This window comes from Hevea brasiliensis, chromosome 4, assembly GCF_030052815.1.
Source record: "Hevea brasiliensis isolate MT/VB/25A 57/8 chromosome 4, ASM3005281v1, whole genome shotgun sequence".
NCBI classification, from domain to species: Eukaryota; Viridiplantae; Streptophyta; class Magnoliopsida; order Malpighiales; family Euphorbiaceae; genus Hevea; species Hevea brasiliensis.
The window spans coordinates 40,210,950-40,283,038 of record NC_079496.1 but is presented as its reverse complement, the minus strand read 5'-3'; positions in this window follow the sequence as shown (position 1 = coordinate 40,283,038).

The following is a 72,089-nucleotide window of genomic DNA, read 5'->3' as shown; positions in this document are numbered from 1 at the left end:
TGTGGTTGTACCACTGATGTCTGTATTGGGACTTGAGTAGGCACATTACCAGCCATCTGTTGGAACATTGTAGCCATCTGTGGCCGAATTGAGCGAAGCTGCGATGCTGCGGTGGTCTTCTTTGAACCACTGACATTTTGTAGGCCTGGGGCATCCCTTTGCACCTCAGCCTCAATAGATTGATCCACTGAACGATCACCCTCTTCCATAGTCAATGCGAGGATTTTAGATCTCCTGAACAAATAACACAAGGAGATTTCCTCCCGTTAGTGCATATTTATAATGTAATGTACTGTATGTATCAAACAATGATGTTGAGCAGTTGTACTATGAATAAAGAATATTCAAATAATAGGTGAAAACAGAATTTAAAAACTTTGCTCTGATACCACCAAAACATGTCACACCCTACCCCTCTGTAAGGCATAACATGATCCCGTAGTATACCTAATGAATCACCAACTCCGTCTACAGATAACCCATTAAGTACACTACAAGGGATTTTAAAAACTTTTCTTACTTTTTTTACAGTGGTGAGCACTATTTACAGGTGTTAAAAACCTTTTCGAACTGAAGTGATAGAACTAACACATTTGAATTATTTGGAATTTCTGTAAAAGTTTTGGTAGAGTGCCATCTGTATTTTGGATAAAACAGTTCTTCAGAAAACCTGTAAAAAGCACTCCAATAGATTTCCAAATCTCAACTCCAACATATTTCTCAACACAACATATTTCTCAACTCAAATCCACAGTGATTTTCAAAGACTGAGATAAAAGAAATACAATACAATTTTTACAAGCCAAAATAACTCATAATTATTTTACAACTTCAATGTACAATTTGAATTTACAACTGCTTAAAACCAAAAACAATATGTACATACAGTGGTAATACATTACAATACAAAATGCAAAATATTGGTATACTCATTATACCCGGTAATCTCTCGCTGGAGGTACTAGCAGCCTAGTCTGCTGCCCTGTCTGTCTGTCTACCTGTGACAGCAATAAAAAGCTATCACTGAGACAATGTCTCAGTGGTGCACAAAATTAACCAAATACATTTTAAATCACAATTCATAAATCATATAAATAGTGGATACTTAAAACCATAGTTAATTTCAAGACAGTAATTATCAACAAGAATTTAAACTCCATTTCTCAATATCACAATAAATTTCAATAAGTCAGATCATGGTTGAATTCAAAAGACAGTATATGTCAATAAGAGTTTGAATTCATTTCACAATCTCACAATACATATCAATAAATCACACACAGCTTAATCATGTTCCAAAGTTCAATTTGTCCCAAAAGTCGATGGCTGATGAGGTATTCAATTCGTCCCAAAAGTCAATGACTAATGAGGAATAACATAGCTAGCTAGCAAAACTATGAGTACTCATCCAATTCGTACTCAACAGGCACACACCTCAACACTTCAGCCAGAGAGGGAATTCAATTCGTCCCACTAGACAAGCTAGTGAGGAATACAATCAATACACATGATAGCGGTGGTTTCAAACCATTTCCAATGCTTTTCAATCAATAAGTATCCATCAATATCATTCAAACAATTTTACACAGTTTCAAACTATTTACAATGCTTTTCAAGCAATAAATATCCATTCAAACACATTTCCACAATTTAAAACAATAATGTACAAATAGTCATAATTCATTTCAATTGAAAAATTCAAAAGAAATAGTTGTTGTGCACAAACCTCGATGATCGTCTCTGTCCGACTCAGTGTTTCCTTCCCTTTTCCTGAGTCTTTACTAACTGAGAAACACAATTTGAAGTGTTTCAGTACTAAATTAAACTGTGTGACACCCCTTACCCGACTACAGTGTAGCCGAGCAAGTTATGCCACTCAGTGTGCGGGAGCACTCTACTTTATCTTAATTCATTTTTATCATAGTTTTGAAAATAACTTGTGAAATATAATTCATTTATTGAAATTGAAATTTATTTGAGGTTCCGAAAATTTTATAGAAAATCCATAGTAGTCTGGCTAAAAATGGAGAAAACAGTTCTTCGGAACCTGTGAAAAACACTTCCTATGATCATATTCAATCAATCTCAACTCCAATTATCAACAAAGTCTCAGAATAATTTCATCAATTTCATTTATTTCTCAACCATTCATCTCATGGTACTCATATACAATTCACATTTTGTATCACATCAAGTTACAGCAATTTCTTAACGATTCCTCTATTTGTCATTTCACATCATCATTAGACTCAAATCATAAATAAATTCTCACATGTGATTTATAATCACAAATTACAAGTACTTACATTAATACAAAATTATATTACATTTGTTCAAATACATATGATAAAATAAGAGTTTAATTACCAAATTTACAAAAATCTCAAAATACAAAATGGGACCTAGTGTCCTACCAATGCACTGTAGTCTGTGAGGTGACACGGACGCTATGCAGAACTGTGAATGGCCTTACCCAATCTGTGGTCTACCAAGCCCTCTGTCCAAATCTTCAGTACCTACGCGTTGCAAAAGCGACGCGCTAAGCATAAAGCTTAGTGGTGCCGATAATACAAGAAAATATAATATGCAAATAAAAATAATAATTTCCTTGCTATTGTGTTCATAAGAATTGACTAATTACTAACTTATTGTTTAGTCGAGGGCTAATCATGTTTTATGATATTAACTTCTTCATGGATTTCATTAATTATTTTCTTCATGATCTTGAGCTTCTTTGTATTTTTGTAATCATTCCTGATACTTAATTTTCGTTTTTTCTTTAATAATCAGTGCAACCACAGTTATACTTTTCCATGCCCAAGTAACCTATCTTTGGATGACTGGATCGATAACGGGTCGTTGGCACCTGGACATCATGATGCCTCGGCCGTCATACTATGGGACGCAGAACGTCAACCATGTATGCAGTCAGTATGCCTAAAAAGCCATGGTATCACATAATCGGCATAAAAGCCATGAATACGGGCATAAAAGCCATGAATACGGGCATAAAGCCATTAATACGGGCATAAAGCCATGAATACAGGCATAAAGCCTTTCGCAGTACTGCTAAAACAATACCCTATTGGCATGCCAAACTATCCAAACCAATCTTGTTAGGTATACTAGGGCATTTGATACTTTAAAATTCTTCAATCTTTGAATTTCAACTTTTGGTGTCACTATTCATTTCATAGGTCAACAACAAAGTTGAATTTCAACATTGACTTTGGCACTTCAAACATACCATATTTTTCATTTAAAACTTGTTGGAAGTGATCACCATTACCATTTCTAGGCTTAAACCAAGGGAAACAAAATTTTCAGTTTTTAAAGCTTAATTTTACTATTCCATTAAGCACTGTTACAGTGGGAATTTGAGGAAATGGTAAACATGAAAGTTGTTCCTTATTTTGTCTAGTTGAATTTCTTTTTTTGAATCACTCCATTTGGAGTTTTGTAGCTCAAGTTATGGCCAAAATAAGTTTACTGTTTACGTGCACTGTTCATGCTGAGATTTTGGGTTCTGGCAGATTTTTGGTCCAACTTTGGTCAGTAATTTGATCAAGTTAAGTTAATAATTTGGTCTAACTTTCTTCTTATGAAATGTTCTACCATACCTTAGGTTTCCATCGGTTCAAGAATTGCCTAAATCTGAGTTTTCTAGAGAGAGTTATAGCCATCCAAACATTACTGCTCAAGTGAAAATTCTGGAAATCTCAGTACAGTAAACTTCACTTTGCTCAATGATTTGATTAGGTTCTGTTCTTAATTTGGGGTAGATTTCTTCATGAAAGTTGTTTTTCTATGTCTTAACTTGTTGCTGTAAAAATTTCAGATCAATTGACTTTTTCTACAGTGAATTATGGCCAAATGAACAGTTATTGTTCATTTGGTCATTTCTGCAGGGGCTGTTTGCAGGGTATCCGGATTGGGGCCAACTTTTGGTCCTCTTGCTTTGGTCTTTTGGGCATGGTTTCTTCAGAAAAAATGTGCCATTATAAGCCTAGTTTCATGTACAATTGGCCAAACACCAATTGGACTAACACAGCCCAAGTTATGGCAGTGCAAGTGGACTAAATTTTCAGTCCCTCTACTGCTGTCCTAGGGCAGCCTACAACTTCACTTTGCAATCCTATTTTTCCGTCTATAATATGGTCAACTTACCTAAAATGGTCACTAATTGACCATTAAAATGTGCTCTAATAATTTCATAGGCCAAATCAATTTTCACTCCCCCAAAACCCTAGCTTCACTTTATGTTTTCTACAAGATGCCTTAGTTAGCATATCAATTTATTATCCTTGTGTATATGTATCTTAAACATCATTTCTAATCCAATCTAAGTCCAACAAAACCCTCATTTCTATTCCTTCAATATGGCTGCCGAAATTCATGGCATTCATACACATGGGTTTGGTTCATTTATTCCACAATTTCTTACCTATTACACATCTCTAACATGGAATTAATGTGTTTTAAATACATATGTGCACTAACCTTGAATGGAGCCACTTCTAAGACTTCAAAACTTCACTTTCTTCCTTTCTCTTTTCTGTCCAAAGCTTGCTCTAGGTGTGAGGACCAAGTTTTATGAATGCATATAGGGGTTTTATGGTGTAATTGGGTAGGTTTTGGAGCTTGGGTGAGTGCATCAATGGAGGGAGATGGGGAGAAGTCACGTTTTGGTGAAGAAGAAGAAGAATGGCTGCTGTAATTTTTGGTTATTTGGTCTTCATTTAGTCTCTTTATTAGTTAGTCAAATGATGGCTTAATTGTGATTGGTCATAATTTATAAATGACATCATCAAGATGTCACAAATGAGCATTTCTTTGATTTTTCTTTTCTTTTCTTCACTACTCAATTTCAATTTAATTTCTAGTAATGTTTATTCATATTTTATGTCATATTAATTATTTACTTAACTGGACAAGTCGGCCGAAAATCACCTCTGAAGGCGAAATGACCAAAATGCCCTCCGTTTGGCTTAACGGGTCAAAATTGTCTGTACCGATTGAAAAAATTTTCTAAATATTTTCTTGGCATTCTAATGCCATAGGAACCTCAATGACCCTTCTCTGAAGTCCCAAAAATTATTTTATAATTTTTCCCCCGGGTCTAGGGCTCCTCGTTGCGAGAATCGCAACTTCCCTCTGGTTACCCATCGCTTGGGCACCGGCTCGTTTAACTTGGTTGTATTTTATTTCTAAAATTTTTACTAAATTTTTTTTTGTTAATATTTGAGTTAATTATGGTTCCTGACTTTAGTTTAAATATTTTCCGGACGTTCTAGCTGTCCGGACCGACCTGATCACGGAACAGAGAATGTCTGAGTTGCTACAGTGAGGGTGTTACAACTATTCCCCTCTAATTTAAATTTCGTCCTCGAAATTTACCTGACTTAAGTAATCGACGAACTGCTACCTCCTTACTTCTCCACCTTTTCGTGTTATCATACTTCACTTTCCCCTTAGTCACAATCCTATCTTCAAACAGTTCTGTACTCATCCTTTTCCATCTTAAATATAGTCTCTTTCTCATCTCCATTCGCTATCTGATTGTCTCTTCACTCTCTTATTCCATACCTTAACCTAAAATAAATGGGAAATATAGATCTGCAATAGTGTCACCTCGACTCTTATGAATGCAATGCATGATATGCAGTTTATCTAGGTCCAGAAACGCCTAAACCGTGCTCTGATACCACTAAATGTGACACCTTACCCGACTACGGTGTAGCCGAGCAAGTTATGCCACTCAGTGTGCCGAGCACTCTATTTTATCTTAATTCATTTTTATTCTTCCTTTTTAATATAACTTGTGAAATATAATTTATTTAAGCCTTTTGTCGAAATTATAATTTATTTGAGGTTCCGAAAATTTTATAGAAAATCTGCAGTACTGGCTAAAAATGGAGAAAACTGCTTCTTGAACCTGTGAAAAACACTTCCTATATTCTTATTCATTCATCTCAACTCCATTTATCAAAATCTCAATATTTTTCAGTTCACATTAATTTCTCAATCATTCACCTCATTTGATAATCATGTACCAGTTACAGATCAATATTCACTTTTCCATTTACAAACACAAATTTGCATTATTTACATGAAAATCAAAATACATTACATAAGTTTCATTACATATGAAAAAAAATCAAAATTTATTACATAATGAAAAAATGACACAAAGTGTCCTACCAATGCAATCAGAGTTGTGAGGTGACATGGACACTATGCGAATCGTGAACGCCTTACCCAACTGTGGTCTACCGGGCCCTCTGTCCAAATCTTCGCACTCACGCTGCAAAGCGACGCGCTAAGCATAAAGCTTAGTGGTGCCAATAATACAAGAAATATAATATGCAAATAAAAATCATAATTTCTTAGCCATTGTGTTCATAAGAACTGAATAATTACCAACTTAATGTTTAGTCGAGGGCTAATTACGTTTTATAATATTAACTTCTTCATGCATTTTGTTAATTATTTTCTTCATGATCTTGAGTTTCTTTGTATTCTATCATAATCATTCCTGATATTTAATTTTCGTATTTTCTTTAACAATCAGTTCAATTACAGTTATACTTTTCCATGCCCAAGTAACCTATACAAATTGACCGGACTGGATAACGGGTCGTTGGCACTGGACACCGCGGTGCCTCGGGCCGTCATACCATGGGACGCAGAACGTCAACCACGTATGCAGTCAGTATGGCTAAAAAGCCATGATATCACATGATCGGGCATAAAAGCCATGAATACGGGCATAAAGCCATGAATACGGGCATAAAGCCATGAATACAGGCATAAAGCCTTTCGCAGTACTGCTAAAACAATACCCTATTGGCATGCCAACCTATCCAAACCAATCACATTAGGCCTACTAGGGCATTTTGCACTTTTAAGTTTCACAATTTTTGAATTTCAAGTCTTGGTGTCACTATTCACTTCATTGATCAACAAAAAGTTGACTTTTGTATAGAAAATAGTTGCATTGGTTTTAACACTTCCGATGTACCACATTTTGCATTTAAAACTTGTTGGAATCAATTACCAAATCCATTTCCAAGCTTATTTCAAGTTTTCATGTCACTATTCACTTCATTAGTCAACTAAAATGTTGACTTTTGCATAGAAAATATGTACATTGACTTTGGCACTTCCAACATACTACATTTTTTATTTAAAACTTGTTGGTTTTGGTCACTTTCTCAAAGCTTAGGTCATTTTGGCAAAATTGCCAATTTTCGATTTTGGTGCTCCGAAGTTGCACTATTTCATTGGTCGATTTACTGTTAGAATTTGACAAAACTTCCTTCATAGAAAATGTTCCTTATTTTGTCTAGTTGAATTTCTTTTTTTGAATCACTCCATTTGGAGTTTTGTAGCTCAAGTTATGGCCAAAATAAGTTTATCGTTCACGCAATCGCTCATGCTGAGATTTTGGGTCTGGCAGATTTTTGGTCCAACTTTGGTCAGTAATTTGATCAAGTTAAGTTAATAATTTGGTCTAACTTTCTTCTTATGAAATGTTCTACCATACCTTAGGTTTCCATCGGTTCAAGAATTGCCTAAATCTGAGTTTTCTAGAGAGAGTTATAGCCATCCAAACATTACTGCTCAAGTGAAAATTCTAGAAATCTCAGTACAGTAAACTTCACTTTGCTCAATGATTTGATTAGGTTCTGTTCATAATTTGGGGTAGGTTTCTTCATGAAAGTTGTTTTTCTATGTCTTAACTTGTTGCTGTAAAAATTTCAGATCAATTGACTATTTCTACAGTGAATTATGGCCAAATGAACAGTTACTGTTCATTTGGTCATTTCTGCAGGGGCTGTTTGCAGGGTATCCGGATTGGGGCCAACTTTTGGTCCTCTTGATTTGGTCTTTTGGGCATGGTTTCTTCAGCAAAAATGTGCCATTATAAGCCTAGTTTCATGTATAATTGGCCAAACACCAATTGGACCAACACAGCCCAAGTTATGGCAGTGCAAGTGGACTGAATTTTCACCCTCTGCTGTCCTAGGGCAGCCTACAACTTCACTTTGCAATCCTATTTTTCAGTCCATAATATGGTCAACTTACCTAAAATGGTCACTAATTGACCATTAAAATGTGCTCTAACAATTTCATAAGCCAAATCAATTTTCACTCCCAAAACCCTAGCTTCACCTTATGTTTTCTACAAGATGCCTTAGTTAGCATACCAATTTATTATCCTTGTGTATATGTATCTTAAACATCATTTCTAATCCACTCTAAGTCCAAAAAAACCCTCATTTCTATTCCTTCAATATGGCTGCCGAAATTCATGGCATTCATACACATGGGTTTGGTTCATTTATTCCACAATTTCTTACCTATTACACATCTCTAACATGGAATTAATGTGTTTTAAATACATATGTGCACTAACCTTGAATGGAGCCACTTCTAAGACTTCAAAAATTCACTTTCTTCCTTTCTTTTTTCTGTCCAAAGCTTGCTCTAGGTGTGAGGACCAAGTTTTATGAATGCATATAGGGGTTTTATGGTGTAATTGGGTAGGTTTTGGAGCTTGGGTGAGTGCATCAATGGAGGGAGATGGGGAGAAGTCACATTTTGGTGAAGAAGAAGAAGAATGGCTGCTGTAATTTTTGGTTATTTGGTCTTCATTTAGTCTCTTTATTAGTTAGTCAAATGATGGCTTATTTGTGATTGGTCATAATTTATAAATGACAGCATCAAGATGTCATAAATGAGCATTTCTTTGATTTTTCTTTTCTTTTCTTCACTACTCAATTTCAATTTAATTTCTAGTAATGTTTATTCACATTTTATGTCATATTAATTATTTACTTAACTGGACAAGTCGGCCGAAAATCACCTCTGAAGGCGAAATGACCAAAATGCCCTCCGTTTGGCTTAACGGGTCAAAATTGTCTGTACCAATTGAAAAATTTTTCTAAATATTTTCTTAGCATTCTAATGCCATAGGAACCTCAATGACCCTTCTCTGGAGTCCCAAAAATTATTTTATAATTTTTCCCCCGGGTCTAGGGCTCCTCGTTGCGAGAACCGCAACTTCCCTCTGGTTACCCATCGCTTGGGCACCGGCTCGTTTAACTTGGTTGTATTTTATTTCTACAATTTTTAATAAATTTTTCTTATTAATATTTGAGTTAATTATGGTTCCTGACTTTAGTTTAAATATTTTTCTGGACGTTCTAGCTGTCCGGACCGACACCGGTCACCGGAAGAGTAGAATGTACGGAGTTGCTACAGTGGGGGTGTTATATACTCACTAGTTCACTCTAAGTCCATCAAGACACTCAATCATGTTCCTTCTTTAGGGCTGCCGAAAATCATGGTGGACATACACATAACTTTTATTCATTTAAGTTACAAATTCATACTTGTTTCAAGTCTCTAGCATGGGATTAAAGAGTTTTAAGTATATATGTGCACTAACCTCTTGTAGGGCAGAATTTTCCCAAGTTAATCTCCACTTTCTTTCCCTTTCTAGGCTGCCAAACACTTCCCAAGAGGTAGAGACAAGTTTTTAGTGAAGGGACTTAGGGTTTTGGGGTGAGGAAAGCATGGAAATTGAAGCTTTAGAAAGTTTATTAATGGAGGAGTGAGGGAGGAGGTGAAAAATGTTTTTTGAAGGAGAAGAAGGGCTGCTGTTTGCTTTTTAATTCTTTGGTCTCTTTTGAATCTTTTTATTAGTTAATTTGATGGTTACTTAATTGTGATTGGTGGACAATTTTAAATGACCTCATAATATGTCATAATTGGCATTTTATTGTATTTTCTTTTCTTTTCTCTTCTACTAACTTCAAATTAATTTTTCATCAATATTAATTCATATTTTATGTCATAATAATTATTTACTTAACTGGACAAGTCGGCCAAAAATCGTCTTTGAAGGCAAAATGACCAAAATGCCCTCCGTTTGGCTTAACGGGTCAAAATTGTCTGTACCGATTGAAAAATTTTTCTAAATATTTTCTTGGCATTCTAATGCCATAGGAACCTCAATGACCCTTCTCTGGAGTCTCAAAAATTATTTTATAATTTTTCCCCCGGGTCTAGGGCTCCTAGTTGCGAGAACCGCAACTTCCTACTAGGTTACCCATCGCTTGGGCACCGGCTCATTCAACTTGGTTGTATTTTATTTCTAAAATTTTTACTATATTTTTCTTATTAATATTTGAGTTAATTATGGTTCCTCACTTTAGTTTAAATATTTTTCCAGAAGTTCTAGCTGTCCGGACCGACACCGGTCACCGGAACAGTAGAATGTACGGAGTTGATACCGGGAGGATGTTACAACTCTTCCCCTCTTATTTCATTTTCGTCCTCGAAATTTACCCAATGTAAATAGCCAAGGAACTAATACCTCTTTATTTCTTCTCCTTTCCGTGTTATCCTACTTCACTTTCTCCTTTGTCTCAATCCTATCCTCAAACAGTTATGTACTCATCCTTTTTCATCTTAAATACAGTCTCTTTCTCATCTCCATTCGCTATCTCATTGTCTCTTCACTCTCTTATTCCATACCTTAACCTAAAATAAATAGGAAATACAGATCTGCAATAGTGTCACCTTGACTCTTATGAATGCAATGCATGATATGCAATCTATCTAGGTCCAGAAACGCCTAAACCGTGCTCTGATACCACTAAATGTGACACCCCTTACCCGACTACAGTGTAGCCGAGCAAGTTATGCCACTCAAGGTGCTTGGAGCACTCTATTTTATCTTAATTCATTTTTATCATAGTTTTGAAAATAACTTGTGAAATATAATTCATTTATTGAAATTGAAATTTATTTGAGGTTCCGAAAATTTTATAGAAAATCCGGCGGAGTACCGGCTAAAAATGGAGAAAACAGTTCTTCGGAACCTGTGAGAAACACTTCCTACGATCATATTCAATCAATCCCAACTCCAATTATCAACAAAGTCTCAGAATAATTTCATCAATTTCATTTATTTCTCAATCATTCATCTCATGGTACTCATATACAATTCACATTTTGTATCACAGCAAGTTACAGCAATTTCTTAACGATTCCTCTATTTGTCATTTCACATCATCATTAGACTCAAATCATAAATAAATTCTCACATGTGATTTATAATCACAAATTACAAGTACTTACATTAATACAAAATTATATTACATTTGTTCAAATACATATGATAAAATAAGAGTTTAATTACCAAATTTACAAAAATCTCAAAATACAAAATGGGACCTAGTGTCCTACCAATGCACTGTAGTCTGTGAGGTGACACGGACGCTATGCAGAACTGTGAATGGCCTTACCCAATCTGTGGTCTACCGGGCCCTCTGTCCAAATCTTCAGTACCTACGCGTTGCAAAAGCGACGCGCTAAGCATAAAGCTTAGTGGTGCCGATAATACAAGAAAATATAATATGCAAATAAAAATAATAATTTCCTTGCTATTGTGTTCATAAGAATTGACTAATTACTAACTTATTGTTTAGTTGAGGGCTAATCATGTTTTATGATATTAACTTCTTCATGCATTTCATTAATTATTTTCTTCATGATCTTGAGCTTCTTTGTATTTTTGTAATCATTCCTGATACTTAATTTTCGTATTTTCTTTAATAATCAGTGCAACCACAGTTATACTTTTCCATGCCCAAGTAACCTATACTAGATGACTGGACTGGATAACGGGTCGTTGGCACTGGACACCGCGGTGCCTCGGGCCGTCATACTATGGGACGCAGAACGTCAACCATGTATGTAGTCAGTATGGCTAAAAAGCCATGATATCACATAATCGGCATAAAAGCCATGAATATGGGCATAAAAGCCATGAATACGGGCATAAAGCCATGAATACAGGCATAAAGCCATGAAAACAATACCCTATTGGCATGCCAAACTATCCAAACCAATCTTGTTAGGTATACTAGGGCATTTGATACTTTAAAATTCTTCAATCTTTGAATTTCAACTTTTGGTGTCACTATTCATTTCATAGGTCAACAACAAAGTTGACTTTTGCATAGAAAGTAGTTACATTGACTTTGGCACTTCAAACATACCACATTTTTCATTTAAAACTTGTTGGAAGTGATCACCATTACCATTTCTAGGCTTAAACCAAGGGAAACAAAATTTTCAGTTTTTAAAGCTTAACTTTACTATTCCATTAAGCACTGTTACAGTGGGAATTTGAGGAAATGGTAAACATGAAAGTTGTTCCTTAGTTTGTCTAGTTGAATTTCTTTTTTTGAATCACTCCATTTGGAGTTTTGTAGCTCAAGTTATGGCCAAAATAAATTTATCATTTACGTGCAATCGCTCATGCCGAGATTTTGGGTTACGCGATTTTGATCCAACTTTGGTCAGTAATTTGATCAAGTTAAGTTCATAATTTGGTCTAACTTTCTTCATATGAAATGTTCTAATATGCCTTAGGTTTCCATCGGTTCAAGAATCGCCTAAATCTGAGTTTTCTAGAGAGAGTTATAGTCCTCTAAACATTACTGCTCAAATGAAAATCTACAGAGTTGCAGGTTTGATAACTCAACTTTGCCCAATAATTTGAATGGGTTAATGGCATAATTTGGGTGATGTTCTGCATGAAAGTTGTTTGTCTATATCCTATCTTGTTGCTGTAAAAATTTCAGGTCAATTGACCATATCCACAGGGAGTTATGGTTACTGTTCATTTGATCATTTCTGCAGTCTTTGGTTGCAGGGTATCCGGATTGGGGCCAAGTTTTGGTCCTCTTGCTTTGGTCTTTTGGGCATGGTTTCTTCAGAAAAAATGTGCCATTATAAGCCTAGTTTCATGTACAATTGGCCAAACACCAATTGGACTAACACAGCCCAAGTTATGGCAGTGCAAGTGGACTAAATTTTCAGTCCCTCTACTGCTGTCCTAGGGCAGCCTACAACTTCACTTTGCAATCCTATTTTTCCGTCTATAATATGGTCAACTTACCTAAAATGGTCACTAATTGACCATTAAAATGTGCTCTAATAATTTCATAGGCCAAATCAATTTTCACTCCCCCAAAACCCTAGCTTCACTTTATGTTTTCTACAAGATGCCTTAGTTAGCATATCAATTTATTATCCTTGTGTATATGTATCTTAAACATCATTTCTAATCCAATCTAAGTCCAACAAAACCCTCATTTCTATTCCTTCAATATGGCTGCCGAAATTCATGGCATTCATACACATGGGTTTGGTTCATTTATTCCACAATTTCTTACCTATTACACATCTCTAACATGGAATTAATGTGTTTTAAATACATATGTGCACTAACCTTGAATGGAGCCACTTCTAAGACTTCAAAACTTCACTTTCTTCCTTTCTCTTTTCTGTCCAAAGCTTGCTCTAGGTGTGAGGACCAAGTTTTATGAATGCATATAGGGGTTTTATGGTGTAATTGGGTAGGTTTTGGAGCTTGGGTGAGTGCATCAATGGAGGGAGATGGGGAGAAGTCACGTTTTGGTGAAGAAGAAGAAGAATGGCTGCTGTAATTTTTGGTTATTTGGTCTTCATTTAGTCTCTTTATTAGTTAGTCAAATGATGGCTTAATTGTGATTGGTCATAATTTATAAATGACATCATCAAGATGTCACAAATGAGCATTTCTTTGATTTTTCTTTTCTTTTCTTCACTACTCAATTTCAATTTAATTTCTAGTAATGTTTATTCATATTTTATGTCATATTAATTATTTACTTAACTGGACAAGTCGGCCAAAATCACCTCCAAGGCGAAATGACCAAAATGCCCTCCGTTTGGCTTAACGGGTCAAAATTGTCTGTACCGATTGAAAAAATTTTCTAAATATTTTCTTGGCATTCTAATGCCATAGGAACCTCAATGACCCTTCTCTGAAGTCCCAAAAATTATTTTATAATTTTTCCCCCGGGTCTAGGGCTCCTCGTTGCGAGAATCGCAACTTCCCTCTGGTTACCCATCGCTTGGGCACCGGCTCGTTTAACTTGGTTGTATTTTATTTCTAAAATTTTTACTAAATTTTTTTTTGTTAATATTTGAGTTAATTATGGTTCCTGACTTTAGTTTAAATATTTTCCGGACGTTCTAGCTGTCCGGACCGACACCGGTCACCGGAACAGTAGAATGTACGGAGTTGCTACAGTGAGGGTGTTACAACTATTCCCCTCTAATTTAAATTTCGTCCTCGAAATTTACCTGACTTAAGTAATCGACGAACTGCTACCTCCTTACTTCTCCACCTTTTCGTGTTATCATACTTCACTTTCCCCTTAGTCACAATCCTATCTTCAAACAGTTCTGTACTCATCCTTTTCCATCTTAAATATAGTCTCTTTCTCATCTCCATTCGCTATCTGATTGTCTCTTCACTCTCTTATTCCATACCTTAACCTAAAATAAATGGGAAATATAGATCTGCAATAGTGTCACCTCGACTCTTATGAATGCAATGCATGATATGCAGTTTATCTAGGTCCAGAAACGCCTAAACCGCGCTCTGATACCACTAAATGTGACACCCCTTACCCGACTACAGTGTAGCCGAGCAAGTTATGCCACTCAGTGTGCCGAGCACTCTATTTTATCTTAATTCATTTTTATTCTTCCTTTTTAATATAACTTGTGAAATATAATTTATTTAAGCCTTTTGTCGAAATTATAATTTATTTGAGGTTCCGAAAATTTTATAGAAAATCTGGCAGAGTACCGGCTAAAAATGGAGAAAACCGTTCTTCGGAACCTGTGAAAAACACTTCCTATATTCTTATTCATTCATCTCAACTCCATTTATCAAAATCTCAATATTTTTCAGTTCACATTAATTTCTCAATCATTCACCTCATTTGATAATCATGTACCAGTTACAGATCAATATTCACTTTTCCATTTACAAACACAAATTTGCATTATTTACATGAAAATCAAAATACATTACATAAGTTTCATTACATATGAAAAAAATCAAAATTTATTACAGAATGCCAAAATGACACCTAGTGTCCTACCAATGCACTGTAGCCTGTGAGGTGACACGGACACTATGCAGAACTGTGAACGGCCTTACCCAATCTGTGGTCTACTGGGCCCTCTGTCCAAATCTTGATCTACGCGTTGCAAAAGCGACGCGCTAAGCATAAAGCTTAGTGGTGCCAATAATACAAGAAATATAATATGCAAATAAAAATCATAATTTCTTAGCCATTGTGTTCATAAGAACTGAATAATTACCAACTTAATGTTTAGTCGAGGGCTAATTACGTTTTATAATATTAACTTCTTCATGCATTTTGTTAATTATTTTCTTCATGATCTTGAGTTTCTTTGTAATCTATCATAATCATTCCTGATATTTAATTTTCGTATTTTCTTTAACAATCAGTTCAATTACAGTTATACTTTTCCATGCCCAAGTAACCTATACAAATTGACCGGACTGGATAACGGGTCGTTGGCACTGGACACCGCGGTGCCTCGGGCCGTCATACCATGGGACGCAGAACGTCAACCACGTATGCAGTCAGTATGGCTAAAAAGCCATGATATCACATGATCGGGCATAAAAGCCATGAATACGGGCATAAAGCCATGAATACGGGCATAAAGCCATGAATACAGGCATAAAGCCTTTCGCAGTACTGCTAAAACAATACCCTATTGGCATGCCAACCTATCCAAACCAATCACATTAGGCCTACTAGGGCATTTTGCACTTTTAAGTTTCACAATTTTTGAATTTCAAGTCTTGGTGTCACTATTCACTTCATTGATCAACAAAAAGTTGACTTTTGTATAGAAAATAGTTGCATTGGTTTTAACACTTCCGATGTACCACATTTTGCATTTAAAACTTGTTGGAATCAATTACCAAATCCATTTCCAAGCTTATTTCAAGTTTTCATGTCACTATTCACTTCATTAGTCAACTAAAATGTTGACTTTTGCATAGAAAATATGTACATTGACTTTGGCACTTCCAACATACTACATTTTTTATTTAAAACTTGTTGGTTTTGGTCACTTTCTCAAAGCTTAGGTCATTTTGGCAAAATTGCCAATTTTCGATTTTGGTGCTCCGAAGTTGCACTATTTCATTGGTCGATTTACTGTTAGAATTTGACAAAACTTCCTTCATAGAAAATGTTCCTTATTTTGTCTAGTTGAATTTCTTTTTTTGAATCACTCCATTTGGAGTTTTGTAGCTCAAGTTATGGCCAAAATAAGTTTCTTCGCTCACGTGCTCATTCATCTTTGAGATTTTGGGTCTGGCAGATTTTTGGTCCAACTTTGGTCAGTAATTTGATCAAGTTAAGTTAATAATTTGGTCTAACTTTCTTCTTATGAAATGTTCTACCATACCTTAGGTTTCCATCGGTTCAAGAATTGCCTAAATCTGAGTTTTCTAGAGAGAGTTATAGCCATCCAAACATTACTGCTCAAGTGAAAATTCTAGAAATCTCAGTACAGTAAACTTCACTTTGCTCAATGATTTGATTAGGTTCTGTTCATAATTTGGGGTAGGTTTCTTCATGAAAGTTGTTTTTCTATGTCTTAACTTGTTGCTGTAAAAATTTCAGATCAATTGACTATTTCTACAGTGAATTATGGCCAAATGAACAGTTACTGTTCATTTGGTCATTTCTGCAGGGGCTGTTTGCAGGGTATCCGGATTGGGGCCAACTTTTGGTCCTCTTGATTTGGTCTTTTGGGCATGGTTTCTTCAGCAAAAATGTGCCATTATAAGCCTAGTTTCATGTATAATTGGCCAAACACCAATTGGACCAACACAGCCCAAGTTATGGCAGTGCAAGTGGACTGAATTTTCAGTCCCTCTGCTGCTGTCCTAGGGCAGCCTACAACTTCACTTTGCAATCCTATTTTTCAGTCCATAATATGGTCAACTTACCTAAAATGGTCACTAATTGACCATTAAAATGTGCTCTAACAATTTCATAAGCCAAATCAATTTTCACTCCCCCAAAACCCTAGCTTCACCTTATGTTTTCTACAAGATGCCTTAGTTAGCATACCAATTTATTATCCTTGTGTATATGTATCTTAAACATCATTTCTAATCCACTCTAAGTCCAAAAAAACCCTCATTTCTATTCCTTCAATATGGCTGCCGAAATTCATGGCATTCATACACATGGGTTTGGTTCATTTATTCCACAATTTCTTACCTATTACACATCTCTAACATGGAATTAATGTGTTTTAAATACATATGTGCACTAACCTTGAATGGAGCCACTTCTAAGACTTCAAAAATTCACTTTCTTCCTTTCTTTTTTCTGTCCAAAGCTTGCTCTAGGTGTGAGGACCAAGTTTTATGAATGCATATAGGGGTTTTATGGTGTAATTGGGTAGGTTTTGGAGCTTGGGTGAGTGCATCAATGGAGGGAGATGGGGAGAAGTCACATTTTGGTGAAGAAGAAGAAGAATGGCTGCTGTAATTTTTGGTTATTTGGTCTTCATTTAGTCTCTTTATTAGTTAGTCAAATGATGGCTTATTTGTGATTGGTCATAATTTATAAATGACAGCATCAAGATGTCATAAATGAGCATTTCTTTGATTTTTCTTTTCTTTTCTTCACTACTCAATTTCAATTTAATTTCTAGTAATGTTTATTCACATTTTATGTCATATTAATTATTTACTTAACTGGACAAGTCGGCCGAAAATCACCTCTGAAGGCGAAATGACCAAAATGCCCTCCGTTTGGCTTAACGGGTCAAAATTGTCTGTACCAATTGAAAAATTTTTCTAAATATTTTCTTAGCATTCTAATGCCATAGGAACCTCAATGACCCTTCTCTGGAGTCCCAAAAATTATTTTATAATTTTTCCCCCGGGTCTAGGGCTCCTCGTTGCGAGAACCGCAACTTCCCTCTGGTTACCCATCGCTTGGGCACCGGCTCGTTTAACTTGGTTGTATTTTATTTCTACAATTTTTAATAAATTTTTCTTATTAATATTTGAGTTAATTATGGTTCCTGACTTTAGTTTAAATATTTTTCTGGACGTTCTATTGTCCGACCGACCGGCCACCTAAGAGTAGAATGTACGGAGTTGCTACAGTGGGGGTGTTATATACTCACTAGTTCACTCTAAGTCCATCAAGACACTCAATCATGTTCCTTCTTTAGGGCTGCCGAAAATCATGGTGGACATACACATAACTTTTATTCATTTAAGTTACAAATTCATACTTGTTTCAAGTCTCTAGCATGGGATTAAAGAGTTTTAAGTATATATGTGCACTAACCTCTTGTAGGGCAGAATTTTCCCAAGTTAATCTCCACTTTCTTTCCCTTTCTAGGCTGCCAAACACTTCCCAAGAGGTAGAGACAAGTTTTTAGTGAAGGGACTTAGGGTTTTGGGGTGAGGAAAGCATGGAAATTGAAGCTTTAGAAAGTTTATTAATGGAGGAGTGAGGAGGAGGTGAAAAATGTTTTTTGAAGGAGAAGAAGGGCTGCTGTTTGCTTTTTAATTCTTTGGTCTCTTTTGAATCTTTTTATTAGTTAATTTGATGGTTACTTAATTGTGATTGGTGGACAATTTTAAATGACCTCATAATATGTCATAATTGGCATTTTATTGTATTTTCTTTTCTTTTCTCTTCTACTAACTTCAAATTAAATTTTCATCAATATTTATTCATATTTTATGTCATAATAATTATTTACTTAATTGGACAGGTCGGTCAAAAATCGTCTTTGAAGGCAAAATGACCAAAATGCCCTCCGTTTGGCTTAACGGGTCAAAATTGTCTGTACTGATTGAAAAATTTTTCTAAGCCTTTTCTTAGCATTCTAATGCCATAGAAACCTCAATGACTCTTCTCTGGAGTCTCAAAATTATTTTATAATTTTTCCCCAGTCTAGGGCTCCTAGTTGCGAACCGCAACTTCCTACTAGGTTACCCATCGCTTGGGCACCGGCTCATTCAACTTGGTTGTATTTTATTTCTAAAATTTTTACTATATTTTTCTTATTAATATTTGAGTTAATTATGGTTCCTCACTGTAGTTTAAATATTTTTCCAGAAGTTCTAGCTGTCCGGACCGACACCAGGTCACCGAGCAGAGAATGTCTGAGTTGATACCTGGGAGGATGTTACAACTCTTCCCCTCTTATTTCATTTTCGTCCTCGAAATTTACCCAATGTAAATAGCCAAGGAACTAATACCTCTTTATTTCTTCTCCTTTCCGTGTTATCCTACTTCACTTTCTCCTTTGTCTCAATCCTATCCTCAAACAGTTATGTACTCATCCTTTTTCATCTTAAATACAGTCTCTTTCTCATCTCCATTCGCTATCTCATTGTCTCTTCACTCTCTTATTCCATACCTTAACCTAAAATAAATAGGAAATACAGATCTGCAATAGTGTCACCTTGACTCTTATGAATGCAATGCATGATATGCAATCTATCTAGGTCCAGAAACGCCTAAACCGTGCTCTGATACCACTAAATGTGACACCCCTTACCCGACTACAGTGTAGCCGAGCAAGTTATGCCACTCAGTGTGCCGGAGCACTCTATTTTATCTTAATTCATTTTTATCATAGTTTTGAAAATAACTTGTGAAATATAATTCATTTATTGAAATTGAAATTTATTTGAGGTTCCGAAAATTTTATAGAAAATCCGGCGGAGTACCGGCTAAAAATGGAGAAAACAGTTCTTCGGAACCTGTGAGAAACACTTCCTACGATCATATTCAATCAATCCCAACTCCAATTATCAACAAAGTCTCAGAATAATTTCATCAATTTCATTTATTTCTCAATCATTCATCTCATGGTACTCATATACAATTCACATTTTGTATCACAAAGAAGTTACAAAGAATTTCTTAATGATTCCTCTATTTGTCATTTCACATCATCATTAGACTCAAATCATAAATAAATTCTCACATGTGATTTATAATCACAAATTACAAGTACTTACATTAATACAAAATTATATTACATTTGTTCAAATACATATGATAAAATAAGAGTTTAATTACCAAATTTACAAAAATCTCAAAATACAAAATGGGACCTAGTGTCCTACCAATGCACTGTAGTCTGTGAGGTGACACGGACGCTATGCAGAATTGTGAATGGCCTTACCCAATCTGTGGTCTACCGGGCCCTCTGTCCAAATCTTCGATTACTCACGCGTTGCAAAGCGACGCGCTAAGCATAACGCTTAGTGGTGCCAATAATACAAGAAAATATAATATGCAAATAAAAATAATAATTTCCTTGCTATTGTGTTCATAAGAATTGACTAATTACTAACTTATTGTTTAGTTGAGGGCTAATCATGTTTTATGATATTAACTTCTTCATGCATTTCATTAATTATTTTCTTCATGATCTTGAGCTTCTTTGTATTTTTGTAATCATTCCTGATACTTAATTTTCGTATTTTCTTTAATAATCAGTGCAACCACAGTTATACTTTTCCATGCCCAAGTAACCTATACTAGATGACTGGATCGATAACGGTCGTTGGCACCGACACCGCGTGCCTCGGCCGTCATACTATGGGACGCAGAACGTCAACCATGTATGTAGTCAGTATGGCTAAAAAGCCATGATATCACATAATCGGCATAAAAGCCATGAATATGGGCATAAAAGCCATGAATACGGGCATAAAGCCATGAATACAGGCATAAAGCCTTTCGCAGTACTGCTAAAACAATACCCTATTGGCATGCCAAACTATCCAAACCAATCTTGTTAGGTATACTAGGGCATTTGATACTTTAAAATTCTTCAATCTTTGAATTTCAACTTTTGGTGTCACTATTCATTTCATAGGTCAACAACAAAGTTGACTTTTGCATAGAAAGTAGTTACATTGACTTTGGCACTTCAAACATACCACATTTTTCATTTAAAACTTGTTGGAAGTGATCACCATTACCATTTCTAGGCTTAAACCAAGGGAAACAAAATTTTCAGTTTTTAAAGCTTAACTTTACTATTCCATTAAGCACTGTTACAGTGGGAATTTGAGGAAATGGTAAACATGAAAGTTGTTCCTTAGTTTGTCTAGTTGAATTTCTTTTTTTGAATCACTCCATTTGGAGTTTTGTAGCTCAAGTTATGGCCAAAATAAATTTACTGTTTACGTGCACTGTTCATGCTGAGATTTTGGGTTCTGGCAGATTTTGATCCAACTTTGGTCAGTAATTTGATCAAGTTAAGTTCATAATTTGGTCTAACTTTCTTCATATGAAATGTTCTAATATGCCTTAGGTTTCCATCGGTTCAAGAATCGCCTAAATCTGAGTTTTCTAGAGAGAGTTATAGTCCTCTAAACATTACTGCTCAAATGAAAATCTACAGAGTTGCAGGTTTGATAACTCAACTTTGCCCAATAATTTGAATGGGTTAATGGCATAATTTGGGTGATGTTCTGCATGAAAGTTGTTTGTCTATATCCTATCTTGTTGCTGTAAAAATTTCAGGTCAATTGACCATATCCACAGGGAGTTATGGTTACTGTTCATTTGATCATTTCTGCAGGTGCTGGTTGCAGGGTATCCGGATTGGGGCCAAGTTTTGGTCCTCTTGCTTTGGTCTTTTGGGCATGGTTTCTTCAGAAAAAATGTGCCATTATAAGCCTAGTTTCATGTCCAATTGGCCAATTACCAATTGAACCCACACAGCCAAAGATATGGCAGTCCAAGTGGGTTGGAATCACAGCCTCCCTACTGGTTACCCTAGGCAGCCTACCAATTCAGTTTGCATCACTCTAATGCACTTCAAATTATGGTCAACTTACCTCAAATGGTCACTAATTGACCCTTATAATGTTCTTTCACAATTTCATAAGCTAAATCCAAGTTTCACACCTCAAAACCCTAATTTCCATTATAAATTTTCACAACATACCTTAATTAATCACTTTCATTCCTTACATATATATATATATATATATATATATATATATATATTTTAAACATACTCTCTAGTTCACTCTAAGTCCATCAAGACACTCAATCATGTTCCTTCTTTAGGGCTGCCGAAAATCATGGTGGACATACACATAACTTTTATTCATTTAAGTTACAAATTCATACTTGTTTCAAGTCTCTAGCATGGGATTAAAGAGTTTTAAGTATATATGTGCACTAACCTCTTGTAGGGCAGAATTTTCCCAAGTTAATCTTCACTTTCTTTCCCTTTCTAGGCTGCCAAACACTTCCCAAGAGGTAGAGACAAGTTTTTAGTGAAGGGACTTAGGGTTTTGGGGTGAGGAAAGCATGGAAATTGAAGCTTTAGAAAGTTTGTTAATGGAGGAGTGAGGGAGGAGGTGAAAAACGTTTTTGAAGGAGAAGAAGGGCTGCTGTTTGCTTTTTAATTCTTTGGTCTCTTTTGACTCTTTTTATTAGTTAATTTGATGGTTACTTAATTGTGATTGGTGGACAATTTTAAATGACCTCATAATATGTCATAATTGGCATTTTATTGTATTTTCTTTTCTTTTCTCTTCTACTAACTTCAAATTAATTTTTCATCAATATTAATTCATATTTTATGTCATAATAATTATTTACTTAACTGGACAAGTCGGCCAAAAATCATCTCTGAAGGCGAAATGACCAAAATGCCCTCCGTTTGGCTTAACGGGTCAAAATTGTCTGTACCGATTGAAAAATTTTTCTAAATATTTTCTTGGCATTCTAATGCCATAGGAACCTCAATGACCCTTCTCTGGAGTCCCAAAAATTATTTTATAATTTTTCTCCCGGGTCTAGGGCTCCTAGTTGCGAGAACCGCAACTTCCTACTAGGTTACCCATCGCTTGGGCACCGGCTCATTCAACTTGGTTGTATTTTATTTCTAAAATTTTTACTATATTTTTCTTATTAATATTTGAGTTAATTATGGTTCCTCACTTTAGTTTAAATATTTTTCCAGAAGTTCTAGCTGTCCAGACCGACACCGGTCACCGAAACAGTAGAATGTACGGAGTTGATACCGGGAGGATGTTACAAACTGTCTCTATCGATAATGTTTGACAAATAATTCACTGAAAGCTATTATTTGCTTAATCACCTAATATACCGACCCTCGATGCGTTCTAGTTAAATTAGGTTTTAGTGTCATTAATATGTCACATTCGATAGGGTTTTAGGGTTGGTACGTTTTACCAAACTCATTTCCTTGTTTAGTGCATTTTAATGCAACTTGCTGGATTCCGGTATACTAGTTCGACCTAGCCAGACGACCTAGTTCCCTTGGTTTTCGGGTTTCGGTCAATACTACAAACTTGTAGATCTATGTCTTGTGGAACGCGGGGCAAAATTTTAGGTCAATCCGAGTTATGTAGACCAAGTTATGGTCATTTTACTATTGCTGGTCAAATGGCATCAAATTAGGTCATTTTTTTAGGTCAATTTGGTCAACTTTGGTTCGACCAATTTTTGGACTCGAACTTGTGCAAGCAGTTTGACTTGCTTATGGTCATTTCTGGGCTTTGGTGTCTTCATAAGACTTGTAGGTATGGGTCTTACCTATTCATGGTTAAAATTTCAGGTCAATTGGACCTGTTTTGAGTGAGTTATGGCCTAAACACTAACTGCTGACCAATTGGTCAATTTTCAGGTCTCAATTGTACTTAATCCGAATTGGTCATTTTTCATGCTACCTTGCAAGCAGAATTTTGGTATGCTTTCTCAATGAAAGTTGGCACATTTTGTGCCTAGTTTCACCTCCAATTGGTCCCATACCAATTGGAGTTATACATTTAAAGTTATAGGTTAAAATGTACACTGCCCTCAATTACATTGCATAAACATGTATCAATTACACATTTACCTTACTCTAAGTCCATCTCTCTTACCCATTCTGTTTTGGTACATTACCAAAACCATATACCACTTCACTTTAAAGTCACTTTGGCAGATTACAAACATCCTTAACACACCAAATAAAACTCTAATTCATAAAGTCCAATTACAAACATAAATACACATAAACACTACTGATCATTTCATACAATTTCCACCACTAATTTATATACATATCCATCAATCCTCAATGTCATAATTCTGCCAATATCTTCATGAATTCATACATTCATCAAAGAGTCCCAAGGCTGCCGAATTGTTCCACAATGCCAAAGTGTCCTACAATTCATCAATTTCCATTCCAAGTGCACAATCACCATATACATAAGGAATAATTTACTAGGACATCAATTCACCCTATTCAACATGAATTCTCATCAAACATATGTAAGAATATTTCATTAAACAAACAACTCCATGGCTGTCCAAAATCAGATATATCAAGAACTCCTCAAACTTGAAAATTTTCTTCACAATTCAAACACCCATAACATGTATACAAACTTTATCAAAGAAATATTCAAAAATGCAAACTTACCTTTGGTTGGGACTTGTTAAACCTTGACTAAACTTCTTGATTTTAGTATCAAACTCTTCCTTGTGACGTGGGGATAAAACTTAATGAAGAAACTTAGGTGATTAGAAGTGAAATGAGGGAATGGATCAAGCTCATGCAAAACGGCAATGGAGTTCTCCCTTTCTTCTCAATTCGGCATGGTTGAATCCAAGTGAGGAAGATGAAATTGCTGATGGTATAATGGGTGTACACCTGCCCCATTTAGCTTTTAGTTAATTCTTTAGTGGCCCACTCGCTCAAATTAATCATATAATAAGTTTAATTTCCACTTATTCCACATTAAACCCTTAATTTTTGTTATTTACTTTAAGTACCACCAAATTAATTTTTTATTTTATTTTCTAAGTGTAATATTATTTATTTTTTTATGGAAATTTAGGTCAAAAGACAATTCGGGATGTCAAATGACTATAATGCCCCTGTTCGGGTTGCATTCCCAATTTTTTGGTAACACCGGGTTTTGTCCGTTTTTCGATTTCTCACTTTTCTTTGTACTAATTATTTAATTTTTCTTTGATATTTCTAATGATATTTATACTTCAATTGATGTCTCTTTAAGTCCTAAAAATATTTTCCAGGGTTCTCCGCGGTCCAGGGCTAGTCAACGGTCCACGCCGTAACTTCCCGGTGCGGTCACCCATCGCTAGGGTTCTCGGCTCGCTTAACTTGGTTACCTTTCTTTGCTATTATTTTTCCTTTGTTTTTCTTGTATTTTCTTTTCTTGTATTTCATTATTTTATGTCTCCTCACTCATAATGAAGTGTAGTTCTAGGCATCCTAGCTGTCCGGACAACACTGGCCACCGGAACAGTAGAACGCACTACCGAACATAGGGGTGTTACATTTCGGGTTTTGGTCAAAAATACAAACTTGTAGATCTATGTCTTATTGCACGCGGGGTGAATTTTCAGGTCATTCTGAGTTATGTAGACCAAGTTATGGTCATTTTACTATTGCTGGTCAAAATGCATCAAAATTGGTTACTTTAGGTTATTTTAGGTCAATTTTGGATTGGCCAGTTTTTGGACCCGAAATTGTGAAAGATGTTTGACCTGCTTATGGTCATTTCTGGGCTTTGGTGTCTTCATAAGACTTGTAGATATAGGTCTTAGCTATTCATGGTCAAAATTTCAGGTCAATTGGACCTGTTTTGTGTGAGTTACGGCCTAAACACTAACTGCTACCCAATTGGTAAATTTTCAGGCCTTACTTGCACTAATCCTAATTTGGTCATTTTTCAAGTTACCTTCCAAGCAGAATTTTGGCAAGCTTCCTTCATGAAAGTTGGCACATTTTGTGCCTAGTTTCACCTCCAATTGGTCTCATACCAATTGGAGCCACACACTTAAGGTTCTAGGCCCAAAATACAAACTGCCTTATTGCATTTTATTCATACTCATCAAAGATCACCTTTAACCCTTACCAAACTTCACCTTCATGCCATTTCTGGTTTGTACCCTAACCTAAACATATTTGACAATATTTTATTGATCATTTTGGCAGCTTACAATCACATTCAACATACACCACAGAATTTGTCAAAATCAATTATAACAATTTAGTCACCTATTCATGCTCATTTACATGTCCAACTTCACACCATCACACATATACCCAAACTGCCATCACAACTAACACAATTCAACATTAATATTCCATAATCCAAACATGAATTAACATCCTTATGGTTCACCTAACCAGGCTGCCGATTCATGCATTACATTCCCATAATTTCCAAGCATTCAAATTTCAATACACATTCACATATACTAAGTATACATCACCCAAATAATTTCCTACACACATAAACATTTAATCAATCCTTTAATCCATCATATACAAGAAAAAATAAACTGCCCTTAAAGAGTTTTCATGGCTGCCAAAAATAAACATCTCCCTTAGAACATCAAACTCCAAAATTCTTCTCACAATTCAAGTACCCATAACCTCCTTACTAACTTTAATGAAGCACTAACCAAAAACTCAAACTTACCACTTTGGAAACTCTTCAAAATCTCTCCAAAACTTGTTCTTCTTGCTACCTATCTACTGCCCAAGCTATGTAGAGCAACTTTAATGAAGACAACTTGTGAAGATCATGGCTTGAAGGTGGTGTTTTTGCCCTTGCTTGGTGGACACCATGGATGCTTCCATGGAAGAGAATTTCGGCTGGAATTTTAAGAAGTGAGGAAGAAGGTGATCTTCTGTCCAAATAAAGAGATAATGGTCCACTTTGATGGGTGAGTGGAGCACTAACCTTAATCTAATATTAATTTAATCTTAACTTTCATTTTCCCACCTTTAACTCTCCATTTTTGCTATTTACATTAGGTACCACTAATTTATTTTTTTATGACATTTTCCAAGTGTAATATCATTTATTTTTAATGGAAATTTAGGTCAAAAGATAACTCGAGATGTCAAATAACCACAATGCCCCTGTTCGGGTTGCATTCCCGATTTTTTAGTAACACCGGGTTTTGTCCGTTTTTCGATTTCTCACTTTTCTTTGTACTAATTAATTAATTTTTCTTTGATATTTCTAATGGTATTTGTACTTCAATTGATGTCTCTTTAAGTCCTAAAAATATTTTTCAGGGTTCCCCATGGTCCAGGGCTAGTTAACGGTCCACGCCGTGACTTCCCGGTGCGGTCACCCATCGCTAGGGTTCTCGGCTCACTTAACTTGGTTACATTTCTTTGCTATTATTTTTCCTTTGTTTTTCTTGTATTTTATTTTCTTGTATTTCATTATTTTATGTCTCCTCAATCATATTGAAGTGTAGTTCTAGGCATCCTAGCTGTCCGGGCAACATTGGTCACCGGAACAGTAGAACGCACTACTGAACATAGGGGTGTCACAAAATTATGGACTTAACTTGGTCAAATTGCTTAACGAAGTTGGATCGATAAATCTGCCAGAACAAAATTTGCAGCATGAACAGTGACGTGAACAGTAATGGTGTTTTGGGCATAACTTGAGCTACACAGCTCCGAATTAGGCGATTCAAAAAGGAAAATAAAATTAAGACCTAAATGAACAATTTTCATGAAGAACACCTCACCAAATTATGATCGAAACTAGGTAAAAATTGGGTTCAAAGATTGGGGCACCAAGCTGTCCCAAAACCAAAATATTCTAAAATTTTCAAAGCTAACTTGGGATGCATTAGACATGCATATAATGAGTTCTTAGCAGCAATTGAGATTGGTATTGAGGTATTCTATTTTTGTATTTTCAGTAGAAAAAGAAGTTGGAACGGACAAGGAGAAGTAGGTAACAATAAAGGAGAGCATTGAAGGTTTGTGCACAACTAACATTTTCTTTGTTTTTAAACTTGTAAATTGCTTGGAATGTGTTAAATTGAATGAGTTTGCTTTGAACAAGTTTACTTTGATTGAAATTTGGTTTTTCTCTTGTATTTAAGAAATTTAGGTGTTGCCACCTTTATTTGGATATTATGATGAATTTAAATGTATTTATTGGTTTATAAATGTGATTGTTGAATGGAAAATTTTTGGAAACTGTTTTGAAACCACAGTTAGCATGACAGTCCCTTTCGGAACTCCCCAGTAGTAACGGCTACTTGGGGTTGGTAATTGATATTGATTATGTCTCCCATTAATAACGGTTAGTGGGGTAAGACTACATGAGTAGTCATTGGCTAGCTAGCCCTTCCCTCATTAATAATGGTTAGTGAGGTTGAGATTGTTTTGTCGTGGTGTACAACACGTCACTGATTGTGAAATTTTGTGTCATGGCCTGTGTTGATGTTGGCAACACTAATGCTTTGTGAATTGTGATTTATGAAATGTGATTTCTCATTTGAAATGTTATTCCAATAAATGGTTCTTATGAACTTAGAACTATTGTTATGTTTTCATGCTTAAGAAGGATGTGATTTGTTATGCTTTGACAAATTGTATTTTCACCTTAAGTTTTGAAATTTTAGTTGTGCACCACTAAGCGATATACTCAGCGATAGCTTCTTTATGCTGTCCCAGGAATGGGAAAGGAGAAGGCTGCTGAGTGAGAGACTTGGAAGCAACATTTTGGTTTTCATTGTGGGTATATATAGTAGGTATAGCTCTGTAATTTCCTTTTGATGTATTTTGTACCTATATGTATGGATGTACGGTCATTGAGCGGTTTGTATTTAAAAGCACTGCATTGCTATCACATTTTGAGTTTGTAACTATTTTGTATTTCACTTTGAGACTTATGAAAATGTAACTTTTGCAATATTTATTCTATTACTATTTCCAATGAATGTTTACATGTAATTTTAACTATTCTCATGCAATTTTCCGTAACAGAATAGATAAGACAAAAAGCTATGATTTGTTTTAAAATCCCTTGTAGCATAACTAATGGGTTATCGGTAGGTGTAGTTCGGTAATTCATTAGGTTTGCTACAGGAACATGTCATGCCTTACCAGGGATAAGTTGTGACATGTTTTAGTGGTATCAGAGCTTTGGTTTTTATACAAGTTTTAAAATTGCATGTTTGAAAATTTTTGATAAGTACAACTGCTCAATTGTCATTATTGATACATATAGTGCATTACATCATAAATATGGACTAATTGAGAGAAATCTCCTTGTGTTGGTTGCTCAGGGAGTAGAATTCCTTGTGATTCAATATGGAAGAGGGGGATCACACAGTAGAGCAATCAGTAGCAGCTGAGGTACAAGGGGAAGCCCCAGCTCCTCAGAATGCCAGTGGATCGGCTGAACCCATCCCACCCATACAGTTTCCTGCTCAGTTCGCTTAGCAAATGGCTGGCAATATACCAGTCCAAGCTCTTGTGCAAGCACCTCCAGTGCAATCACCATCCCCAGCCAGACAATATGATAAGTTAATGAAGTATGGGGCAATAGAGTTCAAGGGTACAGTGGACCCATTAGAAGTTGAGCAATGGTTAGAACGGATGGAGAGGGTCTTCAAGAAATTGCACTGCACAGATGAGTTGAAGTTTGAATATTCAATTTCCTTGCTGCATGGAGATGCATATGAGTGGTGGAAGACCATTCCCCACAGTTTGGCTAAGCCACCAGTGCTGACATGGGATGACTTTCTAAGGGAGTTTAGACAGAAGTATGTTCCTGATACCTATGTGGATATGAAGCTACAGGAGTTTCTCAGTTTGAAGCAAGGGAACAAGACTGTAGCCGAGTATGAGAGAGACTTTTCTCGCCTCAGCCACTATGCTGGAAGCCTACTCACTACTAGTAGAGACAGATGCAAACGGTTTGAGGCCGATTTGAGGCCTAGTTTGAGATTGCAAGTGGTTGGGTTTCGACATGATAACTTCTCTGGGTTGATATCACAGGCCCTTGAATTGGAAAGGATAGAACTGGAAGGGGCATCTGAGAAGGTAACCATTGAAAAAGAGAAGAGCAGTAAGCCTATAGGTCAAAGTCCAAGTAACAATTCGGGTAAGAGGAAGAGCTTTGGGGGACCAAGTAACAGAGGATCTCGTAGGGGAAGATTCTCAGGGCAAAGGCCACCTAGATCCGGATAGCAGACATCTAGGGGTTCCTTTCCTACCCGTGCTTGTGAAACTTATGGCAGGACTCATGGAGGAGTATGTTATAAGGCCATAGGAGCCTGTTACAACTGTGGTGGAAGTGGGCATTTTGCTAGAGATTGCACTAGTGCCCACAGATCTAGGCCGCCTACTACCACTGAGGGATCTGTTCAAGGTTTTGCTTCTAGAGGACAGCAGACAATTAGTAGAGGCAGAGGCAGGGGTAGAGGTAACACTTCTGGCAGCTAGGGCACAGTGAGCCAACCAGAGCATAGTGGTGCACCAGTCAAGGTGTACACCATGCGCCAGAGGGATGAAGCTGAGACATCAGATGTTGTGGCTAGTACTTTCTCCATTTTTGATAGAGATGTATATGTGTTGTTTGACCCTGGTTCTACACATTCTTATGCTAGTGCCAGTATTGCGTGCTCTGTTGCTATTCCTTGTGTGAAATTGGATTATGATGTGCTAGTGACTAGTCCTTTAGGACAAGAGGTTAGGGTGAACAAATTGTATAAGGATTGTCCTTTGGTGATCCAAGGACATACATTCCTATCAGACTTAATTGAAATGCCCTTCCGAGATTATGATATCATCTTGGGCATGGATTGGTTAGCCAGGCATCACGCCATAATCAACTGTAGACTGAAGACAGTCACTTTTGGTCTTCTCGAGTATGTAGACGTAGTGATACACAGGGAGAGGCAGTTATTGCCATCCAACATCATTTTAGCTGCACTTGCTAGAAAGATGATTAGAAAAGGATGTGAAGCTTATCTAGCTCATGTGATAGACACCCAGGTGGGGAGTCCAGATCTTAAAGATATTCCTATAGTATAGGATTTTCCAGATGTCTTTCCGAAAGAATTACCGGGATTGCCTCCGGAAAGAGAGGTGCAGTTTGAAATTGAGACTATGCCTGGTGTAAAGCCAATCTCTATCACTCCTTATAGGATGGCACCTGCTGAGTTGAAAGAGTTGAAGGTACAATTGCAGGAATTGTTAGATAAAGGTTTCATCTGCCCTAGCGTGTCACCTTGGGGAGCACTAGTATTATTTGTGAAGAAGAAGGATGGTACTTTCCGCCTATGCATAGATTACAGACAGTTGAATAAGGTGACCATAAAGAATAGATATCCTCTGCCACGGATCGATGATTTGTTTGATCAGTTGAAGGATGCAACTGTATTCTCCAAAGTTGACTTGAGATCGGGCTACTACCAGTTGAGGGTGTAGGAACAAAGTATTCCTAAACTTGCCTTTAGGACTTGGTATGGCCACTATGAGTTCTTGGTAATGCCATTCGGGTTGACTAATGCTCCAGCTGCTTTTATGGGCCTAATGAACACTATCTTAAGCCATATTTAGACCAATTTGTTGTGGTGTTCATTGATGATATTTTGGTGTACTCAAAGAATGCAGAGGAACACGACAAACACTTGAGGATAGTATTGCAGACTTTGAGGGAGAAGCAGTCGTATGCCAAACTGTCGAAATGTGAGTTTTGGCTAAAGGAGATTTCATTTTTGGGGCATATTGTATCTGCAGAAGGTATCTAAGTGGATCCTAGCAAAGTAAAAGCCATTCTTAATTGGAAGCCACCTAGAAATGTCACAGAAGTTCGAAGTTTCCTTAGTTTAGCTGGGTATTATCGAAGGTTTGTGAAGGGATTCTCCATGCTAGCATCTCCACTGACCAAGATACTTATGAAGGATGTAAAATTTCAGTGGACTAATCGGTGCCAGGAAAGTTTTGATGAGTTAAAAAGGCGTTTAACTGAAGCTCCCGTCTTAACATTGCCCACTTTGGGTAAGGAGTATATCATATATAGTGATGCTTCTCATAACGGATTAGGCTGTGTGTTGATGCAAGATAGAAACGTTATTGCCTATGCTTCACGCCAGCTTAAACCGCATGAGAGGAATTATCCCACGCATGACTTGGAGCTGGCAGCCATTGTCTTTGCCTTGAAGATCTGGAGACATTACCTGTATGGGGAGAGATGTTATATATACACAGATCATAAAAGTTTAAAGTACTTGGGCACACAGAAGGAGTTAAATTTGAGGCAGAGGAGATGGTTAGAGCTGATAAAAGATTATGATTGTTTGATAGACTATCAGCCTGGAAAGGCAAATGTTGTAGCTGATGCTTTAAGTCGCAAGACTATGGCTGGTTTGAGGGTTTCTCCTTTGTCCATGGTGCGTGAATTAAGGGCATTGCATGCTAATTTGGAGATTAATGAAGATGGGCAGATGGTAGCTACTTGGTAAGTGAAGCCACGCCGCGTAACAAATTAAAGCAATTACGAAGGATGATAAGTATGTGAAGTTGATGGAAGAGGCTCGGGATGGCAAGAAAATGTAATTATCGAGAAATGATGAGGGCTTGTTGTTATATAAGGGCAGAATGTGCATTCCTGAGAATGTTGAACTGAGGCAGACCATTTTAAAGGAAGCACATGATTCACCTTTTGCAATGCACCCTGGTGGAACCAAAATGTATAGAAGTGTGAAAGAGCACTATTGGTGGAGAGGAATGAAGAAAGACATTGCAAAATATATTGCCAAATGCCTAACTTGTCAGCAAGTAAAGGTAGAACACCAAGTGCCTGCAGGGTTGCTATAGCCATTACCAATTCCCGAGTGAAAATGGGAAAGAATCACTATGGATTTCATGACAGGACTTCCACGTACACAAAAGAATCATGATGCAGTTTGGGTTATTGTTGATAGATTGACCAAGTCTGCACACTTTTTGCCAGTGAGAATGGATTACAACCTGGAAAGATTGGCCAAACTATACATTGATGAAGTGGTGAGGTTGCATGGAGTGCCAATGTCTATTGTGTCTGATAGAGATCCTAGGTTCACTTTTAGATTCTGGGGTAGTCTCCAAAAAGCCCTAGGGACTAGATTGAACTTCAGTACAGCATTCCATCCACAGACAGATGGCCAATCTGAAAGGATCATTCAGATTTTGGAGGATATGCTTCGGGCTTGTGTGATTGAGTTTGAAGGGAGTTGGGACACACACTTGCCTTTAATTGAATTTGCTTACAACAATAGTTATCAGTCAAGCATCGGAATGCCTCCATACAAAGCACTTTATGGCAGGAAGTGTAGAACTCCCTTGTGTTGGAATGAAGTGGGCGAAAGGAAGTTGATTGGTCCAGAATTAGTGTAGAAAACAGAAGAAAAGGTTAAGCTCATTAGAGACAGACTCAAAGTTGCAACGGATAGACAAAAGTCCTACATTGACCTAAAGAGAAGAGATATTCGGTATAGTGTGGGTGACAAGGTGTTCCTGAAAGTTTCCCCATGGAAGAGGATCATGAGGTTTGGTAGAAAGGGAAAACTAAGTCCTCGCTTCATTAGCCCGTATGAGGTTTTGGAAAGAGTGGGTCCATTGGCATATAAACTTGCATTGCCTCCGGAGTTAGAAAAGATTCACAATATCTTCCATGTCTCCATGTTGAGGAGGTACAGATCAGACCCTTCTCACATTTTGCCAATAGAGGAGATTGAGGTGAATCCAGACCTGACATATGATGAAGAGCCCATAAAGATCTTGGCACATGAGGTGAAGCAGCTAAGGAACAAACAGATACCTCTAGTCAAAGCGCTGTGGAACTATCATTCAGGCCAGGAGGCTACATGGGAGCGTGAGGAGGACATGAGGAGACAACACCCATTGCTATTCAGAGACTGAGACCAGGTAAATTTCAAGGACGAAATTTATTTTTAAGGAGGGGAGAATTGTAACACCCCGAACCTCCGAGTTATGAATAGTACCATTCTTGGTCTGTGACTAATACTATTCAAAGACACCTTGAGGACAAAAAATAAATAGAAAATTAATTGAGATAGACACAATAAAAATTCTAGTGAACAAAAAAGCTAAGGACTCATCAGGTATTATAAAAAGAAGGATTATGACCCGATGAGGGGCATTTTGGTCAATTCACCTCCAGAGTTGACTTTTGACCAAAATGTCAATTAAATTAAATGAAATTAATGAATTGAATTATGGGGTAAAAATTGAAGAAAAATTCAAGTAAAAAAATATGTAAGGGAAAATTTAAGAAATGAAAACTTAAACTTTCATTTCCATTATGACAAAATTAAAATGAAAGACTTATGGGCTTTTAATAGTTAAATTTAATTGTTTAATTAAAAGAAAAAAAATTAAGTGTAAATGTAAAAAAAAAATAGGAAATTAAAATTTAAGTTTAATTATCCTTATGACACAATTAAAATTTATAATTTTAATAAGCTAATTTTGGGGATAAATATATATATATATATATATATATATATATATATATATATATATATATATATATATATATATATATATATATAAATAAGAAGACAAATGTCTTCTTCATTTCTTTTTTTTTCATAAGAGGCCACCACCCTCTCCTCTCTCTTCCTCTCTCTCTCTCTCTCTCTCTCTCTCTCTCTCTCTCTCTCCTTCTTCCACTTCTTCCCCTCATTGATTTCCCCTCCCAAGTTTTAATTCCCTTAAATTCCCTTCATAAATTCCATAGCCCACTAAAAGAAAACATCAAAGAGATCTTTGATTGAGAGATTAAAAGCAAGGAGAACAAGAATTGGAAGAAAAGTGAAGTTGGAAAGAAATCAACAAGAGGTAATTTTCTTTTCATGTTAGATTAGTTGTATAAGCTTGGAATGAAGTTAATTTATGATGAAATTCCATAAGAAAATGAAAGAAAACATATATGGAACCTAAACTAGGGTTTTGACTAAATGGGAGAAAAATTAGGGTTTTGACCATTAGGGTTTAGAGACCAAAAATGTGAAGAAGTGCTAAATGATGTCTTTGACATAGTTTAAGGGAAGAAATGGTCATTTGTGACCTAATTAAGTGTGTTAAAAGTGTTTAAATCAAAGCCAAATTCGGATTGGGTATGAAACATGACCAAAAGTCAACTTTGAGGGACTAAAAATGAAATTTTACAAGTCCAATTGGTATGGGACTAATTGGGACTGAAAATAGGCACTAAATGACACAATTTTCATTTAGGAAGTATGCCTAAAAAGTGACCAAAACCTAGTGAACAAACTGACCAAACTTGAAAAACTGCAGTATGAACAGTACACATGAACAGTAATCGTGTTTGGGTCATAACTCGAGCTAGGCAGGTCAAAATGACCTGAAATTTTACCAGTAGTTAGATGAGATATAGACCTAAAACTTTCATGAAGAACACAAACCCAAATTATGCCATTAACCCAATCAAATTATTGAGCAAAGTTGAGTTACTGAATCTGCAAAACTGCAGAATTGCTATATGAGCAGTAAAGTTTCAATGGCTATAACTCTCTCTAGAAAACTCCGATTTAGGTAATTCTTGAACCGATGGAAACCTAAGACATAGTAGAATATTTGATATGAAGAATGTTAGGCCAAATTATGAAGTTAACTCAGTCAAATTACGAAACGAATTCGGGTTACCGAATCTGCCAGAATCTGGGCACCTAAAATTGACCAAATGAACAATAAACTTTGCAAGGCTATAACTCTCTCTAAAAAACTCTGATTTAGGCGATTCTTGAACCGATGGAAACCTAAGATATACTAGTATATTTCATATGAAGAATCTTAGGCCAAATTATGAACTTAACTCAATCAAATTGCGAAACGAATTCAGGTCACCGAATCTACTAGAATCTGGGCACCTAAAATTGACCAAATAAATTGTAAACTTTGCAAGGCTATAACTCTCTCTAAAAAACTCCGATTTAGGAGATTCTAAAACCGATGGAAACCTAAGACATAGTAGAACATTTCATATGAAGAACTTTAGACCAAATTGTGGACTTAACTTGGTCAAATTGCTAAACGAAGTTGGATCGATAAATTTGCCAGAACAAAATCTGCAGCATGAACAGTGACGTGAACAGTAATGGTTTTTTGGGCATAACTTGAGCTACATAGCTCCGAATTAGGTGATTCAAAAAGGAAAATAAAGTTAAGACCTAAATGAACAATTTTCATGAAGAACACCTCACCAAATTATGATCGAAACTAGGTAAAAATTGTGTTCAAAGATTGGGGCACCAAGCTGTCCCAAAACCAAAATATTCTAAAATTTTCAAAGCTAACTTGGGATGCATTAGACATGCATATAATGAGTTCTTGGCAGCAATTGAGGTTGGTATTGAGGTATTCTATTTGTGTATTTTCAATGGAAAAAGAAGTTGGAATGGACAAGGAGAAGTAGGTAACAATAAAGGAGAGTATTGAAGGTTTGTGCACAACTAACATTTTCTTTGTTTTTAAACTTGTAAATTGCTTGGAATGTGTTAAATTGAATGAGTTTGCTTTGAACAAGTTTACTTTGATTGAAATTTGGTTTTTCTCTTGTATTTAAGAAATTTAGGTGTTGCCACATTTATTTGGATATTATGATGAATTTAAATGTGTTTATTGGTTTAAAAATGTGATTGTTGAATGGAAAATTTTTGGAAACTGTTTTGAAACCACAGTTAGCATGACAGTCCCTTTCGGAACTCCCCAGAAGTAATGGCTACTTGGGGTTGGTAATTGATATTGATCATGTCTCCCATTAATAACGGTTAGTGGGGTAAGACTACATGAGTAGTCATTGGCTAGCTAGCCCTTCACTCATTAATAACGGTTAGTGAGGTTGAGATTGTTTTGTCGTGGTGTACAACACGACACTGATCGTGAAATTTTGTGTCATGGCCTGAACTGTGTGTTGATGTTGGCAACACTAATGCTTTGTGAATTGTGATTTATGAAATGTGATTTCTCATTTGAAATGTTATTCCAATAAATGGTTCTTATGAACTTAGAACTATTGTGATGTTTTCATGCTTAAGAAGGATGTGATTTGTTATGCTTTGACAAATTGTGTTTTTACCTTAAGTTTTGAAATTTTAGTTGTGCACCACTGAGCGATATACTCAGCGATAGCTTCTTTATGCTGTCGCAGGAAAGGGAAAGGAAAAGGCTGCTGAGTGAGAGACTTGGAAGCAACATTTTGGTTTTGATTGTGGGTATATATAGTAGGTATACCTCTATAATTTCCTTTTGATGTATTTTGTACCTGTATGTATGGATGTACGAACATTGAGTGGTTTGTATTTAAAAGCACTGCATTGCTATCACATTTTGAGTTTGTAACTATTTTGTATTTCACTTTGAGACTTATGAAAATGTAACTTTTGCAATATTTATTCTATTACTATTTCCAATGAATGTTTACATGGAATTTTAACTATTCTCATGTAATTTTCCGCAACAGAATTGATAAGACAAAAAGCTATGATTTGTTTTAAAATCCCTTGTAGCATAAGTAATGGGTTATCAGTAGGTGTAGTTCGGTAATTCATTAGGTATACTACGGGAACATGTCATGCCTTACCAGGGATAAGGTGTGACAGGGTGAACTGGAGGGATTGGGATAGAATGATGTAACTCGACATTTGAGACAGTCTGGTAATAGGGAAAAGGTAAGTCATTGTTTGGGAGGGTCAGATTGACAGTGATTGTCGAATCCAGAATGGGTGGTTAAAAAGTAAAAGAGATTGAAGCTTAGTGAGAATCAACCATTGTAGGAAGTGGGGGAGGTAATGGAAAATTTGGTTCTGATGCAGGCTTGTTTTGGGATATCTCCTTCATCAGTTTCATTAGCTCTGAGACTTGATCTCTTAATTCGGAAACTTGTTTTTGTAGGTTCTGGACTTGTACCTGATCTTCCATTATCTTCTTTGTTCATGATCTTGTTAAGTACACTCACCTCGGTCGAACTACTTGCTCTGTCAGGCTTGCTTTGCTTGGAGCAATGATGATTTCCTGTGGAAGAAATCATTAAATGAATTTCAAATTTTGTTAAAAATTAAAGAACCTAACTTGGAAAAAAGATACGGTGGCGTATGAAAGCCAAGAATGGAATGTGTAGAAGGATAATTGCGTTAATTTTATCATGGCATCGCTCGATAGTCTAATGGTGAATGACTGGATCGAATGGGTGTCTATGATACTTGTCCATATGGCACATTTGTCTTTTCATATAACCCTAGCGAGCATAGTTCCTACGGGAGTCATACTATTCATTTACAATTTTGCTAAACAATGGCCCAAAGTGATTTTATTAATTGAATAGTTCATACATATGTTTTTTTTTATTATTATTTTTACATTTGCCTAGGCTCAAGGAGACTTTTTAGAATGCAATGGCATCTTTTGAGGTACTCGTAGAGTCTTTCATCTTGTCGGGCGGGGTTGAATGCTTTCAAGGCGTATTCAGATTCTGGTAGGAGCTCTTGTTTTCCTTGCGCAATCATTTTTTCTAGCTGGTTAACATTTTCTCTCAGCTCTTGATGGAGGGTAGCTTGTCTTTCTTTTTCTTTTCTTTTTTTAGCACACTCCTTCAAAATGTCGTTGATAAGCTGTGCTTGCTCCTTTAGTTCGAGCTTCTTTTTTTTGCCCTCTTGTTTATATTCTTCCATAAGTATCTCCTAGTATTTTATTTTTTCTAGGAACTCGCCATTCCGAACTCCTGCCTCTCTTATTGCACCTTGGAGAAAGGTCTTTTCCTTTTCCTACTGTGTTTCTTGTTCCTCAAATTTTGCCTTTTCTGTCATTGCTTCTTCCCTGAGCCTTTTTACTTCCCTTTTGAGGATTTGCTGTCGGTCCTCCAACTGCCTTATCCATTCTAGAAACTGCTGGTTCTCGGCATCTAATCTCTATAAAGAGCTGACCAACTGAGCATTAGCTTCTTCTGGAAGAATTTTCTGATGAGGGGTGCTATGTAACATCCCCATTGTACATGTTCTGTACGTTCTGTTGCTCCAATGGCCAAATATTAGTCCAGGCAAGTCAGGATGTCTGGAACTACACTTTTGTGATAGTGAACAGACATATACTGATGAAATAAATAAAAAGAAAATACAAGAAAAATCAAAGAAAAATAAAAGAGAGAAAATAAAGCTAAGTTAAACGAGCCGGCACCGCAGCGATGGGTAATCGCACCGGGAAGGCTGTTGCCAACCCCAAGACTGTGGGGAACCCTCGGAATTTAATTTTGAGACATAAATAAAGGTTTATTGAAATGTAATTGGCACTAGAAATATCAAAAAAAATTAATAAATTAGTACAAAGAAATATGAAAAATCGAGAAATAGACAAAAATCGGTGTTACCGAAAAATCGAGAATATAACCCAAAGTGGGGCATTTTGGTCATTTGACACCAAGAGCTGCCTTTTAACCTCAATGTCCATTAAGAATAAATTATACTACACTTTAGAAATGACATGAAAAATTAAAATAGGATACAATGTGTGAATAGTAAAAGAATGGAGCTAAATGAGCAAATAAGTAAACTTTAATTATTCAACCATTAAACTATTACCTAGTGCTCCACTAACTCTTAATTTGGGATAGCTATACAAGTCATTTGTGGAAAGAAACCATCATCTTCAACCTTGAGAAATAACCAGCCGAGAGAACTCCATTGAAAACCACCATGGCCACCCCACATGCAACCTCCATGGGTGCATGATCAAGCCACTATTTCTACTTAGTTCCTTCATTAAAGCTTGCCTACTTACCTTGGCGAAGATATTGGAAACAAGAAAAACAAGATTTGGTGAAGTTTTGATAAGCTTCAAAAGTGGTAAGTGTCCAAAACCTCTCCTCTGCTTTGGTAAACCTTGTGTTTAGGTTGAGGTGAGAATTTTGGTGAAGAGAAATGAAGAAAATCTTAAGAAATGAAATGGTCCATTTTCGGCAGCCATGATTATGTGTTGTATTTGAGTTTTTCTTACCTCTAATAGATGGAAATTATGGTTGATTAACTTAAATGGAGGATGTAGTAAGTTAAAATCTAAGTATGTGCATGTAGTGCTTGAATTAAGGGTGTGAAATGGAATCTTAATGCTTTGGGAAAACTGCCATGTTTGGTAGTCGATTAAACCATGAATTTGTGTGTGAATATGCAGTTTATTAATGAAATATGCTAGTGTTAAATTGTGGGCAGCATGTGTAAGTGATATTGAAGTATGATTATGTTGAAGTGTATGTGTAATATTGACATTGAGATATGTTGAACTTAATGGTGAATTGTGTGCATTGAGCACTTGAATGTTCTGCCCAAAACTGTTGCTAGAATTGTGTACAATATATATATGGAAATGTCATTGATTGAATATTAAGTAATGAGGAGGAGAATGAATATTAAATTAGAAGTGTATGTGCTTTGTGCAGGTTGTGTATTGATAGCAGTACATAAATTAGGTCATAAGTGTCAAACTGTGAACCCAATTGGTATGAGGCCAATGGAGGGGTTAAATTAGACACCAAATAGGCCAACTTTCATGAAGAAATGTTGCTAAAATTCTGCCTAGAAACTAACCTTCAAAATGACCAAATCCGGAATAGCAACCTTGCAACCCAGATTTTTGACCATATGAACAGTAATCATTAGGATGACCATAACTCACTCAAAACAGGACCAATTGACCTAAAATTTTTACCATGGATGCTTAGATACAGAGCTACATTTCTTATGAAGACATCAAAGCCCAAAAATGACCAGAACCAAGTTAAATAGCTTGCACAAATTCAGGTACCAAAACTGCCATGATTAAAAGTGACCTAAAATTGACCAAATTTTGCATTGAAGGTGCAATCTGTCCAACTTTAGTAAATTGACCATCGTGGTCTATACAACTCGGAATGACCTAAATTTTGCCCTGTGTGCAATAAGACATAGAGCTGCAATTTTGCTTCTTTGACCAGAAGCTAAAAACCAAGAGAATTAGGACTTTAAGCTAGACCAATCTAGCACACCAAAAATTGAGAATTTGACATTTACATACAATGATGCTTGAAGAACTTTTGTAATGAATATCAACTTGTAAAAATGATAGATTGCACTATATTGGCAGTATATTGAATTACAATATGTGACATGTTGATGCTAGAAACCACTTATCTATAGTACCTAAAAAGGTCAACATATGCATTGACTTATGAATTACATAATAGTTAGTAAACTCTAAAAATTGAAGAATTAAACAATTAATTTATAATGTGCCCTAGTTTTCCTAGTTGACTAGTTTGGATAGGTTGGCATGCCAATAGGATTCTGACAGCTGTTCTGTAAATGGCTTCATGCCATAATGTGTTTTTACGGCTTATTATGCCATACTGTGACTTTAATAGCCTACGGCTATACATATTCTGTATTTATTATTGGCTTATCGGCAGATTGACTATGTAGCTTTTTAGCCACGTTGTTTGCACACCGGGAGACACTTTGTGACTGATGGTGTGACGGCCCGAGGTACTAGGTACCCAGTGCCAATATATCCGTTTATCAAGTCTAGTCAGTATATAGGCTACACGGGCAGTAATTCAAGTACTATTAAATTCAAATAGCTAAATCCAGTCTACTGACATACAGCACCACCAAAAATTTGTAAACACTTTATTTACTTTATTTTAGTGTATATTTCTTTATAATTGGCACCACTAAGCAAAATTGCTTAGTGCGTTGCTTTTGTAACGCATAGGTATTAGAGACACAACTGGGGAGCCCAGCAGACTTACGACCGGGTGAGACATCAGATCTGCACAGGAGTCCAAAGTCATCTGTACTGCATTGCATATATGGTAGGACTTAGGATATCTTGTATTTTATACTTTTGTTGTATTTTGAAATTCGGCCCTGTATTTTGTAATGTTATGAAAGCTCTAAAGTTTGTAATATTTTGTGCATATTAAATAACATGAAGATTTTCTAGATATATTTGAATTATTATGGACTGTATTATGGAACTGTTTAATGACTTTAAAAGTCTATTGACTTTACTGAGAAATAGAGATTGTGAAATATTTGAGATTTTAATATTATCATATTAAACTATTTTCAATAAGTTTGGAAGGACAATTGTCCGAAATACAGACGACACCTTGCCAAATTTTTATTACCATTTTTGAAACGCTGATTTATCAAAGTATGAAAATAGTATCAGCATGATATGAATATCACATAAAAGACTTCTTAAAATCAAATTGAGTTTAGGAAATAAAATAATCACAGACTAGGTGATCCGGCACGCCGTGTAGCACGCCTTGCTCGGTTGTATTGTAGACTGGTGAGGGGTGTTACATGTTACCTTCATGTTCTGTTGGTTCGGTAATTGAGTATCCTTGGTTTCTGCTGGCCCTCCATCTGAGGTAATCTTCCGTGGCGCTCGGCCCTTTAGGCGATCTTTCAATCATAGTGATGCTCTCCCAGGATTTGCGGAATACTTTCAATTCTTTCTCACTACAGAGCTCGTGGTAGAAATGAGCTTGATGGTGTTCTTCAACACTAAGCACGGATTGGGTTGAACCGAACTACCTCATTGCCAACGCCGGGGCATAACTTATGTATCTGGTCACTTCGATCAAAGATACCGAATGATTACTCCCCGTACTGAACAAAATAGGTTGACCCAACGTCCGTAATTTCCTCCAGCATTAGTTGTGACTGTTGAAGCTTAGAATCTGCTCTTGCCACTGCAGCTCGTTCTTTGGACTGATTGCTAATCTAGCCATTTTTCAATAAGTGGTTGGTCAGGATACTAAGTTAACCCCTTAGTCTCCAGACGGCACATGTGACTAAGGATCCAAAGGTGTAGCAATTGAGAACAGCACTTAATAGATCCCCTGCCTTGTCGTCGATAATAAGTAAGAGTCAATAGGGTCTCTGCAAGTATTGCCGGTATTGGGTTGACCTTCTGCCTTTCTACTGCACATAACACTTTTGTAACATTGTAGGTTATAATTCCTAAAGGCCCAGGAAATATGATTAGGCCGTAAATCCCCAAAGCTAGTGTCATCGAAGCCTGTTCCCATTGTCTATTTTGAATGTGCAGATCCAAATGTTTTTTGACTTTAGTCCAATACCACCCAGGTGTGTTCCCTTTGACAGTTTCTCTTGATTTTGCTTCTTCTGCGGAGACCCCCAACATATATGCGAACTGTTTCCAAGTCTGCCTATGCTTGAGGTGTAGGTAGATCCGATTCTACGCCACATAAGGGATCTCTAGTAACACCTGATATTCTTCCATAATAGGGGTAGTATCAATGCCGTTGAAGGAGAATACTCTGTACTTGGGATTCCAGATTGACAGTATGGCTTTTATCGTTGGAACTTGGACTCTGACCCGTATCAAGGTTGCAATCCTTCCATATTTTTCCTCAAACTTTGCCTTGACATGATTGGGAAGTGATTTCCAAATGCTAGATAGCTCCTCAAGACAGGTCATTCTGACTTTGACCCTGCTCAGATCTAATGGAGGTAACAGGCCAGTGTCTTCCCCGGTGGCATCACTCTATGGGGACTCTGAACTATGAAGTGGTTTGGACCATGGTCTGGCATTTTGTTCTTGTTTAGGAACTTCTTCTGGTCTGACTCGAGGATGCCATGTTAAAGCTTCTGTTTTACCCTTCTCAGACTCCAATTCACAACTCCTATGGAGAAAATTGTTAGCAGAATAAATTCAGGTAATTTTGAATTATACTGCTGATGTGGTAATATCTATACACCTATCAAAATAGGAAGGTGTTTAGATCATTCTGACAGTATGATTCAAAATTACCTTTAAAAAATTAAAACTACAAACAGAGAAAGGTAAAAGTATGTCCCTTTTTGTCCTAAAATAGGGAGAGTCCTAGTACTGGATAAATACTATCTAATTGGATAGTTCTATCTTACGAGGTAGTTTGCTACAGCTTTTAGCTAATGTGATAGTTTAGCTCAAAGTCTAATTTTCTAAAAGCCACAGGTTCCCAAATCATCCCTACTGTAAATAGTAGAGCCCCATTCCACCACCATGATACTAATGGGAGAATTCCAGGGGTATCACGGTAAATGGAACAAGTTCCAATCTGAGCAAAAGCCTTCACAGATACTGACGGGGTAAAACCCACGGGTATCACTACATGACTCCCTCCTATCTCCTAAAAGGGTAAGAAAGCCCGAGTATAGGGCTGAAGTGTGTGAGGACATTGTGTAAGTACTCAGTGTGTGAAGGGACACATTTACCTCTTCCCTTTAGGGGGGGGGGTGGGGGGAGAGTTTTTTTTTTTTTTAGACGAAGATTGCTGTGGGAGAAATAAGACAATCAAAAGAAGAAAAATGGTTAGAATAGCAACAATTAATATGTAAAGATTTTCGAATTTTGTACGTTAAGCCCCTTAATTACGATTCTAATTTACAAGAGCACAAAATTAAATCTGCTTTTGGACCTCTAAACCGGGGTTAGGGTAAAATTTTCAAATCTCCAATGGAGTCGCCAAGCTGTCACAATGGTTTTGCAGTCGCCTAGACGAAACACTCACTGAAGTGGGAAAAGTGAGGAGTCGCCACTTTAATTTTGAGGAAAATTAAAGAAAACCATTTGTAAATATTAAAACCACTTCAAAAACAGAGATTCTAGGTTCGGGGTCCTTATACGGGTAGGGAAGGTGTTAGGCACCCCGCCTCGTCCCTTAATGAGGGTAAACAGATTTAATGTTATGCTCCTCGTAAATTAAAAAGATAATTAGAGGGTTGGCATAGCGATGATGTTAATCTTCCATGCGAAATAAAGGAATATTTGATATTTCACTTATTTTGGGTTAGCCAAGAACACGAGTTCATGAGATGGCCCTTTATTGAATAGGTGTCGTGTAAAGTTATCTTGTGTCACACCTTACCCCTCTGTAAGGCATAACATGATCCCGTAGAATACCTAATGAACTGCCAAACTTCACCTACCGATAACTCATTAAGTACCCTACAAGAGATTTTAAAATAATTTTCTTACTTTTATAAGTGTTGAGCATTTCTAAATAGATATTAAAATCATTTATTCAAAGTTTTAAAACTAGTCAAATTTTTGTCCTATTTTATTTTTCTGCAAATTTTATAAAAATTTCAGCAGAGTGTCGTCTGCATTTTGAGAAAACAGTTCTTCAAATACCTATAAAAAAGCACTTCTTATGATTTATCTAAACTACTTCATCAATGCCACAATCAATCCCAACAAATTTCAACATCATTTCTCAATTTTCAAAAATACAAATCCACAATTTCCAATTCAAATATCATCCAAAATATTACTAATTAATTTCATTCAAATTAAAACAAAATAATTCCATTCATATGTAATTAAATGTAAAACAATTTATATACATCATACTAAAAATTTACATTAGGAAAAATCCAAACTAAAATTTATTACAAACTTTTTACAAACTGCTCAAGACCAGTTTTACATGTCCATACTTTTACATATATTACATACATCAAAATAAATTTTTACAGTCAGGGTATAAAATATACCCGATAACATCAAAGTAGGTAGCTCCTCAATCCTCAGCAGCTCAATCTACTGCTCCTCTAGTCTCTATATCTGCGACAGCAATAACAGTCATCACTGAGTACTAGGACTCAGTGGTGCACAACATGCTAAAATAATCTTTATGCAGAATTGAAATCATATTTATTCAAAAATTGAACTGAACATACGAATTAAATACAAAACATGAATTATGAGATTTTAATTCAAACAATTTCATTTCAAAGTGTCAAAACTAATTTCATAAAACCCACAGTTATATCATGCCATTCGAAACAAATATAATCTCAATAGCCAGAGGTTAAGGAGAAGTCACATCACAAAGCTAGCTAGCTCAAATATATGGGAACCCATTCTTTTTCTTCTTCTACTGGCACACACCTCAACACTTCAGCCAGAGAAGGAATCAAATTCGAAACTGATTACCCTCACTAGTCATGCTAGTGAGGTGTTCAAATATATGGTAATGACACTGTGGTTTCAAAACTTATCTTAACAATTTACTAAACATTTATGACATCTCAAATATACACAAATAACTTTCAACAATTTAAATCAAAAGCATAATAAATATTTTAATTTATTCAAAACAATATGCAGAAGAAAATTTACAGAAATTCTACGTTGTGCACAAACCTTATATGAGTCGCCTTTTGGCCTTGACTCGACACCTCGGGTTCCTTCCCGGTATTCTTTTCCACTGAAACACACAGTTTCACAGTGTTTCAGTATCATAACTTAGCATAAATCCAAAAATAAATTTAAATTCACTTTTGCCTAGCTCTAAGGTGCTAAACTTGACGTTCTTTAAAATTTGTGTTTCGGGGTTACTATTCACGATACTATTCAAGTCAATTTGTTGACTTTCTAAGGCTTAATAGGTATGGGAATTCCAACTTCACCCACATACTACATTTTGGTTACTAAATTTGTTGGTTTTAGTTGTTTTTTCAAATTCTAAGTCTTTTAGGCAAATTTGCAAATTTTCAGTTTTGGTGTCTTAAGTTGCACTATTCCAGTGGTCATTTTACTGTTAGAATTTGAAAAAATTTTCTTCATAGAAAATATTCCCTATTATCTTAAATTTATTCTCCTTTTTGAATCACTCCAATTAGAGTTTTGTAGCTCAAGTTATAGCCATTTGAATCATGGCTGCCGGATTGGACTTAACCCAGATTTTTGGGCACCAAACTAGTTCTGGCAATTTTAGGTCACCAATTCTGGATAGCTAAATGACTTGGTTAAGGGCATAATTTGGGTTTTTATTCTTCATGAAAGTTTTAGGTATATATCTCAGCTGTCCACTAGTAAAATTACAGATCATTTAGAATTGCCTAGCCCAAGTTATGACCAAATGAACAGACAGATACTGTTCATTTGGTCATTTTTGGTACAGGTCAGATTGCCAATTCTGAATTTTGTCAATTTGTCCACTAGGTTTTGGTCACTTTTTGGGCATGATTCCTAAATGAAAAATGTTCCATTTTGTGTCTATTTTCATTCCTAATTAGCCTTACACCCATTGGACTTGTAAATTTTCAGTTTTGGTCCTTGAATGGGACGTTGGTCCTGCTGCTTGCAGAATAACCATTTTCAATATGAATTTAAATTCACTTCTAACACTTCCAACACATCTCAATTGGTCACAAATGACCATTTTTCATCTCAAACAAGGTCAAACACACCATTTGACCAATTCTCACATTTTTTCCTCCCAAACCCTAGGTGCCCAAAACCCTAACTCACTAATTTTGTTGCATTTAACCAATTCAATACATATACACATGCTTCTTCAGCTCAATCAAGCTCACATACACTTTTAAGTCCATCAAACTCATGCAAATTAAATCTCCCCTATTGCTGGATAGATTTTCCATTTATCCCCCAATAATTTTTTTTGTTTATATTTGCTCTAATTGCTAAGTGTATATAACCACAAACACATAAATTAAACTAAAAATTTTTAATTTAAACACTAACCTCAACTTTGATGTTCCCTTCTTCAATTTCCTCTTTTTTCTTCCTTCTTTCTTTGCTAAATCTCCTTCTCAAGTGAGGGTAGTAAGGTTTTATGAAATAATTGTGGTAGAAATTAAGGTTAAGTGAGGGAACAAAAGCTTGAAGCAAGCTTTAATGGTGGACAAACATGGAGATGAGAGGGAGAGAGTGAGGGGCGGCAAGTTGGGTTAGGAAGACAACTTTTGTTTTTTTTTTTTTTCTTTTCTTTTATCAAATTTATCCTCTTGAAATACCACAAAAATTATCCAAAAAATAATTTTTAATTATTATGTTTATTACATCATGCATGATGTCATCACCTTTTTCACTTTTTCTTTCTTTTTTTTTCTATTTATTTTTCAATTAGTTCTTTAATTTAATTCTCGAGGTCAATTGACCAAATTGCCCCTCGTCGGTTCGACCCGGTTTACAAATAATTTAATATTTCTTCCAGCTCCATGACCTAATTATTTGACTGGCTTAACAATTCTTTTTCGTGATTTTCTCTTTTCCCCTGTGTTCGCAATAGTCCTAAGGACCGCAGCATCACATTTTACGGTTAGAAATTTGAGTTTAAATCAATTTCGCAATCATTCCCGAGAAGGTCACCCATCGTTGTGACTCTCGGCTCATTTAACTTCTTATGTTATGTTTTTCTTATTTATACTTAACTAATTGGAAATTACTAATTATTTGTGTTCAGGGCTTATCTAGTTGTCTTAAGTGTGATTTTAATCCTCTTAATTATCCGGACTGACACCGGTCACCGGAATAGTGAAATATACCACGCTATGCAAATAGGGGTGTTAACAATTCTCCCCCCCTTAAAATAAATTTCATCTCGAAATTTTACTTGGTATCAATCTCTGAATAGTTGTGGGTGCTGTCTCCTCATATCCTCCTCTCGTTCCCAAGTAGCTTCTTGGCCCAAATGATGGTTCCACAGCACTTTCACTAATGGTATCTGCTTATTTCGTAGCTGCTTCACCTCTTAAGCAAGAATGTCTTTGGGTTCTTCCTCATATGTGAGGTCTGGATTCACTTCAATTTCTTCTACTGGAAGTACATGAGATGGGTCTGATCGATACCTCCTCAAGATAGACACATGGAAGACATTATGTATCTTCTCCAACTCTGGAGGTAGTGCCAACCGATATGCCAAAAGACCCACTATTTCCTGAACCTCATATGGCCCAATGAAACGAGGACTCAGTTTCCCTTTTCTGTCGAATCTCATGATTTTCTTCCAAGGGGAAACCTTGAGGAATACTTTCTCACCCACTACATACTCAATATCCCTTCTCTTTAAATCAATGTAGGACTTCTAACGGTCTGATGCAGTCTTAAGTCGATCTCTGATTAGTATGATTTTCTCCTATATTTGCTGAACAGTTTCTGCCCCAATCATTTTTCTTTCACCTACCTCATCCCAACACAAGGGTGTACTACATTTTTTGCCATACAAAGTTTCATATGGAGGCATCCCAATGCTTGATTGGTAGCTATTGTTGTAAGCAAACTCAATCAAAGGCAAGTGTGTCTCCCAACTGCCCTCAAATTCAATCACACAAACCCGTAGCATATCCTCCAATATCTGAATTACCCTCTCAGATTGGCCATCTGTCTGTGGGTGGAATGCCATACTGAAGTTCAATCTAGTTCCTAGGGCTCTCTGAAGACTACCCTAGAATTTAGAAATGAACCTAGGATCTCTGTCTGATACAATGGATACTAGCACTCCATCCAGCCTCACAATCTCATCAATGTACAACTTAGCCAATCTTTATAAACTAAGTCCATTCAAACTGGCAGAAAATGAGTAGACTTGGATAGTCTGTCAATAATGACGCAAACTGCATCATGACTCTTCTGTGTCCTCAGAAGTCCCATCACAAAATCCATAGTTATTCTCTCCCATTTCCATTTCGGTACTGGTAGTGGATGTAATAACCCAGTAGGTACTTGATGCTTTGCCTTCACTTGCTGACAAGTTAGGCATTTAGAAACAAACTCTGCCACTTCTCTTTTCATACCCATCCACCAATAATGCTCCTTTAGCCCCCTATACATTTTTATGCCACCAAGGTGCATGGTAAAAAGAGACTCACGTGCTTCCTTCAAAATGATCTGCCTCAAATCAACATCATTAGGAACACACATTCTGCCCTAGTGTAGCAATAGACCGTCATCTCTTATTGAGAATTTTGGTTTCTTGCTCTGCCATACTTCTTCTAACAGCTTCTGATACTTCTGATCATTCTAAGCAGCCATTCTGATCTGATCAATCAACACTGGCTGTACATGCCATACAACTGTTATCTGCCCCTCATCATTAATCTCTAAGCAGGCATGTAATGATCTCATCTCATGTACCATAGACAAAGGAGTAACTCGTAGACTTGCCATAGTCTTGTAACTTAAGGCGTCAGCCACAACATTAGCTTTCCCTGGCTGATAGTCTATCAGCCAATCATAGTCTTTTATCAACTCTAACCATCTCCTCTATCTCAAATTCAACTCCTTCTGAGTGCCTAAATACTTTAAACTCTTATAATCTATGTAGATGTAGCACTTTTCCCCATACAAATAGTGTCTTCAGATCTAAGAGCGAACACAATAGCTGCTAGCTCCAAGTCATGTTTCAGATAATTCCTCTCATGCGGTTTTAGCTGGCGTGATGCATAGGCAATGACATTTCAATCTTGCATCAATACACAGCCTAACCCATTATGAGAAGCATCACTATATACTATGTATTCTTGACCCAGGGTAGGTAAAGTTAGGACTGGAGCCTTAATGAAACACCTCTTCAATTCATCAAAACTCTGTTGGCATTTATCCGTCCACTGGAATTTCACATCTTTTCGAAGTAACTTAGTCAATGGAGATGCCAACATGGAGAATCCCTTCACAAATCGATGGTAGTATCCAGCTAAACCCAGAAAACTGCGAATCTCCATGATATTTTTGGGTGGCTTCCAATTAAGGACAACTTCTATCTTACTTTGATCTACCTTGATACTCTCTACTAATGCTACATGCCCCAAGAAAGATATTTCTTTCAGCCAATATTCACATTTCGACAATTTGGCATATAGCTGTTTCTCCCTCAAAGTCTGCAGTACAATCCGCAGATGTCTATCATACTCTTTTGCACTCCTCGAATAGACCAATATATCATCTATGAATACCACAACAAAATGGTCGAGGTATGGTCTGAAGATAGTATTCATCAGATCCATAAAAGCAGCCGGAGCATTAGTTAACCCTAATGGCATGACTAGGAACTCATAATGGCCATAGTAGGTTCTGAAGGCAGTTTTAGGAATACTATGCTCTTGTACTTTCAACTGATAATAACCTGATCTCAAGTCAATTTCGGAGAACACAGCTGCACCCCTCAACTGATCAAACAAGTCATCAATGCGGGGTAGTGGATATCTATTCTTTATTTTCACCTTATTTAACTGGCGATAATCAATGCATAATTAGAGAGTGCCATCTTTCTTCTTTACAAAAAACACTAGCGCTCCCCAAGGTGACACACTAGGGCAGATAAAGCCCTTGTCAAGTAGCTCTTGCAACTGCACTTTCAACTATTTCAATTCTGCAGGTGCCATTCTATATGGTGTTGTAGAGATTGGGTCCACACCAGACATAACATCAATCTCAAACTGCACCTCTCTTTCTAGAGGTAATCCTGGCAATTCATTAGGAAACACATCCGGAAAGTCACATACCGTAGGGATGTCCCTTAGTGCTGGACTCCCCACTTGGGTGTCTATCACATGTGCCAAGTATGCTTCACACCCTTTTCTGATCATCCTTCTGTCTAGTGCAGCTGAAATGATGTTTGATGGCAGTAAATGCCTCTCCCCATGTATTACCACATCACCGTATAGAGGGAGACCAAAAGTGGCTGTCTTCAGTCTACAGTCAATCATGGCATGATGCATGGCTAACCAATCCATGCCCAAGATAATATCATAATCTCTGAAGGGCATTTCAATCAAATCTAATAGAAAAACATGTCCTTAGATCACCAAAGGACACTCTCTATAGATTCTGTTGAGCCGAACCTCTTGTCCTAATGGACTAGTTACTAGCACTTCAAAACCCATTTGGACACACGGAACAACAAGTGAACTGACTATGCTAGCACTAACATATGAGTGGGTTAAACCCGAATCAAACAACACAAATACATCTTGATCAGAGATAGAGAATGTACCAGCTACAACATCAGAAGTCTTAGCCTCTTCTCGCTGTCTCATTGTATAAACCCTGGCTGAAGCACTTCCTTCAGCCGATCGACCAACAAAGGTTCTCGATCGCTGTAAGCAGTGCCTCTACCTCTACCTCTTCCTCTAACAACTAATTGTGAACCTCTGGGAGCAGGACTCTGAATAGATCCTTCGGCAGTAGTAGGACCTAGATCGAATCTAGGATCACTAGTGCAGTCTTTAGCTAGATGGCCCTTACCTCCACAGTTAAAACAGGCTTCTGTAGCCCAATAGCATTCTCCCACATGAATCTTGCCACAAGTCTCATAGGGGTGAGCAGGATATGAACCTCTGCTCGACTGCTGACTAGACCTAGGGGGTCTCTGTCCAGAGAATCTGCCCCTTCCAAACCTTCCACCTCGACCTCTACTAGGTCCCCTAAATTTCTTCTTCTTTCCAGAGGTACCACCAGAACTTGGCTCTACTGACTTTTCCCACTTATCTTTTTCTAATTTTTCAACTTTTTCTGATTTTTCTTTTACAGGTGTCGCTTCTAATTCAATCCTTTCTAGCTCAAGTGCTTGAGAGATGAGCTCAGAGAAGTTGCTGTGTCTGAATCCCACTACTTGCACCCTCAAACTGGGCTTCAAACCAGTCTCAAATCTCTTGCACCTTGCCTTGCTGGTGGAAAGGAGACTCCCAGCATAGTGGCTTAAGCGAGAGAACTCCCTCTCATCGTCTGCCACTGATCTGTTCCCTTGTTTCAGACTCAGAAATTCTTGTAACTTTTAATCCACATTTGCGTATGGGAAGTATTTTTGTCTGAATTCTCTGATAAAATCATTTCAGGTCAGTACTGGTGATTCAGCCAAGCTGTGGAGGATGGTCTTCCACCAATCATACGCATCCCCTTGCAGTAGTGACACAGAGTATTCAAACTTCAATTCATCTGGGTAGTGTAGCTTCTTAAACACTTTATCCATCCTTTCAAGCCATTGCTTTACCTCTAAAAGGTCCACTGTACCCTTAAAATTTGTAGCCCCATACTTCAACAGTTTGTCATACTGTCTAACTAGAGCTTGAGGTTGCACCACAGCAGTCTGGGGTGGAACTTGAGTAGGTATACCCCCAGCCATTTGTTGAAACATCGCAGCCATCTGTTGTGAGAATTGTGCAGGAAACTGCGGCATTTGTGGGGCTGGTGCTACTGACCCACTGACATTCTGTAGAGCTAGGGCTTCCCCTTATGCCTCAGCTTCAATAGATTGCTCGACTGAGCGATCTCCTTCTTCCATTTCAGTCTGAAGTTAGGGTATCTCCTGAATAAATAACACAAGGAGATTTCCCTCCGTTAGTTCATATTTTTTATGTAATACACTGCATATAACAAATAAGGACATTGAGCAGTTGTACTTAGCAAAGAAAAGACACAAATTCATAAGTTAAAACATACTTCAAAAATTTGGCTGTAATACCATTAAAACATGTCACACCTTATCCCTCTGTAAGGCATAACATGATCCCGTAGAATACCTAATGAACTATCGAACTTCACCTACCGATATCTCATTAAGTACCCTAAAAGGGATTTTAAAATATTTTTCTTACTTTTATAAGTGGTGAGCATTTCTAAATAGATATTAAAATCATTTATTTAAAGTTTTAAAACTAGTAAAATTTTTGTCCCATTTTATTTTTCTGCAAATTTTATAAAAATTTGGGCAGAGTGTCATCTGTATTTTGAGAAAATAGTTCTTCAAATACCTGTAAAAAAGCACTTCCTATGATTTATCTCAACTACTTCATCAATTCCACAATCAATCCCAACAAATTTCAACATCATTTCTCAATTTCCAAAAAGACAAATCCACAATTTCCCATTCAATTATCATTCAAAATATTACTAATTAATTTCATTCAAATTAAAACAAAATACTTCCATTCATATGTAATTAAATGTAAAACAATTTATATACGTCATACTAAAAATTTACATTAGGAAAAATCCAAACTAAAATTTATTACAAACTTTTTACAAACTTCTCAAGACCAGTTTTACATGTCCATACCTTTACATATATTACATACATCAAAATAAATTTTTACAGTCAGGGTATAAAATATACCCGATAACTTCAAAGCAAGTAGCTCCTCAATCCTCAGCAGCTTAATCTGCTGCTCCTCTAGTCTCTATATCTGCGACAACAATAACAGCCATCGCTGAGTACTAGGACTCAGTGGTGCACAACATGCTAAAATAATCTTTATGTAGAATTTAAATTATATTTATTCAAAAATTGGAATGAACATGAGAATTAAATACAAAACATGAATTATGAGATTTTAATTCAAACAATTTCATTTCGAAGTGTGAAAACTAATGTCATAAAACCCACGGTTATATCATGCCATTTGAAACAAATATAATCTCAATAGCCATCACATCACAAGGCTAGCTAGCTCAAATAAATGGGAACCCATTCATTTTCTTTTTCTACTAGCACACACTTCAACACTTCAGCCAGAGAAGGAATCAAAATTTGAAACTGATTACCCCCACTAGTCATGCTAGTGAGGTGTTCAAATATATGGTAATGACACTGTGGTTTCAAAACTTATCTTAACAATTTACTAAACATTTATGCCATCTCAAATATACAAAAATAACTTTCAACAATTTAATTCAAAAGCATAATAAATATTTCAATTTATTCAAAACAATATGCAGAAGAAAATTTACATAAATTATACGTTGTGCACAAACCTTATATGAGTCGCCTTTTGGCCTTGACTCGACACCTCGGATTCCTTCTCGGTATTCTTTTCCACTGAAACACACAGTTTCACAGTGTTTCAGTATCATAACTTAGCATAAATCCAAAAATAAATTTAAATTCACTTTTACCTAGCTCTAATGTGCTAAACTTAACGTTCTTTAAAATTTGTGTTTTGGGGTTACTATTCACGACACTATTCAAGTCAATTTGTTGACTTTCTAAGGCTTAATAGGTATGGGAATTTCAACTTCACCCACATACCACATTTTGGTTACTAAATTTGTTGGTTTTAGTTGTTTACTCAAATTCTAAGTCTTTTATGCAAATTTGTAAATTTTGAGTTTTGGTGTCTTAAGTTGCACTATTCCATTGGTCATTTTACTGCTAGAATTTTGCAAAATTTTCTACATAGAAAATGTTTCCTATTGTCTTAAATTTATTCTCCTTTTTGAATCACTCCAATTGGAGTTTTGTAGCTCAAGTTATAGCCATTTGAATCATGGCTGCCGGATCGGACTTAACCCAGATTTCTGGGCACCAAACTGGTTCTGGCAGTTTTAGGTCACCAAATTTGGGTGGCTAAATGACTTGGTTTAGTGCATAATTTGGTTTTGTGTTCTTCATGAAAGTTTTAGGTCTATATCTCAACTATCCACTGGTAAAATTTTAGGTCATTTAAACCTGCCTAGCGCAAGTTATGGCCAAATGAACAAATGTTGTTCATTTGGTCATTTTAGGTACAGGTCAGATTGCCAATTCCGGGTTTGGTCAATTTGTTCACTAGGTTTTGGTCACTTTTTCGGCTTGATTCCTAAATAAAAAATGTTCGATTTCGTGTATATTTTTATTCCCAGTTGGCCTCACACCCATTGGGCTTGTAAATTTTCAATTTTGGTCCCTGAAAGGGACCTTGGTCCTGCTACCTACAGAATGACCATTTTCAATCCGAATTTAAACTCACTTCTAACACTTCCAACACATCTCAATTGGTCACAAATGACCATTTTTCATCTCAAAGAAAGTCAAACACACCATTTGACTAATTCTCACATTTCTACCTCTCAAACCCTAGGTGCCCAAAACCCTAACTCACTAATTTTGTTGCATTTAACCAATTCAATACATATACACATGCTTCTTCAACTCAATCATGCTCACATACACTTTTAAGTCTATCAAATTCATGCAAATTAAATCTCCCCTATTGCTGGCCGGATTTTCCATTTATCCCCCAATAATTGTTTTTGTTTATGTTTTCTCTAATTGCTAAGTGTATGTAACCACAAACACATAAATTAAACTAAAAAATTTTAATTTAAACACTAACATCAACTTTGTTGTTCCCTTCTTCAATTTCCTCTTTTTTCTTCCTTCTTTCTTTGCTAAATCTCCTTCTCAAGTGAGGGTAGTAAGGTTTTATGAAATAATTATGGTAGAAATTAAGGTTAAGTGAGGGAACAAAGGCTTGAAGCAAGCTTTAATAGTGGACAAACATGGAGATGAGAGGGAGAGAGTGAGGGGCGGCAAGTTGGGTTAGGAAGACAACTTTTGTTTTGTTTTTTTTCTTTTTTTCTTTTTTTTCTTTCCTTTTATCAAATTTATCCTCTTGAAGGACCACAAAAATTATCCAAAAATTAATTTTTAATTATTATGTTTATTGTATCATGCATGATGTCATGCATGATGTCATCACCTTTTTCACTTTTTCTTTCTTTTTTTTTTCTATTTATTTTTTAATTAGTTCTTTAATTTAATTCCTGATTCTGAAATTTTCTTTTCTTCAATTTTATTTGACAGTTAGGTCAGGAGTCAGCTCTCGGGGTCAATCAACCAAATTGCCCCTTGCCGATTCTACCCGGTTTGCAAATAATTTAATATTTTTTTCCGGCTCCCTGACCTAATTATTTGACTGGCTTAACAATTCTTTTTCGTGATTTTCTCTTTTCCCCTATGTTCACAATAGTCCTAAGGACCGCTGCATCACATTTTACGGTTCGAAATTTGAGTTTCAATCAACTTCGCAATCTTTCCAGAAAAGGTCACCCATCGCTGTGACTCTCGGCTCATTTAACTTCTTATGTTCTGTTTTTCTTATTTATACTAAACTAATTGGCAATTACTAATTATTTGTGTTCAGGGCTTATCTAGTTATCTTAAATATGGTTCTAATCCTCTTAATTATCTGCATTGATACCGGTCACCGGAATAGTGAAATATACTAGGCTATACAAATAAGGGTGTTACATCTTGTGTATTGGAGTTGTGTTATTTTAATTTGGATTTTGTTAAGAGAGCTCGGATAAAAAGTTTCTACTGATCTCTAGATGTGTTTTTAGAGTTTGAAGCGGGAGATTTCGGATAAGAACTCTCCACCGAACTCTGCATATTTTATGAGGTTTTGGCTGAGAATCAGGTAAGAACTCTCCCCCGATCTCTTAAGGTATTTTGTTTAAAGTTTTAAGCGAAGGATCTCAGATAAGAATTCTCCTTCGATCTTTACATATATTTTTAAGATTTTGGCTAAGAATTAGGTAAGAACTCTCCCCCGATCTCTTAAGGTATTTTGTTTAAAATTTTAAGTGAACAATCTCGGATAAGAACTCTCCTCTGATATCCATATATATTTTTTAAAGATTTTGGCCAAGAATCAGGTAAGAACTCTCCCCCGATCTCTTGAGGTATTTTGTTTAAAGTTTTAAGGGTCTTGGATAAGAACTCTCCTCCGATCTCCGTGTTTAAATTTGGAATGAGAATCAGGTAAGAACTCTCCCCCAATCTCTTAAGCTATTTTGTTTAAAGTTTTAAGGGTCTCGGATAAGAACTCTCCTCCGATCTCCATGTTTAAATTTGGAATGAGAATCAGGTAAGAACTCTCCCACAATCTCTGAAAGTGTTTGTTAGGATCGCATATCGTAAGGACCTTGAACTAAGGATTCTGGCGCCTGAAGGCGCCAGAAACTCGCGCAAAGCTTCTCTTAACCCACTGATGCCTTATAACTAGAGGGTGGATATAAGACCGAACTTCTCGGCGATCTCCTATGTGATCGCCTTATCAGAGCTCTTTGACTGGCGATATCCGATCTCTTTTGGTTACTAGTCCGGGACTCGATCTCATCTCCATTCCCGCTCTATTATGTTATCTTATGGGCTCGTTTCATAGCCTGACCTCATAACTTATTCCTCTGATCTACTATTCGGTATTCGGCCTTTTGTTATTTTTATTTGTTTGAAAACTTTCACGTTACCAATTTTTTTTTTAAGTTACCTACAATTTTCCCCTAAACAGAACACCTATTTTCGAAGGAAATGAAAACTAAGAAGAAATAAATAAAGCTTATGAATGAATAGAAGAAATAGACTCAGGAAATAACTATCTGCTTGAATAATCTACGTTGGGATTTAAGTACGACTGAACATAATAGAATTTTCAAGAATAAGAACAGATAAAATAAAACACGAGCATTCAGCAAAATGATAGTCTAGACACTTACCTATGGGAGGTTGAGGCTATTGAATTAACTCTGGAACCATAAATATTGTAGAGTTGAAAGCTGATGGTCGAAGGACTAATGCTTACTTCAAAGTGACGAGAACTAGGTCGGAATGCAGTTGAGCTGAAGCGACGGTAACTGGGTCGGAATGAAGTCAACCTTGGAGAATAATATGCTGACGTTAGGGCGATGAAGATGAAACTGAACAAAAAAAATGGTGTCACAGAGTAATGAACCGATACTGAAAATGAAGAATTTTAGGGTCCAAAACTCCTTCAATGGAGATACTTAAGAAAACTGGTTTCTAAAGTTTTCTCAATTCCATGAAAGTAGCAAGACAGAATCAAATTTCAGAGCCTTTCCACTATAATCACCACCACCTTTTTGTCCATCCCTTCTACAGCATTGCATGCAGGTATTTATAGGGAACGGGTGCTCCTTATGAAGGGTCAGGATCTCATCAGGGGAGACAGAGGGTTTAGATTCAAAAGGACATAATCCGACGTCTGAGAATTAAAGAGAATCAAAATGGAGGGTTGAGATTTCATTCAGAACATCTGTCCTTTCTTCTTTCAATCCAATGGATCAGGGTCTTGCCTTACAAGATGGATTCGAGGGCAAGGAATGTCACACCCTACCCCTCTGTAAGGCATAACATGATCCCGTAGTATACCTAATGAATTACCAACTCCGTCTACTGATAATCCATTAAATACACTACAAGGGATTTTAAAAACTTTTCTTACTTCTTTTACAGTGGTGAGCACTATTTACAGGTGTTAAAAACCTTTTTGAACCAAGTGATAGAACTAACACATTTGAAATATTTGGAATTTCAGAAAATTTTGGCAGAGTGCCATCTATATTTTGGATAAACAGCTTCTTGTAAAACCTCAGAAAAGCACTTCAATAAATTTCCAAATCTCAACTTCAACATTTTTCTCAACACAACACATTTCTCAAGTCAAATTCACAGTAATTTTTCAAGGACTGAGATAGAGAAAATATAATACAATTTTTACAAGTCAAAATATCTCATAATTTACTTTACAACTCCAATGTACAATTTTAATTTACAACTGCTCAAAATAAAAAACAATATATACATACAGTGAACATACATTACATTACAAAATACAAAATATTGGTATACTCATTATACCCGGTAGTCTCTCGCTAGAGGTACTAGCAGCCTAGTCTGCCTGCTCACTGTCTGCCTCACTGCGACAAAGAATAAAGCTATCACGAGACAATGTCTCAGTGGTGCACAACATTAACTAAATACAAATTTAAATCACAATTCATAATTCAAATAAATAGTGGATACTTAAAAACCATAGTTAAATTCAAGACAATACTGTCATAAGGAATTTAACACAATATCACAATAAATCTCAATAATCAAAACATAGTTAAATTCGAAAGATAGTAAATGTGAATAAGAATTTAAACTTCATTTCACAAATTATCAAATCGCATAACAACACAATTTAGTCGAATAAGTTAAGAATACAGTGTTGCCAATTCATTCACAACTTAAGCCATGACATAAATTTCCTATCAATGCCGTGTTGTACACGACGACAAAGCAATCACAACCCCACTAATCGAAATCAATGAGGAAGGGAGCTAGCTATATAATGAGTACTCATCCGATCACCTCAACTGGTAAACCAGAGAGGGAGAAAAATAAACGATCACGACTACATAAATGGAGAAGGAAAATAAACGATCACAACCCCATAAAAGGAGAAGGAATGATACGATACTGTCATGCTAAGTGTGAACACAAAATCAATTCCAAACACTTTATTCAAATGATTCATGAGAATCTAATAAATTTCCAAAGTTATAATTTCATTCACAAAATGGCAACACAATTCATAATTATCTTTAATTTCCACAAAAACCGTTTACAGTGCTTTTCAATCAATAATATCCATCAAATCATTTATAATGCTTTTCAAGCAATAAATATCCATTCAAACACATTTCCACAATTGGTCAGTATTCAGGTTTCAATTACACTTAATCCGAATTGGTCATTTTTCGTGTCACCTTGCAAGCAGAATTTTGGTGTGCTTTCTCAATGAAAGTTGGCACATTTTGTGCCTAGTTTCACCTCCAATTGGTCTCATACCAATTGAAGTTACACATTTAAAGTTATAGGCTAAAATGCATACTGCCCTTAATTACCTTGCTTAAACATACCTCAATTACACACTTACATTACTATATGTCCACTTCCCTTACCAATTCTGTTTTGGTTCATTACCAAAATCATATTCCACTTTACATTAACATCACTTTGGGCAGATTACAACCATCCTTAATACACCAATTAAAACTCACATTTACAAAGTCTAAATACAATCACATATACACCTAAACCTTACTAGTTCTTACATACACTTTACACAATCAATCTATATACATATCCATCAACCTTAATGTCAATATTTCTACCAACACCTTCATGAACACATACATTTATCCAAGAATCCCAAGGCCGCCGAAAAGCTTCCTCAACACCAAAGTGTCCTACAATTCATAAATTTCCATCCAAAGTGCAAAATTCACCATATACATGTGGAATAATTTACTAGGACATTAAATCACCATAACCAACATAATTTCTCATCAAATATATGCACAAATATTTCATCAAATACATAACTCCATGGCTGTCCAAAATGGACATCTCAATAACTCTTCAAACTTGAAAATTTTCTTCACAAAACCAACACCCATAACATGAACACAAAGTTTAACAAAGCAATCTTCCAAAATACAAACTTACCTTATGGTTGGAACTTGCCAAACCTTGATTAAACTTTTTGATTTTGGTATCAAGCTCTTCCTTATGATGTGTAGACAATCTTTAATGAAGCTATCTAAGTGATTGGAGTTGAAATGGAGGAGTGCATGAAGCTTGAAGAGAAACGGCCATGGAGGTTTTGGGAGCTTTTCCTTCACGGCAATGGAGGTTTCTAATGTTGAAGATGATATTTTAGTGGAGCAATCTGCCCACTTATGCTTATTTTTAATTCATTTTATAATTCTTAGTGGTCCACTTACTTACTTTAAATCATATAATATGTTTAATTTCCACTTATTCCACATTAAACTCTTAATTTTTGTTATTTACTTTAGGTACCACCAAATTAATTTTTCATTTTATTTTCTAAGTGTAATATTATTTATTTTTAATGGACATTTAGGTCAAAAGACAATTCGGGATGTCAAATGACCATAATGCCCCTGTTCGGGTTGCATTCCCGATTTTTCGGTAACACCGGGTTTTGTCTGTTTTTCGATTTCTCACTTTTCTTTGTACTAATTATTTAATTTTTCTTTGATCTTCCTAATGATATTTATTCTTCTATAAGGGTCTATTTAAGTCCTAAAAATGTTTTCCAGGGTTCCCCGCAGTCCAGGGCTAGTCAACGGTCCACGCCGTGACTTCCCGGTGCGGTCCCCCATCGCTAGGGTTCCCGGCTCGCTTAACTTGATTACATTTCTTTGCTATTATTTTTCCTTTGTTTTTCTTGTATTTTCTTTTCTTGTATTTCATTATTTTATGTCTCGTCACTCATAACGAAGTATAGTTCTAGGCATCCTAGCTGTCCGGACAACACTGGTCACCGGGGCAGCAAAACGCACTACCAAACTTAGGGGTGTTACAATTCTCCCCCCCTTAAATAAATTTCGTCCACGAAATTTTACCCAATAGTCATCTTACAATAGTCATACGTTTATTTTTTTTTCCCTTTTTATACGATCGAATAATATTCTTTTCCTCAAATTTGTATAAGACTTTTAACAATCTAATACAACGTTTAATTTGTTTGTATAACACTAATCTCCTCTTACTATTGTCCTGTCTAATATTTCGATTCATGTTCCTTCTTGAATGACCCTTGAGGTCGTGTTAGAATCATTCATCAGTCATTGGTCCTCTGACCATTCTGGTCCATAGTCTTCCTCACATTAGTAATATTTCATTGTTATATATGAATCAACTGTTCAAATCTCTACTTCCATAACTCTTTTTATCTGTCAATATTTTATAACTTACTTTCTTTTGTACCGAACTATAACCTTTCGATATTCTAACTTTTGAGTTTTAGATCCCTAAGTAGGATTTTCAAACTTATTTCTAACAATTAAATTATGTCCTGGCATAACTATACAAAAACAGATGCCATTGGCAACTATCCTCATCTAGGTGTACTATCAAATAGTACGTAGCTCTACACAATAATCTCAAGTTAGTACTGTAATCCGCAGTTTACAGTATAAACAATCAAGAACATTGCATAGTTACTACAATACATCCCAATAGATCAAACTTTCCTATCCTTTGTCCTTTTCGAATTCACTGATATCCGAACTTATTCTGATTACAATATCCATTAACAATTACTAACAGTAACATCTCTGCCTTCATCTAGAGCAATTCTATTACTGTAACTTCTTGCTTTACATTAAATAGGCTTGCCAATTAGCTTTATAATTTATGGTGTGTCAGGAAATACTTTTCGCCGATGAACTCTTCCAAAACTAATTTCAATTATTATCACAATCCCTATCCTAAAGGACTAATCACTAATGTATCAAAATTTATTTCCCTGACCTCCTGTTCTAGCGGACTTGTTACTAGCACCTCAAAGTCCATTTTTGTACATGGAACAGCAATGCAATCAATGATGCTAGCACTCACATAAGAATGGGTAGAACCCGGATCAAATAACACAAACACATCTTGGTTAAAAGTTGAGAAGGTACCAGCCACAACGTCAGATGTCTCGGCCTCTTCCCTCTGTCTCATTGCATAGACTCTGACCGGAGCACTGTCTTGCTCTGAATGTTTTACCGTGCCTTGGCTGCCTGCTGGGCTACCTCTACCCCTGCCTCTACCTCTGCTAGGTGGTTGTGAGCTTACGTGACGTGGCTCAATCGACCCTTTTGCAGTAGTAGGAGGTGGTCCAACTCTGCGGCTACTGGTGCAGTCCTTGGCAAAATGTCCTGTGCCTCCACAGTTTTAACAGGCTCCAATAGCCTTGTAGCATATCCCACCATGATATCTTCCACAATTTTCATATTGGCGGGAATGGTAGGAACCTCCGGTACTTTGCTGACCAGATAGAGGAGGTTTCTGTCCTGAATGTCTTCCCCTACCAGACTTCTTGCCACCTCTACTGTGTCCCTCATAGTTCTTCCTCTTTCCAGTGGGACCACCGAACTCGTTCTCTGATTTTCCCTCTTTCTCTGTCTTCTCTGATCTCTTTTTCTCAGGAGCAGCTTCAGACTCAATTCTTTCTAACTCTAGAGCTTGAGAAACAAGTTCAGAGAAGTTAGTGTGTTTGAAGCTGACTACTTGTAATCTGATACTGGGCTTCAAGCCAGTTTCAAACCTCTTGCATCTCTCCCTGCTGGTAGCAAGTAAACTTACTGCATAATGGCTCAGGCGGGAAAATTCTCTTTCATACTCAGCCACTGATCTGCTCCCCTATTTCAAACTAAGGAATTCTTGTAACTTCTTGTCTACATAAGCATCAGGGACATATTTCTGTCTGAATTCCCTGAGAAAGTCATTCCATGTTAGCACTGCAGGTTCTACCAGACTGTGGGGAATGGTTTTCCACCAGTCATAAGCATCCCCCTGTAGTAAGGACACTGAGTATTCAAATCTGAGCTCTTCTGTACAATATAGCTTCTTGAACACCCTATCCATCCTCTCTAACCATTGTTCAGCTTCTAGAGGATCTACTGTCCCTTTAAACTCTGTAGCCCCATACTTCATCAATTTGTCATACTGCCTAGTAGGAGATTGTGGTTGTACCACTAGTGTCTGTATTGGGACTTGAGTAGGCACATTACCAGCCATTTGTTGGAACATTGCAGCCATCTGCTGAGCGAACTGAGCAGGAAACTGCGGTACTGCAGGGGCTGGTGCTGCTGAACCACTAACATTATGTAGGCCTGGGGCATCCCCTTGTACCTCAGCCTCAATAGATTGATCGACTGAACGATCACCCTCTTCCATAGTCAATGTGAGGATTTTAGATCTCCTGAACCAATAACACAAGGAGATTTCCTCCCGTTAGTGCATATTTATAATGTAATGTACTGTATGTATCAAACAATGATGTTGAGCAGTTGTACTATGAAGAAAGGATATTCAAATAACAGGTGAAAATAGAATTTAAAAAATTTGCTCTGATACCACTAAAACATGTCACACCCTACCCCTCTGTAAGGCATAACATGATCCCGTAGTATACCTAATGAATTACCAACTCCGTCTACTGATAATCCATTAAATACACTACAAGGGATTTTAAAAACTTTTCTTACTTCTTTTACAGTGGTGAACACTATTTACAGGTGTTAAAAACCTTTTTGAACTGAAGTGATAGAACTAACACATTTGAATTATTTGGAATTTCTGTAAAAATTTTGGCAGAGTGCCATCTATATTTTGGATAAAACAGTTCTTCAGAAAACCTGTAAAAAGCACTTCAATAAATTTCCAAATCTCAACTTCAACATTTTTCTCAACACAACACATTTCTCAAGTCAAATTCACAGTAATTTTTCAAGGACTGAGATAGAGAAAATATAATACAATTTTTACAAGTCAAAATATCTCATAATTTACTTTACAACTCCAATGTACAATTTTAATTTACAACTGCTCAAAATCAAAAACAATATGTACATACAGTGAACATACATTACATTACAAAATACAAAATATTGGTATACTCATTATACCCGGTAGTCTCTCGCTAGAGGTACTAGCAGCCTAGTCTCATTGCCACTGCGGCATGATAAAGAAAAAGTCATTTGAGACAATGTCTCAGTGGTGCACAACATTAACTAAATACAAATTTAAATCACAATTCATAATTCAAATAAATAGTGGATACTTAAAAACCATAGTTAAATTCAAGACAATACTGTCATAAGGAATTTAACACAATATCACAATAAATCTCAATAATCAAAACATAGTTAAATTCGAAAGATAGTAAATGTCAATAAGAATTTAAACTTCATTTCACAAATTATCAAATCGCATAACAACACAATTTAGTCGAATAAGTTAAGAATACAGTGTTGCCAATTCATTCACAACTTAAGCCATGACACAAATTTCCGATCAATGCCGCGTTGTATACCACGACAAAGCAATCACAACCCCACTAATCGAAATCAATGAGGAAGGGAGCTAGCTATAAAATGAGTACTCATTCGATCACCTCAACTGGTAAACCAGAGAGGGAGAAAAATAAACGATCACGACTCCATAAATGGAGAAGGAAAATAAACGATCACAACCCCATAAAAGGAGAAGGAATGATATGATACTGTCATGCTAAGTGTAAACACAAAATCAATTCCAAACACTTTATTCAAATGATTCGTGAGAATCCAATAAATTTCCAAAGTTATAATTTCATTCACAAAATGGCAACACAATTCATAATTATCTTTAATTTCCACAAAAACCGTTTACAGTGCTTTTAAATAAATAGCATCCATCAAATCATTTACAATGCTTTTCAAGCAATAAATATCCATTCAAACACATTTCCACAATTTAAAACAATAATGTACAAATAGTCATAATTCATTTCAATTGAAAAATTCAAAAGAAATACTATTGTGCACAAACACAATTTAAATCAATAACATACAATTAATCATATGAAATCTTATTCAGAGTAAAATCAGTTGAAAACTAGTTGTGCACAAACCTCTGATAATTGTCTCCTGGTCTGGACTCAGTGTTTCCTTCCTTTTTCCTGAGTCTTTGGTAACTGAGAAACACAATTTGAAGTGTTTCAGTACTAAATTAAATTGTCTCTAACGATAATGTTCGATAATTAATTCACTGAAGGCTATTATTTGCTCAATCACCTAATATACCAACCCTCAATGCGTTTTAGATAAATTAGGTTTTAGTGTCATTAATATGTCACATTCGATAGGGTTTTAGGGTTGGTACGTTTTACCAAACTCATTTCCTTGTTTAGTGCATTTTAATGCAACTTGCTGGATTCTGGGATACTACTTTGACCTAGCCGGACGACCTAGTTCCCTCGGTTTTCGGGTTTCGGTCAAAACTACAAACTTGTAGATCTATGTCTTATGGAACGCGGGGCAAAATTTTAGGTCATTCTGAGTTAAGTAGACCAAGTTATGGTCATTATACTATTGCTGGTCAAATGGCATCAAATTAGGTCAATTTTAGGTCAATTTGGTCAACTTTGGTTCGGCCAGTTTTTGGACCCGAACTTGTGCAAGCTTTTTGACTTACTTCTGGTCATTTCTGGGCTTTGGTGTCTTCATAAGACTTGTAGGTATGGGTCTTAGCTATTCATGGTTAAAATTTCAGGTTAATTGGACCTGTTTTGAGTGAGTTATGGCCTAAACACTAACTTCTGCCCAATTGGTCAGTTTTCAGGTTTCAATTACACTTAATCCGAATTGGTCATTTTTCATGTCACCTTGCAAGCAGAATTTTGGTGTGCTTTCTCAATGAAAGTTGGCAAATTTTGTGCCTAGTTTCACCTCCAATTGGTCTCATACCAATTGAAGTTATACATTTAAAGTTATAGGCTAAAATGCATACTGCCCTTAATTACCTTGCTTAAACATACCTCAATTACACACTTACATTACTATATGTCCACTTCCCTTCCCAATTCTGTTTTGGTTCATTACCAAAACCATATTCCACTTTACATTAACATCACTTTGGGCAGATTACAACCATCCTTAATACACCAATTAAAACTCACATTTACAAAGTCTAAATACAATAACATATACACCTAAACCTTACTAGTTCTTACATACACTTTACACAATCAATCTATATACATATCCATCAACCTTAATGTCAATATTTCTGCCAACACCTTCATGAACACATACATTTATCCAAGAATCCCAAGGCTGCGGAAAAGCTTCCTCAATACCAAAGTGTCCTACAATTCATAAATTTCCATCCAAAGTGCAAAGGACCTTTTCTATTACACATAAATATATTATGTAAACGGAAAAGTGGAAATGCCTTTTATTAATAAAAATATATACAAGATACATACTAAATGATATGCTCTAGGGCATACTACTAACAATCTCCCACTAGCACTAGAGCCATTCATTATAATATCTTAGACCTATCTTCTCAAGATGTCGGTCTAACTGAGTCTGTGACATAGGCTTAGTGAATGGATCAGCTGGATTTTTCAGCTGATGTTATTTTTCTGCATGGCTATATCGCCTTGCCCAACTATATATCTGATAATGTGGTAGTGCCTTTCTATGTGTTTGGATTTTGGGTGAGACCTTAGTTCCTTAACCTGTATGACTGCTCCATTGTTGTCACAGTGTAGTGGAACTGTTGACTCAATGGAAGGAACTACTGTAAGTTATGTCATGAACTTCTTTATCCAAACAGCTTTCTTTGCAGCATCTGATGCAGCAATTTACTCAGCCTCTGTAGTGGAATCTGCAGTCGTGCTCTGTTTGGAACTCTTCCAACTGACTGCACCTCCATTACAAATGAACACATATCCAGAGGTAGACTTTCTATCATCGATATCTGATTGGAAATCAGAATCAGTATAACCATCCAACTGCAAGTCTCCACCTCCATAAATCAAGAATAAATCCTTAGTTCTTCTCAAGTACTTAAGGATATTGTTGACAGCTATCCAGTGTTCCAAACCTGGATTGGATTGATACCTGCTAGTCAAACTAACAACATATGCGATATCCGGCCTAGTACATAACATTGCATACATTAAACTTCCAATAGCCGAAGCATATGGAATCCTGGCCATCTTATCTCTTTCTTCAGGTGTCTTTGGAGACATCACTTTAGAAAGATGGATACCATGTCTCACTAGTAACAATCCTCTCTTGGAATCAAGCATGTTTAACCTCTTTAACACCTTTTCCAAGTATAGACTTTGGGATAAACCAATTATTCTTTTCGCTCTATCTCTATAGATGCGAATCTTAAGAATATAGGTTGCCTCCCCTAAGTCTTTCATGGAGAATGTATTTGACAACCATACCTTTATAGTTGTCAACATACCTGTGTCATTACCCATCAACAATATGTCATCCACATATAAGACAAGGAAAGTGATAGCACTGTCACTAACCTTCTTATATACACATGGCTCATCCTCATTTTTGATAAAACCAAAGGATTTAATGGCTTCATCAAAATGGATGTTCCAACTCCTCGAAGGTTGTTTCAACCCATAAATGGATCGCTTTAGCTTGCATACCTTGGAACCATCTTGGGATTCAAAACCCCTAGGTTGTTCCATGAAAATGTTTTCTTCAATGTATCCATTGAGAAAAGCTGTTTTGACATCCATCTGCCAAATCTCATAATCATAGTATGCAGCTATTGCTAATAAAATCCTAATTGATTTAAGCATGGCAACAGGCGAGAAAGTCTCCTCATAGTCGATTCCTTGCCTTTGGCGAAACCCTTTTGCTACTAGCCTTGCCTTATAGGTCTCTACCTTTCCATCAAAACCAATTTTCTTCTTGAAAATCCATTTGTTCCCTATAGGTACAATACCTTCAGGTGGGTCAACAAGATCCCAAACTTGATTCTTATACATGGAATCAATTTCGGATTTCATAGCATCAATCCATTTTGAAGAGTCTATATCTGATATAGCTTCTTCATAGGTAACTGGATCATCTCCATGATCTACTTCTTCATGAGTAGACAACTCTTGTTCTTCTTCATGAAAAAAACCATATCTCACTGGTGGATGAGATACCCTGGTTGTTCTACGAGGAACAGCTGTAGATGTTTCATCAACGGGTATAGGTTGACTAGATGGATTTATATCTATCTGATCTGTTGGTTGGTCAGAATTCTCCAATTCTAACTCTATTTGCCTTCCTTTGCCTCCTTCTTGAACAAACTGTTGTTCAAGAAATGTGGCATCTCTACTTATCACAACCTTTTGTGAAATAGGCAAATAAAAATAATATCCAAAACTATCTTTTGGATATCCAACAAATCGACCTTTTTCTGATCTGGTCTCCAATTTATCAGTGTTCAGCTTTTTGATATAAGCTGGACAACCCCAAATCTTAACATGCTTAAGACTTGGTTTTCTTCCATGCCATATCTCATAAGGTGTGGAAGAAACTGATTTTGATGGAATCCTATTCAGAATATACCAAGCTGATTCTAATGCAAATCCCTAAAAGAAGATTGGCATATCAGTATAGCTCATCATACTACGTACCATATCCAATAGGGTACGATTTCTCCTTTCAGATACACCATTCAGCTGTGGCGTTCCTGGAGGAGTCAGCTGAGAAACAATGCCATGCTCTCTCAAGTATTCATCAAATTCAGTACTCAAATATTCACCTCCATGATCTGATCGAAGAGCTTTAATACTCTTTCCTGTTTGATTTTCTACTTTAGATTTAAATTCTTTAAACTTTTCAAAGGATTCATGTTTGTATTTCATCAAATACAAATACCCAAACATTGATTTATCATCAGTAAAGGTAATAAAATAATGAAAACCCCCTCTAGCCATTTCTTTAAATGGACCACATACATCACTATGTATTAGCTCCAAAATATTTTCAGCTCTTAGCCCTTGTCCAACAAAGGGTGATCTAGTCATTTTGCCCTGAAGGCAAGATTCACAAGTTGGAGTAGGCTCAGAGCCCAATGAGGATAGAATCCTCATTTTCTCCAGTTTTGCAATCCTATCTTCTGCAACATGACATAACCTTAAGTGCCAAATGTATTTTGAACTTGAGTTGGTTTTCACCATGGCATTGCAATCTTTTAGATCACTTGCATTCAATTTGTGTTTGTCATTATTATCCAAATAATAAAGACCATCATTCATGTAACCCGAACCAACATATTTATTTCCAAAATAAATATTGCAAACATCATCTGTGAACTGAAATTCATAGCCATTTCTAGTCAAACTAGATATAGAAATGATGTTCTTAAAAGCATCAGGTACATATAAAATATTATCCAAACTGTCACACCCTACCCCTCTGTAAGGCATAACATAATCCCGTAGTATACCTAATGAATTACCACCTCTGTCTACTGATAACCCATTAAATACACTACAAGGGATTTTAAAAACTTTTCTTACTTCTTTTAATGTGGTGAGCACTATTTACAGCTGTTAAAAACTTTTTGTGAACTGACTTGAAACAGTTAACACATTTAGAGTACTAGTAATTTCTGTAAAAATTTTGACAGAGTGCCATCTGTATTTTGGATAAAACAGTTCTTCAGAAAACCTGTAAAAGCACTTCAATATTATTCTCAATCTCCACTTCAACAGTTAAACAACACAATTTCTTTTCAACTCAAATCCACAATAATTTTTCAAAGACTGAGATAAAAGAAAGATAATACAATTTTTACAAGTCAAAATACTCATAATTTATTTTACAACTTCAATGTACAAGTTTAATTTACAACTGCTCAAAACCAAGAACACTATATACATACAGTGAATATACATTACAGTACAAAATGCAAAATGTGGTATACTCAATATACCTGATGATCTCTCGCTGAATGCACTAGCAGCCTAGTCTGCTGCCCTATCCATCTGTCTACCTGCGACAGTAATGGAAAGCTATCGCTGAGACAATGTGTCAGTGGTGCACAACATTAACCAAATACAACTTTAAATCACAATTCATAAATCATATAAATGATGGATACATAAAACCATAGTTAAAGTCGAGACAATGAATGTCATGAGGAATTTAACACAATATCACATTAAATCTCAATAATCAAAACATAGTTAAATTCGAAAGACAGTGAATGTCAATAAGAATTTAAACTCCATTTCACAATATCACAATAAATCTCAATAGTCAAAACATGGTTAAATTCAAAAGACAGGGAATGTCAATAAGAATTTAAACTGCATTTCACAATATCACAATAAATCTCAATAGTCAAAACATGGTTAAATTCAAAAGACAGTGAATTTCAATAAGAATTTAAACTCCATTTCACAAATTATCAAATCTCATAATAACACAATTTAGTCGAATAATTTAAGAATACAGTGTTGCCAATTCATACACAACTTAAGCCATGACAAAAAATTTTCGATCAATGTCGTGTTGTACACCATGACAAAGCAATCACAACCCCACTAATCGAAATCAATGAGGAAGGGAGCTAGCTATATAATGAGTACTCATCCGATCACCTCAACTGGTAAACCAGAGAGGGAGAAAAATAAACGATCATGACTCCATAAATGGAGAAGGAAAATAAACGATCACAACCCCATAAATGGAGAAGGAATGATATGATACTGTCATTCTAAGTGTGAACACAAAATCAATTCCAAACATTTTATTCAAATGATTCATGAGAATCCAATAAATTTCTAAAGTCATAAATTTTCATTCACAAAATGGCAACACAATTCATAATTAACTTCAAATTTTCACAAATCACACTAAATCAATTTTTCCACAGTTTCAAACCATTTACAATGCTTTTCAAGCAATAAGTATCCATTCAAACACATTTCCATAATTGAAAACAATAATATACAAATAGTCATAATTTATTTCAATTGAAAAATTCAAAAGAAATAACTGTTGTGCACAAACCTCTGATAACTGTCTCCTGGCCTTGACTCAGTGTTTCCTTCCCTTTCCCTGAGTCTTTGCTAACTGAGAAACACAATTTGAAGTGTTTTAGTACTTAATTAAACTGTCTCTAACGATAATGCTTGATAATTAATTTACTGAATTCTATTATTTGCTTAGTCAACCTAATATGTCGACCCTCGATGCATTCTAGGTGAAATAGGTTTTAAGGTTACCAATATGTCACATTTGATAGTCTTTTAGGGTTGGTACATACTACCAAGTTCATTTCCATGTATCTTGCAATTTCTTGCAATTTGCTGGATTCCGGGATACTAGTTTGACCTAGCCGGACGACCTAGTTCCCTCGGTTTTCGAGTTTTGGTCAAAACTACAAACTTGTAGATCTATGTCTTATTGCACGCCGGGCAAAATTTCAGGTTATTCTGAGTTTACTAGACCAAGTTATGGTCATTTTACTGTTGCTGATCAAAATGCATCAAAATTGGTCACTTTAGGTCATTTTAGGTCATTTTAGGTTCAGCCAGTTT